General features: G+C 40.2%; 2 protein-coding genes across 7 annotated transcripts; one reads left to right on the top strand and one right to left on the bottom strand.

Annotated features, from left to right (window-relative positions):
- Positions 1-1,317: 1,317 nt before the first annotated feature.
- Positions 1,318-11,483, top strand: LOC120556394 (LIM and senescent cell antigen-like-containing domain protein 1). 4 transcript variants are annotated; one of them, XM_039795977.1, is made up of 12 exons: positions 1,318-1,505; positions 2,517-2,673; positions 2,838-2,904; positions 4,820-4,940; positions 5,142-5,291; positions 5,404-5,554; positions 7,005-7,097; positions 7,212-7,260; positions 7,397-7,472; positions 7,723-7,766; positions 9,608-9,738; positions 10,620-10,751. In XM_039795977.1, the coding sequence occupies exons 1-11, from the start codon at positions 1,477-1,479 to the stop codon at positions 9,700-9,702; spliced, it is 1,032 nt and encodes a 343-aa protein (XP_039651911.1). In that variant the 5' UTR covers positions 1,318-1,476; the 3' UTR covers positions 9,703-9,738; positions 10,620-10,751. The 4 variants fall into 4 exon arrangements, with proteins under 4 accessions (XP_039651911.1, XP_039651913.1, XP_039651914.1 ...); XM_039795980.1 differs by lacking the exon at positions 1,318-1,505 and adding an exon at positions 1,569-1,659 and having other exon boundaries at positions 4,849-4,940; XM_039795978.1 differs by lacking the exon at positions 1,318-1,505 and adding an exon at positions 2,274-2,299.
- A 466-nt stretch (positions 11,484-11,949) lies between these two features.
- On the bottom strand, positions 11,950-32,861 carry nkpd1 (NTPase, KAP family P-loop domain containing 1). 3 transcript variants are annotated; one of them, XM_039795974.1, is made up of 6 exons: positions 32,751-32,861; positions 31,949-32,015; positions 27,552-27,668; positions 20,134-20,462; positions 14,938-16,401; positions 11,950-13,980 (listed from the first exon to the last, which is right to left on the bottom strand). In XM_039795974.1, exons 2-6 carry the CDS (start codon positions 31,986-31,988, stop codon positions 13,693-13,695), a joined length of 2,238 nt encoding a protein of 745 aa, XP_039651908.1. In that variant the 5' UTR covers positions 31,989-32,015; positions 32,751-32,861; the 3' UTR covers positions 11,950-13,692. The 3 variants fall into 3 exon arrangements, with proteins under 3 accessions (XP_039651908.1, XP_039651910.1, XP_039651909.1); XM_039795976.1 differs by lacking the exon at positions 31,949-32,015; XM_039795975.1 differs by lacking the exon at positions 32,751-32,861 and having other exon boundaries at positions 31,949-32,121.
- Positions 32,862-53,623: the final 20,762 nt, after the last annotated feature.

Raw genomic sequence — 53,623 nt, 5'->3', positions numbered from 1 at the left:
GTAAATGTTTATTGAAAAATCTTCGTTGTTGCCCTCTAACAGCGACCCATCATGTCTTCATTTTTTGTTTTCTTTTTCTGAAGGTCTGCAAGGCCTGACAATGGGCTGTATCCTTTACTGACTTACAGTACATTTTGCTGTATAACACCATGCCATTTGCTGGGTATAAACTGCATTTGTATTCAGTGCTTAGATGGTTATTGTAATATTCAAGGATATGCCGAGGAAGGACTGCAGTATTTTATAGAGTGTACAGTGACAGTGTGTTTTCTTTTAGCTAAATATACTGAGAAGATTTATTCGAAGGTAAAAGTTTTTCTTTTTTTACATTTCCCAAAGATGTGAGGAAATTGGATCATTACAGGGAAAATGAATACAGTGTAGTAGAGTGCAGAGTGCTTTCCAAGAAGGTATATAAACAACAGTTAACATGAGGACATCATAAAAATAAGCACAAGCAAGAGAGGACACATTCAAATAATAGGTCTATTAAGTGAAATCAGATATAAGACATAACTCAGTGGGCACTTTGAATGAGATGAAGTGTGAATTTAGTAGCTTTGTCAGCCTCCCCACACAGGTGTTTTCACTTGTTTTGATTAATTGGATATGACAGAGATGACATACTGTGCCGTCTATACTTTACTGACTGATTCTCCCTGTAGGCTACTTCATATAGGATATACACGAATGCTACATCTATCAGTAATTACTTAACTGAATGCTTCTTGTGGCAGTGGGTGTGAAGTTTTAATAGTTGTGATATGCTTTCAATCATTGTTCAAGCGGCTATAATCATTTAAAAAAAAAAAAGAATGTATCAAATGACAACATGAAAACAGTGTGACTTGTTTTACCTCTTACTTTGACGAGTTGTTTTTGGATTACATGGCGTAAGGTGACCTCAGCAAACCTATGCAGCAAACTCCCATCACATGTATTCTGTTAGTTGCAGTGTTTAAACAAGCAACGTCTTTATTTAATTCGAAATATAAAGACAAGATTTAAATGCATGCACATATCAGAATGTTTAGTAAACGGGTCCTAATCCACCAGCAGGCTGTGTGGATGTCTATGTGACTCTATCTTGGATATTGGTAAGAAAATATGGAAGATATAAAATAAGTAACATACAGTGCATTCATGTACGCTATGTATTTTAGATATGCCCATATATCCCATTTTTGTATAGACGGTTGTCCCGCGTGTAATCCAGTATTATGAGGCTGTTTAAAATGCATACAAATCAAGGGCAGTTTGGTGTAAGAGCAGATTTAGAAAGTTGATGATCAAGGATACCATGAACACTCCCCAAGTGGGTCGCCTGAACGGCACGGCACAGCTCTGCTGGTAGGGGGCGACACGGCGTAAGACGAGTCTGTTCTGCTTACCACTGAAAACTTTGGCAACAGCGAAAGGAATTAGCTAGCACACCAATTACTGTATTAGTTTCTAAAACTGTCGTGATCGGCGGTGATGCTGGGGGTGGCTGGAATGACGGGCAGGTAAGATTATTAGCAAACATACACAACCGCTAATTTCAGCCAGCAAGCCAAAGCTAACGTCACATTAGCATGCCAACGTAACCATTGGGGTAAAGTTAGCTAGCTAACCGCTTAGCTAGAATAGATGCACCCTTTTTAAGGCACCAGCAAAAAAGTTAGTATCAACTCATATCTTGGTCCAGTTTAAATGTTGGTTCACTGTTGATACGTTATAGCTGGTTAACTAACGATATGCGAAATAATGGTAACGTTAGTGTTCTTAGGTTATTTTCCATATTGGAGCTAACTGTAAGATTAGCATGCTAACGTTAGTTAGTTAGCTAGCTAGCGGTTTTAAGTTAATGGTTTTGAATTCTCAACATAATGCGAGTTATTAGTACTCACTGCACCTGAACTCTAACGTTAACCATAAAGGTTATAAGCATTTAAGCTATCCAGGTGTGACCGTGATTGATTTGAAGTCACTAAAAGACAGCAACTAACGTTAAGAATGAATGGGGAAATGATCAACTTTAAACATGAGTTCACGTTACGTTTCCTTGGTTTAGCTAGCTGGCGTTATTGTTGTTTTAGTTTTCAACTTAATTTTAACATCTTTATGTTCCACATTAAGCCAGCATTACCCTTTAACTGAATTAAACCAACGGCATAGCTAGTATTAAAGTGTGTGTGTGTGTGTGTCTGTCTGTGTCTGTGTGTGTGTGTCTGTGTGTGTCTGTTGTCTGTCTGCACGTCGTCTCTCAGCTAGGTTTGAGTTCCTCTATTCCTTTACCAAATTAGGCGATGGCTGTGCAGTGAGTAATGGTGTTAGTGAGTTCCTCAACTGATTCACATATTATTTCCCACTCTGCATGGTGACAGCTGCTGAAACAAGCAGTTAATGTAGGAGTTGATGTGGGAAATGATAAACATTGGTGCAGCCCTGCATTCCAGCTATTTGTCAGCCTAACATTTCTCAGTGACTCTGGGGAAGTAATGTACTAATATGTATTTTCTTGTCTCATGCAACAGCATTGCTAATGCCCTGGCCAGTGCGGCCTGTGAGCGATGTAAGAGTGGCTTTGCTCCAACTGAGAAGATTGTCAACAGTAATGGAGAGCTGTACCATGAGCAGTGCTTTGTGTGTGCTCAGTGTTTTCAGCAGTTCCCAGATGGACTCTTCTATGAGGTAGTGCACTTGAATACTCACAGTAAAACACATCACAAATTAACACAATGATGAGCCATACTTTATGAACTGCATGTGTGGTGATGATTTATCTGGTACTCTTTTATATAGAGAATGTTTCTCTTAAGTGAAGGAATCACAATCTTCTTCTTCTCTCTTCACAGTTTGAAGGAAGAAAATATTGTGAACATGACTTCCAGATGCTCTTTGCCCCTTGCTGTCACCAGTGTGGTGAGTGTTATAGGCCCTCATTTGTTCATTTATGGCCTGTCCAGACCTAGTATTTGTGGGTTGTGTGGACCCCAAAAAGACTAGTGACCACATTGTGTAATGAACAAAGTATATATTCTGACTATGTCTAGATCTAATTGAGATAGCCCAGAGGCCTGTACTACAAATAAAGATCAACATGCCCTGGATTTATTTCAGTTACCCGGCTTCACCTAACCTAACAACCGCGGTCCCGCATAAGCTGTGTCACGACGGTGGTTAACAACTAGTTCAATCAACCCAGGATTTCCAAAACAGTGGTGCGCATCTTCACATAAAAGAAGCGGTGTTTGCACAGAATGACCAATCGCAAACATCTGCCAGACATGCATTTTTTGCATAAGTGCAAACTATAATTCTGCATAACTATGAAGAACACCGACATGGTTTTACATGCAAAACATAATCCAGTCGCTGCTTCCTAAAACAGGAAGGAAAGCTGGCAAAAAAAGCAGACGCGGTTAGTGCTTATCAATATCACTTCCCCATCAGTCAGGCACAAGATCTGACCATAATTACACTTGTGCTTTTCATAAACTGCCGTTGCTTTAGCCTGTTATTTCAATTGCAACCCTGGCAGTGGTAAGCGATCATGAGAGAAAAAACATAATTCAAACACACGGCTCAAGAAACCAATAAATAGCCTATACGTAATTACCTCTGCTGAAAATCTATCTTTCATAAAAATACCCATCAGGGAATGTTAACGGGGTTGTCCGTCTCTAAATGTTTTAACTTTTCTGAGCGCATCTCTCTCTCTCTCTCTCTCTCTCTCTCTCTCTCTCTCTCTCTCTCTCTCTCTCTCTCTCTTGCGCACCGAGCTCCACCTGATCTTCTAAGAACGGTGACGCCGTTATCAATCGAGTATTGATTGGTCAGTAGGCGGTGCTTTTACACCGGTTGATCTCTGATCTCCAAAATGCAGGTTAGGTGTTCAGTATAAGTTACCACGGCGATTTAACCCGGTAACAAGTGATCCACCGTCGTGATGCACAAAACCCTGGGTTGAACCTGAAGTTACCTCGTTAATACCAAATCTTGTTTCGTAGTACAGGCCTCAGGTGTGCCTCACATGATTATTTATGATTAGACTTCCTGCTTACATCTGTTTTCATTTGCGGGAGATGGGACAGGACTTAACAATATGGCCAGAGAAGGGATTGTTTTGGCTTTTTTAATTTGTGTAAGGTTGAATTTGAAACACTTGCCTAGTTGTTTGACATTGGTGTATACAGGTATGTGTGGGAGGTTTGTCAGACATAAGTAAATTTAAAATGTTTATTAAGCATTCATTTATTGCTGTCATTGTGTTCTCGCCACGCCCAAATCCTTTCTGTTGGTCCCCGTTTTGCCTTTGGATCGTTGTCTGCTCAACGTTTATCCGACAGACCTTTCACAAACCGCTCCATGCTTAGCAAGCAGTGTATACCAAAGCATCTAGCCTTCACCACATCTCCCCACACAGTTTGGGAACCACTGCACTACCGTACATATGTGAATGTAAGCATCCCTGACCTCCATATCGTGTTTAAGAGATCAGATCCCCTATTCATTACTTTCATTTCTAACTTCCCACTTGTGTTTGGATCACCCAAGATGCATTTTAGTGCTACGTAAGCTTATTTTAATACTGCTTGACTGTGTCCAAGGGGAGACAGTATGCTCTAATTAAATTAAATTGACAATTAAAATGCATTCAAAATTAAAGTGTCACTTTGAGAACACTATAGGAAGCACTGTTGTGTATTGTAGTAACACCAGGACTCCATAATGGAGTGCTCATTAGAAACTACTGTACAGTACCCAAAAATAGCATCCATCAAAGTCAAACTTAGACTTGTCTCAAACTGATCTCTCACTTATGGGTTTCCCTTAGGGGAGTTCATCATTGGTCGTGTCATTAAGGCCATGAACAATAGTTGGCACCCTGACTGCTTCTGCTGTGACATTTGCCAGGCTGTGCTTGCAGACGTGGGGTTTGTCAAAAATGCTGGCAGGTAAGTATCTCATCTTATTACAGTCTTAATATAACACTATGACAGCCTGTAAAACAGGTGGTTACACACACACGTCAAGCTGCTGACTCCCTTAACAAATAATGGAATTTTGAGCAGCTGTGACAGAGTATGTCAAAACCTCATATAATACGTAGACTTTCTTGACACCCCTACATTTTGTTCTCCTCTATTTTACCTCAGGCACCTCTGTCGACCATGCCATAACCGCGAGAAAGCTCGTGGCCTGGGCAAGTATATCTGCCAGAAGTGCCATGCCATCATCGAGGAGCAGCCACTGATCTTTAAGAATGACCCATATCACCCAGACCACTTCAACTGCAGCAACTGTGGGTCAGTCTTCCCACTCCGCCCCACTTTTTAGCACAGAAAACACTCTTCAGAATATATTTCAGGGCCACATGAAAAAATATCTTTGTGTTGTTCAATGTTTCTCTGTCCACAGGAAAGAATTGACAGTTGAAGCCAGGGAACTCAAGGGAGAGCTCTTCTGTTTGCCCTGCCACGACAAGATGGGTGTACCAATCTGTGGCGCCTGTAGGAGACCTATTGAGGGGCGTGTTGTCAATGCCATGGGCAAGCAGTGGCATGTGGAGGTTTGTCAACATAAATGAGACTATAATCCACTGGATGCAATGTTACATTCCTGTATATGTTTGGAAAAAAAGTAAGGACAGGCAAGTGTAACTGATTTAGACATCATCTCTCCATTGAGTTGCCAACTTGATGTGTCCAAATTCCCAGAGAGAGGTACATCAAGGGGCAAATTAAATAATTCAGAAGTAGTAATAAAATCATGTGGCATTTATTCAGGCAAAACCTAAATTGAGTATAACAAGTGTTTCTGTAAAATTCTTCTGCACTTTGTAAGTTGGACTAAAGGGAGTAGGCTTCAGAAAGACCACTGACAGGTTAATAATAGTGGACAAATGTCATGCTGATCAACTTTAATGGTTGATATATGTATGTAAGGCCTTCACACAGAAGAAGAATAAAAATCTAGAATACATTTCACATTTAGTTACCATAACTTATGCATATGAATTCATTAAATAAACCACTTTAGTACCAAAACACTGTTAACAAGCAACATTGAGGCAGTAGGAACGATGTGAGCACTTTTAAGTAAGATGATTTCTCCTGAGGCAGAGCACAGCAGATCAAGTTGTGTGTCTGGAGGCTGCTTATACTGTTCAAAAGCTCTATCAACAGTGTACAGCAGTTGATTTAATGCTAAAGACAGTCATTAGCTGAAATTAATCTGGTAGGCGCCAGACAAGTAGAACTAATTAAAAAGAAAATAATAACACTGGGGAACACTATAGAAATATTACAGTTGTTTCTTGACACTGGTTGGCTAAATGTGATTAAAAAAACAGTATTACAACAGTGACATGTCTCCATAGGTCAAGCCTGTAACTTTTAAAACCATTTCTAAGTAAGTAAACATATTCATGTAATATTCAGACTGATCTCAAAGTGGCGTATGTATGACACGCCAATTCGTATGCCATTTTGGCGTGTTATCAAGACGCATAATCACTTTTTAGCGTGTTTATCAACGCCGTGTGGCCTCCATTGACCTACATTACGTGTGAATTATCGCCGTAGGGAGTAGTATGAAAGGACGGAAGTCTGCATATGGGTAAAACAGGACTTTCACCCAGGAGAGCCGGGATCGTGTCCCGCGTGTGGCATTTATCAACTGTTTTTTATTTTTTTTTATTTAATTAAAGCCTTCCCCAGTGTTCATTTCCTGAACTCAACCTTTTTTTTTTTTTCCTTTTTTACATGCGGGTGACGCTGTTTTTGCGATAGCACGGCACGTTCTCGCGATATCACGTGGTGTGTATGTTTACATCCGCTGTATACAGCGTAGACATACACGTGGATAGCTCAAAACGTGTACAGATAACACGCCATTTGGCTTTAGGAAAGTGGCGTGTATGTTTATGCAAAGTCATGATGCCATGTTGTAATATTCATGTTGTGTTGGCACCTGCTCCTCTAGTCAGTTTCACACGCGACATTTGTTTTTGTTTACAGCATTTTGTGTGTGCCAAGTGTGAGAAGCCTTTCCTCGGCCATCGGCATTACGAGAGGAAGGGATTGGCTTACTGTGAGACTCATTATAACCAGGTAAGAAACAAAAGAGCCAAGTAAAATAATGGCTGTGGAGGACGTGACGCACATTATAATGTTAGCAATGTTTGCTGTATAAAAACTCAATCTCTGTGTTTCTCTGTTATCAAGCTCTTCGGCGATGTGTGCTATCACTGCAACCGTGTGATTGAAGGCGATGGTGAGTATCACTATAATAAAGCGCATATTCAGTACTGTTTTAATTTATTTATTTTTTTACATAAAATGTCACTTGAACACACAACTGTAGAATGGTCATAATATCCTTTTTTTCCCCCCTTCTGTGAACCCCTCAGTGGTGTCTGCTCTCAACAAGGCTTGGTGTGTCAGTTGTTTCTCATGCTCCACCTGCCACACTAAACTCACTCTCAAGTAAGTGATGTTGTTCATTAATAGCATCTTTTCCTAACTAATCATGTACACTACTGCCAGCTGATTGTTGTTTTCCTCTCAGGACTCGTAACACTCCTACTTAACCCCTACTTTAGTGTCCGTCTTAACACTTGTCTTTGTGTATTTCACTCTCCTGCTACAACTCTTCCCTCTTTGGCTCTTTTTCCTCCAATTTCTCCTCTCCTCTCTTCTCTCTCCTATGCTTCACCTCCCGTCTATGGTAACTCAGAGATAAGTTTGTTGAAATTGACCTGAAGCCGGTATGCAAGCACTGTAGACGGTAAGTTTATAGAGTAGTTTTCACATTTTGTTGTTGTTTTATATAATACATTTGTTAGGTGCTGTAGATGGTTGTATGGGACTAAAAGGGGAAAATTTTAAACTTGGATTTGGTTGTGGTTAGAGAATGGTGGGTTTGATGTGGTTGGTTGGTGATTTATTTTTTGTTTGAGTGTGATGGAGTGTGATGCAGGTGTGCCACAACTGTCTTTTTGTGCTTTTCATTTGCTCTGTTGAGGACCATAGTGTAGTGCTCGTGCCACACCGGGATCTTTTTAGACCACACTGGAGGTTATCTGCTTTTTTGTTTGGGAGGCTTTTGGGAGGCACAGGAGTCCGGCTAATATTATTTTGGTTTGTGTGGTGGTTGGGGATTTGGGGTTAGGTTTGGTGTGTGGGGGGTCCTATGGTGTTGAGGGGCTGGGGGGGTGTACTTGTTCAAGCTGCAGGTCAAGAGCGTTCTCATTGGTTCTGTTTCTGGGGGGGACGTACCCGGACCACTGTGGTGTCAAACCTCAACATAAAAATGCCTTGTAGTTTTGACTTTAGAAAGGATAGGACTTTTGTCGGCAGGAAGAGGGAGTCACCGTGAGTCTCTTAGTAACTCCGCTTCTAGATTCCCACTGTTGTCAGAATGCTGTCCAGCTGAACTGGTGTTCCTGCAGTTTCTGTTTGTACAAACTGTTTAGTCGTACATGCGCACAACCTTCCAGTATTTGTAGTGCGTTTTCCCCGGTGACTCTGCGAAGAAGCAGTACCAGCTTAGTGTTTCATTTTGAGTTTCCTTACCCTCTTCCGGTTTTTTGGGTGATTTTCTCGCTATCGCCCCGGGGGGGCTTTTAGACGACCCGTGTGGTTGAGCGGAGAACTCAACCCTGTGGGTATCGTTGTTGGGGGTGCCTCTTCTCTAGGGAAGAGTGGCTGCATGGATTGTGTAGTGTATGTTACTTATAGTTTTAACTTGGTTGAATAATGTTGTATGTTTTTTGTGTTTACTCAGACTAATGGTTGCTATCCGCGTACAATGAACTGCTGGAATAGTTTTATTCATATGCAAGTGTTTATGTATACATTTTAATTGGATTTACTTTTTTTTTTTTTTAGTACCCTAATCTGACATACTTAACCTATTTGGTACCTCTGTGGTATCGGTCCATCGTTTATGTGTGGGGTTTCTTCCGGTATAGTTGCTCGGTTTGTTTTTGTGTGCATAGTTTTGGGTTATATATTGTTATGTTGTTAAATGTTTACATTTTTTATATTACCCTAATTATAATACTAAAGTGTTGTTGTGTAGTTTAGTGTGATAATATTTAGTATATTACTATTTTACTTTATATAATTTCATGTCTGGTTTGTAGGAATTACGGGTAATACACAACACTAAAGCCTTTCACCTTTGTACTGTCTTTGCTTCTTGCTGGCTCTCAATATTGTTATGAGTAGCATTCTATGGTAGCAAGTTGGTATGGGCTTCTGGATTTATTTTCCACAGCTTTTTGCGATTTGCTTTTTTGTTTAAATTCACCACCTAAAGAACTTTGTACAAACGAACTGTACTAAGGGTAGTGTTGTTGTGTACAGCTAGTAATACACAACCCATATAGGTGTTATATTTATTGGTTAATATAGGCCTCATGTACGTTACGGACCGGCTTTGATTACGGTTTGTTACTCGGTTCCCGCCCATTTCGGGTTGTTGGCGTCGCTTGGTTGTATTTTTAATGACGTTAAAACAATCGTTGGTTCCTATAGTTCCGCGATTTGCCAACAGTTGACTCAAAAAGTGAGGTACAATTATTTGATACATATATTATTAATTCTAGTAATCCCCAGCTACGAGCGCATGCCTGAGGAGCTGAAACGACGCTTGGCTCGGCGTGAGCGTGATGCCAAAGACCGCAAGAAAAAAGCCGCTGTCTGTCTGTAGTGTGGTTATTGTTCACAACTCACCACTCCATCCTTGGTTGGTGCTATCGCTACCTTCTTCTTTTTCTGTGGTGTTACTTGTTTGACAGTATGGCATGATATCATTATTTCTCATGTATTTTCTAAAGTAAAACCAACATCCTGCAATTGTTTTGTGTTAATGGGGTTTGTGCAAAACCGCTATAGTATACATTTATATCAAACACAAGTTTGCCTTTACTGATGCTTATCAGTAGGGCTGCAACTAACCGTTATTTTCGTTATTGAATAATCGGCTCAATTAATGGGTTAGTTGTTTTGGTCTATAACATGTCAGAAAATAGACATCCAAGGTGACAACTTCAAATGTCTTGTTTTGTTCATTTGGTCTAAGTCCATGATATTCTGTGAATATCCTTTCAAATTGGTGAAGATGTTTTCTCCATTTCGGTGTGTGTTGGCTTATTGCATGTGTTTTCTTAAGTTGCAGTGCATCGAGCTCTCAGGGCCACTGTATTTTTTTATTTCTTTTGTCGTAATTTTTGCTTAAACAATCTGTCGATCAACTTATCGCTTAATCTAATAATTGATTTGGCTTGATTTATGAGGAACTTCTACTTCCCTCAAGCTTTATTTTTTGAGTGAGATAAGTAATTGCTGCCTTGCACTAAATGACAAACCTGCACGATAATTTCAATGGTATCCAAGATAATTCCAGATCAGAAGATCGGATGGTACCTCCTAAAAGTACGGCCCTAATGTTAGTATTATTTAAAGTGAAGAGATTGTGACCTTTTAAATAAATTTGAACCTGCAGTGATGATAATATTTAGATTAAAAAAAGAATGCATGTGGGAGGGAAATCTGAAGGGTTAATATTGGCAGACTAATAATTAGATGACATATTTATATTGACATGGTCTTTCTTCCCCTTTGCAGGAACAAGTTTGTTGAGTTTGACATGAAGCCTGTTTGTAAAAAGTGTTATGAGAAGTTTCCTCTGGAGCTGAAGAAAAGGCTCAAGAAGCTAGCCGAGTCCTTGGGACGCAAGTAAACTGCTCCTGGCCCAACAACCTGGAAGTGTTCCTCCGATGTCTGTGATGGTAAAACATCCAGGACGAATAACAACATAAGGACCCAGCGTTATACCAGAACATCAAGATTAGTCCTTTAAATGGGATCCGATTTAAAAAAAAAATATATATATATATAAATGTATATCACTGTGGTGTTGTCATAAAAGGGGCCTGTTCGCAGATGCCCTTTTTATATATATATATATATATGAAAATGTTAATTTTTTTTAAACATTCCTAAATTGTCCAAATTAGTTTTTCTCTCTAGAAAAGATGTGTTGTCCCAGTTTATGACTTTACCATGAGCATTATTTGAAAATGGCTGTCTAAAATATTCATTAATTTGAAAAGATTGCTGTTTGACATTATATTGAATTACACGTGTGCCTTGAATATATATAAACTGTGTCTTAAAATGCATATTATGGTTAAAATGTGACTTACATGCAGTTATAATAGTTATGCCTTAATATACCCCAAATCAGAATTCTACCTGCCTTCTCAACTTTGAGTGTTTAATACCTCAGAATGAATAATTTACAAAGCATCCACTGTATTCTTTAGGATATTGTAATGATGTCTCCTCTTGCTAACATGAAAAAAATAACATGTTTCAAGAAAAACTTAGATATGAGGTATCACTGGGAGCAAGGCTTATATACAAACCATTAAGTGTTAATGAATCCACTGGATATGGTTAATATAATAAATATCAGATGGTAATTAACTGGTGCCTCCTATCATTTTCTACTAGCCTGGCTGGGCAGGTACACATTGTATTGAAATAATGACTCCATGACTGCTGATTTGTCCAATTGGTCCCTAAATCCCAATGTTTTCAAACCCCAACAGAGAGATGGAAGAACATGAGATCAGAGGGTGCTCCTGTGATTAGAAGGACTACAAAATCCTCATTTAAAGTCAACTTCAGCATGTACTGTATGCTTTCAGTATTGTGTGTACTGTAAATGCCTGGGGTTTGTTAGCCTGATATTTTTAGCCAAATTAGTTTTTGCAACTTTCTGAGGGAAATAGTTCAAAGGAATCCAGATGAAATTAACCTTTAGATGATTATTTAACATGAGCACACTTTGATGTAAAAAAAAATATTAATGAGTCAGCACATTACTTGGGCTGTTTACAAACTGGAAAAAGTGTTTTGAAAAAAATGAGTATTGCTACAAAACAATATATCTGCTTGGATGGGCATTTTTATTATGGGACACTTGCACACTGCATTTCATTTGTCAGACTTTACATTTTGATTTGCATGAAATAGGGAATTACAGTTTACTGCAGCACATATACAGTATTAATAAGTCCTTATTTTCTTCTTAAGGATCAATAATTAGTCCCAAACAATGAATTTTAATTGATGAAATACCAAATATACATTGTTAAAGGCAATTCAGGTTCTGAAATATATGTAATCCTACTATCTCTGCATCAAAGCAATTTCCACAACCTAAACGTTAATATTCTCTGACTTACTTAAAGAGTTATGGTACCAAACTTGCAAACTGGCATGCATTTATGATGTATGGTATAGGCACACCACACACACCTCATTATAAACATTCACTGATTCCAGAATAAAGCCACAGTAAAAGCTACAGTACAAATTTTTTTTTTTAAATAAATCCAAAAAATAAAAAAGAAACCTACAATCAAGTTGCAATTTTTATATGGAGCCTTCTGTTGACACTAAGTGAACTAAAGGTTGATCAAACACCATATCTTAATGTGCATGTCACACTTTAGTGGGATAGTGTGGCAAGGGAAGACTGACAGATTGAAAATAGAGGCTTTTAACAGGTTAAGATTATTATTTTCCAACAATAAGGTCATGTAATCTGTAATGATATATTTTAATATTACTGAAAATAATTTTAAAAGCAGCATTAAAACAATATTTGTTCTGTATTGTTCCACAGCTTTTCATCTTTCTGAACACATTAACACTGTAAAAACAACAGTGTGTCTCATAATAGGTCTTTTCACAGCAGACATTTTGACTTGTAGCAGGAAAAGCACAGGTGTTATTATCAGTGACATTAACAATGGCTCCGTTTTATTTTTATATTTTTTCTCCAAGTGTCACAGTGAGCCAACATGCATAATACCAGGACCCTGAAACTGTGTAGGGCACCAAGTGCTGAGGGGGCACCAAAAAATGCCTAATAATAAAATAATGCCGATATTATTTCAGTATAGAAATATTAGGCACTTTTTAGGAATGTATATCGCAAAACAGGCAGAACAAGAGATATATTGAATTGCTCAAGAAAGTAACGATGGTGCCCCCCCACCCCCAAACACAAACACAAACACAAACACACACACACACTCAAACACACAAACACTCAAACACACACACACTCAACTTCCCAAGCTCCCCGTGGGTGCCCTTCCCTATCTCCGTGGTCTGTTGGATTGCGCCTGACAAAGTCAACTTTTTTGGAAATGGGGCATCATAAAGGAATTATGCTTAGTGTACCAAAATGGCTTGCAGCGGCACTGAGCTAAATGACATTCAGCCATCATAAATGTGCTTTTCCTAGTGTGACACTTCAAAATATCTACTGTGAAAAAGACCTTTTCATTATAGGAAAATGTGATCCATGAAAAACACAAATGTGCAATCATGTCAACTGCGGTTGATTTGTTGGACATCTATTGTGTGTAAAACTACAGCTATCGTTGTTGGGCTTGGCCCCTTTAAGTAAAAGAACATGTATGTGATAGGTATTTGACATAGTTACAGAAGATATTTTTCTTGGCAGAATCAAGAGTTCCTGCAGCTAAACAAAGTTAAAGTAATTACTTCACACTTAAATAAACTTCCAAACTCTGTATTGTTACTGTAAAGATTAATAAATGTTACAAATGCAGATCAGCATTTTAGGAATATCACATTTACTGGAAATGGATTGGATTTAGCTGTTAATCAGATTGGGATTAGATAAATACTGAGTGGAAACATGGAGGGGACCTCCAGACAGCTTGTTCTGAGGATGAGAATGTGTCAGTGCCATGTTCTTGTGTTGTGGTCGGAGATGTGACGGTAAACCCAGGAAGTGGAGTCTGAAAGTTGCCCATTCACCAAAGGTCATATCTAGCAGGTCTTTAAGATCATCTGCATCACCAAAGACCAGTGCCGCACCGTTGAGGTTATGGCTTTTCACCGTATCGATGTACTTACGGGGGTATTCCATCCTCTCCAACTAGGAAAAATAAGAACATTTAAGCATTATAAACACAGAGACGTAATATAAATGACTTCCTAATCCTCCCTGAAATAACTGAATTGATCTAAACGTCCCATTTTTTTCTTTGTTGCACATGCAAAAGTCCAAACATAGTCTTGTTTTTCTACCATTGTGTGAGTTGAATAAACATTTCAATACTGCTTTGTAACAAAGGTAGAATAAATTTACAATACTAAGGATTTAAATTAAAAAAAATTATACCCTGTTTTTTGGATACTATTTATGTTCAGCGAAGCAAGCAAGCATTTTTCAGCAAAAGTCATTCAATGTATTTAAGTTCAATATATATAGTAATTTACATTGTTAGTGGCGGTGTCCGCAATTACCGGGCTTGATTAAAATGGACTACCTATGCACAAGGGTTTCACAGAAATGATGCGGCATGTAATTCAGTGTTACTATTTGTAATTGTATTACTTAATAACTTATTAATAACAGACTCACTGATCACTCACCAAACTCTAGATCTGCAGCTGTATTAGGTTACTGTTACTATAAACATTTTCTACTACTGCTGCTTCACATAAAAGAAAAAAAAAAACATTGAACTGGTGACACAGAGGGTAAGCAGTTACAGGAAATGCAATGTTTTTGTCACAAAGGTTAGCACTGACAGTGATCGTTCACTGAATGTCGCAGTAGCCACTGTGAGCTGTAGCCAACTGGCTGCACACCTCCAACTCCTCGCGCCATGGGAAAATCAGATTGTGGTTGCTCATGTCACGATAGTAAAAGGCAAATTATTGACTAACATCTTCATCAAAATAACATGAGTTGGTTGTTAAAAACCAGCTGTTGTATTTCTGATAAAGGAGCTGCTCAAGAAGTGTTACACTGCACTTGTTGATATCACCACAGCAAATCAACCAGGACTGAAATCTTAAAGATTATAACTTCAAAGAAGTTTCTTACCTCTTCACATACATCCTCTTTCTTCATATTGATGATAGTTGTGATTGGCAGAGGAGCTAGGTTCCTCATCCAACCAGAATCCTTCAGTCTGGATGTCCCTCTGATGTGAGCCAGCTCCTTCCTAATTGAATGATCCAGATTCACCGTCGCCTCTTCAAATGTCTTCAAGTCCTTCACAGTGAATTGGAAATCTACCGTGAGGAATTTTTCAAACATCTCAGGATCTCCGTCCTGCTCGAGCAGGTCTTCAATCTGTGCACTCATCACATACAGCTCTGCCCTGGACTCGCTGAACACCGTCCACAAGGTCTTTGAATCGTCAGCGTTTGCCGAATAGTCACGATCAATATCTGCTCTCTGCTGAGCGTCTTCCACACACTGGATGATCCAGCTGAGGCGGCAAGGCCACTGATTGGCCAAGACCACCCATGCTGCGATGTATTCTGGTTGAGGAAGCTCTTTCTTTAAAGTCTTCATGATTATCACAGTCACCTGAATGGAGTTGATCGCCCTCCTCATCGACATGGCATCCTCAAACATGTACGTGTTTAGATTCCTTTCACTGCTGGTCAGGATGCTCCCGACCAACTTTTCTACTTCCTCCTCATTTACATCCAGGTCTGCTGTATTTTTATCCATCAGTGGATATGACTCTTTCGTTTCCAATGCAATCTCCTCTGAATGTAAATCTGAGGAAGATGTCTTTTCGAGGCCCCCAGCTCTACGTTTATTTCCGCTCGTGCTTATGTCCTCAGGGTGTTTTGAATTACTGGTGAGGCTGTAAAATAAACTGCGCTTTGAATCATCGCACAGCGGTGGGACCGTGAAGGCCAGAGTCACGATGCGGTGCAACAGTGCGTACGCTCTGTCCTCTTTGCTAAAGCAGCCATCTGCATAGTTCACTTTCTCCACAAGAACATCTGGGTTGACGGCCAGAATAGAAATATATGGACATTCTTCATCTGAAAGCAGAATGTTGATGGCATCCAGAACTGCGACAATTTTTCGGGGGGAGCAACGGTCCAGATTGGTGATCTGCAGTACCACCCGGATCCTCCTCCTCTCAAACACCTCCATAAACTGGATGAATCGAGACAGAAACCACATTTCCTTCCTCACTTCGTTCATGAAGCCCAGATGGCTGCTGACCCGCTCATTGTCCATCCCCTTCTTTATGTTCTTCTCCTGGTTGAAGATTAGGTTCTTACCAATCAGAAAGACAAACCTCAATGCGCTTGCTGCAGGGACTCCAAAGGCAGCGATGGCCAGGCCCTCCAGCACATCCACCTGGCTGTTTGTTCCATTCACCGCCCCGTCTGGTTTCACCTCAGGTTTGGGAAGGCCAAAAGTCAACAGGAATATCAGGACGATAATTGGTACCACAAGAATGGACAGGACGAGAAACCACAGAGGGCAGCAGCAAACTTTTTTGGACCTCCAATGGTTGGGACCATTCTCCACTGTCTGAATTAAAAAACAAACAAAAACAAAAACACAGCCAATGGGAAGCAGTTCAGAAGGGTTAGGCAGGTTAGATTAGGGCTGGGCGATATGGAGAAAATCAAATATCACGATATTTTTGACCAAATACCTTGATATCGATACCGCAATGATATTGTACAGTTGACTATTGGTGCTTTCACAAAATATGTACACAATGAGCTCTTTGATAAATAACCATCAGTAATTTGGATATAATGTCTAAGTGGGTAAATAATAATAAAATAATAGAACAGCTAGAACAGTCAAGTTCAGAATATGACATCACTTTACTGTAATACAGCCTTTAAAACGGAAAAGACAACATGTATGCCATATCACGATATTAAGATATCCAAAATCTAAGACGATATCTAATCTCATATCATGATATTGATATAATATTGATATATTGCCCAGCTCTAGGTTAGATGCCAATGTTTCCTAGAGATTGCATTGTTGTTGGTTGGTTTGTTGGTTGGTCCTCCACTTTGGTTAAGACTGAAATATCAATAAAAACCTTATAGATTGCCTTGACATGCATTTATGGTGCCCAGACTATGAATCCTAATACCTTTGGAGATCCCCTGACTTTTCATCCAGCGCCATCATCAGGTCAAAATTTCACTTTTTACAATACATATCTTCAGGGGTGAAAATAACAAATTACATTTACTATTGTAATTGTAAGAAAGTCTTTTTTGTGTAGCCTACGCTTGTATTTGTGCCTATATTTAATTTTTTTACTTTTACTTAATTTTGTTATTATTTTGTTAAATATTTATTTCAAGTTACATCCGTTACAGAGTAAAAACAAAAGTCAACCAAAGTCCAGATAAACCATGTGAGAATGGAAAGTTAGCATTGATGTACCTCCGCACATAGGTTAAAAAAAAAAAAATCTACTTTAAAGAATTCCTGGTTTAATGCACCACCCGGCTAACACGCTAAGTGACCCAAATCAAACACACCCACAATTTGGTGTGAGCAGGTGCATGCTGGGTGTGGCTAACGCTAAATGATGAAATGAACATGGTGCATTCTCCAGTGTGACTTCACATTAACTGAGGAACTTTTACCTTTAGTGATATATCTGAGGCCTTTCTGCTGTTTTAACAATAATCTCTGTCACAGCGACTATCAGAGCCTCATATTTAGCTAAAATGTTTGAAAACAGACAGAGAGGCTGAGTGGATAGTGGGACCGAGAGTCTGAGTGGACTGGTTATAGTGGGACCGAGAGGCTGAGTGGACTGGTTATAGTGGGACCGAGAGGCTGAGTGGACTGGTTATAGTGGGACCGAGAGGCTGAGTGGACTAGATGTATTACGCTTTGAAAATGGATGAGCAGATTGTGGAGGACTTCGCTGTGCTCAAGACTCACGTTCAGACAGTTGAGCCAAACGCTCTTCCTCCAGAGGAAGATTTCAACGTAGCGTTGTGTGCATGTGTTTTTTTTTTAACACGTGTGTTTGTGGCTGCAGCTCCTGTGGAGTTGTTATTGTTTATACATGTCATGTTTGCCTTGGCATTGTTTTGTTCTGCTGGGTGTACGTGCAGTTTAGTGTCCCAAATTCCCCATACAATGTCCTTAATTAATTATGAACTTGCTAAACCACTTGTGCTACCCTACCCCTACCCCTAACCTTAACCTGTCTCAAATAAGACCCTCATCATTTGGTAGCTACACTAAGTTTTTGGAAAATAATTTGTAGGGTTGGGTATCGTTTTTTTTTTTTTTCGATTCCGGTGCTAAATCGATACTTTTAAAACGGTGCCGGTGCCTAAACGGTGCCTGAACCGGTACTTTTCAATAAAGTAAAAAAAAAGAAAGATTTAATAATAATGTAATAACTATAACAATAACAATAACTTATTTCACCAGTATATTGCTGTTGAACCCCAGATGGGAAAAGGGTATTTTACAATTACTGTGAATGCACCACGAGGCTACCTGTTTTAAGTGAATGCACCGTCTGTGTTGTTTAATTCCGACAATGGCAGCTGCAAGTGAACGCACCGTCTGTGTTGTTTAATTCCGACAACGGCAGCTGCGAGTGAACGCCCCGTCTGTGTTGTTTAATTCCGACGACGGCAGCTGCAAGTGAAAGCACCGTCTGTGTTGTTTAATTCCGACCATATAAACATACTGTATATCTATGAATTCCGACAACGGCAGCTGCTGCGCTGCATTGCAGACTGTTACATCCCGCTGTTGAAGTCCTCCACAGTGAAATACAGTCACGCTTTAGGCCTACACTGTTTAAGTAAGTAAGTAAGTAAGTAAAATTTATTTGTATAGCACATTTCACAGATAAAAATCACAAAGTGCTTCACAACAAATGGGTGGATACACAACATTTATACATTGCAGTACATAATCAGAAAAGACACTTAGGACACAATAAAACCGGCCTAATCACCCTATGGTCTATTGAAACGCCTCTTTAAAAAGAAGAGTTTTCAACTGAGTTTTAAAATTTGTCACTGAATCCAAGCAGCGTACGGAAGGAGGCAGTGAGTTCCACAGCCTAGGTGCCACAGCTTGAAACGAACGGTCCCCTCTATAACGTTAGCTGTCAGCATTTTACCGGTGTTTAATCCAGCTGCTAGCTAAAGGTAGGCTAACGTTACATGCTGTCAGGTGTAGTGTAAAGTCAAGCACCGAAATGAGGCACCGAAACTTTCGTTCTTATTCGGTCTCGTTACTACCGTTTACATCGGCACCGGTTCCCTATTGGCACCGAGTTTCGGTACCCAACCCTAATAATTTGTGACACTAAACTGCACGTAAGCCATTCTGCTGTTGGTTCTGTAAGAAGTGTGAGGCTATTTCATTTGTTGCTTTTTAATATTTATTGTTGCATCCGCTGAGGTGTAGTTACATAACTCTTTTTATGTCTTTGCTGTCGGTCATGTTAGTGTAATTGTCTTAGTTTTGTCCTCTTTTTCCGGTTGTATAGCTACTGGTTAATAATCAGCTCTGTGTGCACACTGCACAGGCTGCAAAGTGCTATATAGGCCTGTTATTGGTTTGGACAGAGGGGCTCTGTGGTGGGATGTGTGTATGTTGACATGTTAATGCACCTTTTGTAGCCTAAATGTGTTTTTTAATTTAATAGGTCTTATATCCTCTCACATCATCATAATATGCATTTTTGCTTTCATTACCCCCCCCCCCCTCCACCCTTTTAAAAAATGATTGCAGTAACATTTACTAAGTCCATTTTAACTGAACTACTTTTTACCTATATAAGTACATTTGTACACAAATAATTTTACTTAAGCTTGAGTAAAATGTCTTTAAAGTAACCGTACTTTGACTTGAGTAAAATATTCTACCGTTTCCATCTCTGCAGATATTCTAATATATTTTCTCTGCTAAGGTTTTGAGGTATCAGCTACTGGGACTTGAGCTGCCATTCCACTTCAATGCATGACAATAACAGGGACCTTACTGTCATCAATTTTCAATGGGAATAATTATCTACGAAATGTAAAAAACAGGGTCTAGATACAGTACTTAGATTTATGTCCACGTGCTAAACTAAGATGGTGAGCATGGTGAACCTGTGACACCGTAGCATGTATATAATGTCATTGTAAGCATGTTGGCATGCATTTAGCTCAAAGCCCAGCTGCACCCGAGTACAGACACAGAGTCGCTAGCATGGCTGTAGATTTTGCTTATTAACTGAGAAAAGTTACATTTACGAACCTTGTTCTTGACTTCGTCTTCTTCATTATGTTGAGCCACACGGTAGAGTACAATCTGTAATTTCCCAAAGTTCATCTGCATGGCATGAAACAGCCGTATGGCTAGCCCGGCCCAAAGCAGGTCACTGCCTGCAAAATGCCAGGCACTAAAATGTACATGAATGAACCTGATGTTATGGTGCTGCTGGTTCTCCTCTGTCCAAATGGGCCTGTAGAAGAGCATTCGGCCAATGAGTGCTAGAAAGCCACTAAATGAAGGCGTAACTGAGCGAGGCTTGTGTCTTCCCTTATATTCCTTCTCAATCCTCAAAGCTTCCTGCTTCATGTTCACTGAAGAGACACAAAACATTGATGTTATTTACATTTAGATTTAGGATAAATGATATAGCTGGGTGGGGTACATGTAAGTATAAACCAAGTAATATACAGTACATCAAGGCAGAGAGACACAGTGTTTCCTCTAGAATTTTTTTCAGCGGTGGCGGGGGGGTAATTGGACGTCAGTGTACAGGCTTATCTGCTAATGTTAGTTGCCGACCGTTACCTTCAAACCATCCACCAAATAGAAGGTACCGTAGGGTGATTTAACGTCACCGCTCATTTTACACACAGTTTAGCAACAAAACGCTGAGTGAACATTCCTAGCTACGTTTGTCATGTTGGTTTTGAGCGGTATGCACCCCCACTAACCTGGAAAACGGTTTGAAAACGGTAACGTTAATACAGCGTGTCAGAGGAATACAGCGTTCTCCTGCAACGGGAGTCAGAGGCAGAGGAACCGTCACAGCAGCGTTAGCTAACTTTAGCTTCTTGTCTCATCTGTGGTCTGATAAACAGTAAATTCATCAAAGTCAGTGTGCCCAACACTATTTTACAATAAACTGTAGCTGTCAAATTTCACGGTGGTGCGTGGTGTACGCAAACCCTGTTGTGCGTCTGCCCTATTTCTGATACCGTGGCGCTGGAAATTTTACCGTGGCGCACCGCCAATATGCTATCAACCTAGAGGAAACACTGGAGACAGGTAAAACAACATGTTGGGTAATGGCTTGGACGTAAAGAAGATAATACATATATATGCCTGTTTATTTAAATATTATGTGCAAAAAGCACAATTTGTCTGTGAACAATGGATATATATATATTTTTTATTCTGTCTTGCAACATGTCAAAGCTACAACTATGCTGCAAGACCTTCTGGGTAACACGGACTCCACGAGAGTCGCACATATTTCCTGTGCAAGGTGACTATGTCCTCAATTCAAAAATGTGTCTTATCTTTAAAGATCAAAGTAGCACCTGTTCAGCCGTCATTCTTGAGGCGAAAATATGCTTATCATTTTGCAGACATTGGTGTAAATTGTAATTTGATTTGCTCACATTTGCTCTGTTACAGTCTATACTGAGGGGGATTGTTTGGCCACAGTATTATGCGAAAGGTAACCACTTGTAATTACTATATTTACTATACATCCCATATGACATAAATGTGTTCGGGGGGGGGGGAGATATAAAAGTTGTGTGATGTGAGCACACCTTGAGCTGGGATATACAGAGCATTCACAAAGTATTCAGACCCCTTCACTTTCTGTTTTGTTGCAGCCTTATGCAAATTTTTTTTTTAAGTTTTTCATTACCCCGATCAACAATGTACTGAATGTCCCATAATGAAAAAGTTAAAACAGGATTTTAACAAATGTATTAAAAAGAAAAAAACAAATGTTCACACCCTTTGCAGTGACACTTGAAATTTAGCTCAGGTGCCTCCCGTTTCTCTTTATCATCTTTGAGTTATATTTATACACCTTGAGTCCACCTGTGGTCAATTCAAATGATTAGACAAATAGTGGAAAGGCGCACACAGTTCTCACAGCTGCATATCAGAACAAAAACCAAGCCAAAAGGTCGAAGGCGCTTCCTGCAGAGCTCAGAGACAGGATTATGTCACGTCACACAGATCTGGGGAAGGCTACAAAAAAGTCTGCATTAAAGGTTTCCAAGAGCACAGTGGCCTCCATCATTCGTAAATAGAAGTTTTAAACAACCAGGACTCCTCCTGGAGCTAAGCCCCCCCAAGCAAAGAGCCTTGGTAAAAGAGGTGACCAAGAACCTAGTCTTGCATTGCTAGATTGTTCAAAAGTAGTTTTAATCGTGCAACAGAAAACTCAGATTGGACAGCTGTCTGGAATGACCCTGCAGAGATCTGAGGAGCAGTTAACCATAGTCCTCATAAATTGACCGGAGTTTAAAATGCCAACACATAGAAAGCGTAATGTAATGGACATCCGGCCGAAAATTAGGGACATCCGGCGTAATTTCCAGAACAATCCCAGAAATGAAACGTCGTCGATATAGACTACCAAGAACCTGATGGTCACTCTGGCTGAACTCCAGAGATCCTGTGTGGCGATGGAAGGACTGCAACTCTCCACCAATCTGGGCTTTATGTCCGAGTGTCTAGATGGAAGCCTCTCTTCAGTGAGCAATGCATAAAAGCCTGCTTGGAGTTTGCAAAAAACACCTAAAGGACTCTCAGACGCGAAACAAGATTCTCTGATCTAATGAAACCAAGATTGAACTGTTTGGCCTCAACTCTAAGCATCATGTCTGGAGGAAACCAGTCATAACCAAGAAGACTCAAGGCTGTAATCGCTGCAACTTTGTACTGCGTAAGGGTCTATATACTTATGTCAATGTGATAATTCAGTTTTGTCTTTTTAGTCAAAACATTTTTAAAATCTTGTTTCTGAAATGTGCTATACAAATAAAACTGCCTTGCCTTGGCTTTTGGTTTGTCATTATGTATTGAGTGTAGATTGACGAGGGGGAAAAGGATTTAAATGATTTTAGCATAAAGCTGCATCATTATTAAAATGTGAAAAAGTGAAGGGGTCCTAATACTTTATGAATGTAATGTTTGTGTAACTCTTTTGCTGTGCACAGGGTTTTATGAGAATTATGATGTGTTTAGTTAAGGACACAGAGATCCCCTGGAGGCCTGCAGAGCAGAAATACAATGTCCACTTTTCAATCAGTTAGTTGTGAAGAAATCATTAAAGCATGAGCCAGCTCTAACCCTGTGACATTTTCTCACCGGTCAGTGGCGATTCTAGGGTTTGTTGTGGTCCCAGGCAAGAATTCCTAGGGGGCCGATAGAGTTTGTCACCATTATGTTCTAAATTCTACAAATGCTGCTTACGGGCCTTGACTACGGCAAATACTGCCACTATGTCCTCCAGATCTAAAGACCTTCGCACATTTCGCTCTTTTGAAATGAGTCCTGAAAGTCTCTAGATGGATGGACCCACACTCCACTTCCACTAGCTAGGTTTCAGTGTTTCCCATACATTGATATATTTGTTCTCTCTCTCTCTCTCTCTCTCTCTGTCTCTCTGTCTCTGTCTCTGTGTGTGTGTGTGGAGAGTCTGTCATAGTGTGATTGGTTATGTCGCTGTCAGTCCCCTGCTCCATATCATATCCACCAATCACAGCGTCTCTCGGATGAAAACGCCCCTTTAGTGACCTCCATCCCCCCACTATACAGTGCGTGCATGTGCGTTTGGTAATCAGAGTGAGACCAAAATGGACAGATTTGTTATTAAAAAAGCAAAACCTAATGATGCAAGTGCATCGCCATCCACCACCAGGCCTAGGCTACTAGACAGGTGGCATTGATTCTTAATTTCCTACAAAGTTGATTGCGGTTAAGTGTCAGTTACACTTTTCATCTCCAATCCTATCTGTATTTATGAGAAGTGGCGCTGTCCTGAGTTAAAAGATGGCTTACTTTACGGCTTTATTATCGAGTTAATGGGCGTGTGGATTCGTGTCGGCTGCTGTCCATTTCCTAAGGTTCTGAAATGCAAAAATACAGTAATGTAGGTGGCGGTATGAGCCTTAAACGTGGTTTGCGATCCGCTAATTAACACAGAAGAAGAAGTTCCCACATCGATCTTTTCCCCCGCAGAGAAGACGGCTGCAGTCCATCCGGAGTTTAATGGTTAGTATTATGAATTTATTACCGATTATTTATTCAGGGTTTTTTCTGCATTGAGAGAGTTTTGGCACCCCTTAAGGAGGTTTTAGCCAGTGCCAAGAGAATATCACGAGCGCCAAAATGTCTGATTTTCAGCAGCCAGCCTCCCTCTCATCCACAGTCACTTCTGTATGCGACTGGCGCTGATTTGACTGGATCTGAACGCTCTACTGTATAGCACTGATGGTATCTCCGTTTGCAGAGTCCGTCTGTACCGGACTCTCCAGGGGCCTTGTGTATAAACGTTGCGTACGCACGAAAAGCTTGCGTAGCTTGTTTTCCAGCATATGGTGTGATTTATAAAAATGAACTTGACGTGAGAATGTGCGGGCCGTCACGCAATCTTTTGAGCAGATGTGAGAATGTGCGGGCCTTCTGCAAAGTCTTGTCTGGCTCTGTATCGTGGCAAAGTGAAAACGTTACAAAACAAAGTTTCCACTTCACTTACTGATACGTCTGTGACGTTGTCTATGAAAAAACACAATTATAAGCGCTGATAGTTTGATTATTTATGTGGATAATGTTTCACATCTTTCACACTATTAACTGTTTAATTTGCAGGCTACTTAACCTCTGTTAAACATGAGGACGGGAAATGAGTGATAAATCCACTTAACTACTTTCAGTCATCCTCTGTATTTCCCATAGATGAAATACTGTATCTTACTCACTGTGCAACAAAAAGATCGGCACGGAAAAATGCAGTAGTGTCTGCATATCTGTAGTTGCTGAGGCTCGAGACATCCATGGCGCACAGGAGGCGGGATGCACGGATCCATCTCCCCAGGAATAAACGCTGTGTAAGATGGGCAAACTCATGTGATGCGTAATTGATCCCGTGGATGATTTGTAGGCTATTAAGTGAACAAAGTGTACCCGGTCCACCAAACACTGGGCCGTCTTGACTGTCTTAATTCTGCACAGATTTCTGTTACTATAGTCCTATTTACTATTTCAATATTTATCAATGCGTGGCGCAGCGGATTCGTGCACACAGTCAACTGGCGTGGAGACGCTGGCCTCACTAAGCTCTCCTCCTCAGCGTCGGGTCTCCCTCGCGATGGACTCAGTTTCACTGAGCTGCTAACACTTAGAAAATAACTCGCATAATATCAGTGAGTTCAAACTGCTTATTGTGTGTAATTTGGACTGACAATGAGATGCATGTTGTTCTGTAACTGGTGCTGCCTGCCATGGTTCGGTGCATTCACTGCCCGGTCACCATTTGCCATTCTGGGCATTTTCTTTTATTGCTTATCCAAGATGACAAACGTTTTTTGTTTTTCTCACCTCCACCTCCGCGATCAGCACCTCAGCCTCACAGTCGGTGAAGGTTTTTTTCCTTCTGCAGCGGGATAACCCGTTGTGATTGGACAAAGAATGACGTCAGGGGCGCATTTATATTAATTCCATATTAATTTATGGGAGGAGGCAAGGCGGGGTCGGTCGCTCGTTCATGTGCGCTCAATTTCACGTTGATTGTGATGTATAAAGGAAAGGTGCGCAGGACCTGGCGTACGACCGATTTTTATACATGTGAATATTTCTGTGCGTAGGTACTTTTCAAGTTTTGGCCATACGCCATCTTCTGGTATGAAAGCTGCGCAGTCTTTTAAACATGAGGCCCCAGGTGGCCATGCTGCTCTGGGGACCGGCGGGTCCGGGGCGTGGAGCATCAACCATGGCTGTATGACGTCGCGACACCATGCTTCAGTTGTGTCGGAGAAATGGATCTGTACTGTTACCCGGCGACAGAGCAGCAGGCCTGGTAGCTGGATAGTCCAGTAGCGACACCGCAGGCTGAGGTGCTGGTCTCCGTAGGAGGCGAAACTCGCGTAGTGTGTCGAGTAGTCCGTCTGTAATGAAGTTTCCTGCATATTCTCCGATCTGTACCAATGTATCCCGGTGGTACACATGTGCGGTAGTTTGAATGCACATAATTGTTGTAAAAGTTTGCTGCTGAAAAGAGCGCCTGTTTAGCAAAGCTTCAAGATGGCTGACGCTCGGTTTGCTTCGGTAAGTTTTGTGTAAAGACGACAGTCCAACCCCCTATGGGCGGGTTGAAAACATGCGGTACTAGCTGGCTGTAGTCCACAGACTCTGGGCAAAAATGCCTCCGATGACGCTAAATGACGATTTTTGTGTCATCTGAGGCTTTTTTCCAGACCCAAAATACTGAGAAATCTAGTCTCAGGGGGACATGAGGGAGGGAAGCACGGTCATTCGAAAATACTACCGGGTTTCTACTGATACAAAGCTTAATGCTAATCGGTGAAGTATCCCTTTAACTTACTTGCTAATAACTAATGTTAATGTAAGATGCCTAACGTTAGCTATTAAGGATATAACATTAGCACATGTTATCAGCTGCGTTGTCGAGGTTACCATGCTGTAAACTTAACATTTCTTGCTAGTCAATATCGACTTATGTGTAAGAGACGCAAAACAATACCCACTAGGGTAATTGGGTAAGTTGCAAACATTTTGTTTTCAGTATTGTTCATGTTCAAGTGTTCAACAAGTTAACAACATATACAGTAACATTTAAGTTTCTTTTTTTTTTGTCTTGCATGCAGAAGGTCACCAAGAGGTGAACAGCATCTGGCTGTTACACAGAATTACAACCTGTGGTATCTTTTGTTTTGTCAAAGAGCAAATTTAGGTTTTATATGTTGAAAGATTACATTGTGTGCTGTAACTGCCCCTGCACCCTTATAGCCTTGAGGATGGGACTGTGGGCAGATGTCTATTAAGCTGTTATACAAAGTTTCCCAAAAAAAATTGCAGTACAATTAATGAATGAATTCGGCACCTCTTTCCGCGCGTGTGGACCCCCCACCCCAAGGTCAGCTACCACTGCGAATAGAATCTAATTCTGTGGGAAACACTGGGTTTAATAACAAAAAATGTGAAAGAATAAATGCCATTAGTCTAACGTTAATACTAGCTAAAGTTATTTAAATGTCTCCCCCATTGTTAAGGGTAAATTCAGACTTACTGACTTACTACAGACCTACTTACTGCTGTCTTTCATTCTTTTCTTCTCATGCTTATATTTTCTCTTTTTTTCCCTTTGACTTTCAAATGAAAAAAAATTCTATCATGCTTCGACGGGAATGACATGGGGCTCCTTCAGATGTCATTGCAAAAAGTAATTTGTTTGTTTGAGGAGGGGGGTTGCGTTCACTGTGGGTGCCACATTTTGGGACATTGCTGTGCAGTAAAGTTTGTCAGCCCTCAGGGGGCCCCTAACAGCCTGGGGCCCCAAGCAGTTGCCCGGCTTGCCTGTTGAGAAGCTGCTGCCACTGGTCTTTAAGTGGTTGATAAAGCAAAAGTCATCCAGCAGACAAAAGAGACGACATGCTGGGGGAGTGTTTAAATACCTTCCATTTGTCCGAGGATCATGTTAATTCGATTCTGACACGAAGAGTAGAGTCCTACAGTTGCAGGTGATGAAACTTTTGTCAGGGTCTTGGACAGCGCATATGCATAAATATCATCTAAAAGGAGATTTAGAATGAAACAAAACAGCATGGATAACTCATTTTACATTTCATTTTGTATTCAAATTAACTTACAGTAGCTGATACTCTTATGCACAACTGTGAGCAAAAACATTACAAGCAACCTAAAGTTAAAGGATGAATTGACACACCTATTGCTCACATTTGAACTGAGAAAACTGGTTCAGAGTACTAACCATTAGGGACAATGTTCTTAATTAAAGAAAAACTTATTTTGGCTATTTGGCTTAATAATGCTGAACTACACTGAAACGACAGTATAGGTACATGACACTTGTTTGTATAGGCATTAATAAGGTGAGCTTTTAGGAAAACATTCACACTGCATATAAAACCATACTTATTTTTTCATATGTATATAGTGTCTCAACTGTGCACCTTACCCCCCCACTTTTATTCCATGTTATATTCTTTACACATATGTATGTACTGGAAAAGGAGTTGCTTTTAATCTCATTGTACATGTGTATAGTGACAATAAAAGGCATTCATTCAGCTTAGACTGTCAGTGTCTATGAGCATTTACATTTTCAGAGAAAAAATTGAATCTCTTTAACAGGATTGGAGAAGCCATTTTTATTCAATATTCTATTGTACACTATAGTGTATAGGCAATAATGTAGGTTACTTTAAACTACTGCTGTCAAACGATTAAAATATTTAGTTGCGATTAATCGCATTAATGTCAGTTAACTCGCAATTAATTTCAGTTAATCGCAAATTTTTATCTATTCTAAATGTCCCTTGGTTTCTTTTTGTCCCATTTCTTTTTTCTCATTTTAATGCTCTTATCAACATGGAGAAGTGGATCGGCTTGCTTTGTGCAAATGTTTTTTTTATTGAAAACTACATTGGAATATACTGTAGTGTTCAATTTCACACTAACATTCTCACTTGCAGTAGCCACCCATTTAGCTATGGCTGCTAAGCTAAGTTTGTTCTTAGTTGTGGTATCCATGTGCTTCTGTCTGAAGTCATCCATTGTCGCCTGGCTTTGACGAGGGGGCGCAGAATTCGCATCAGCTGTGTGCTTGGCCATCAAGTGGTATTTCACACTGGTCGTGCTGCGATGATGGCTCAGTTCACAACGACAAAACACACAGATCACTTTGGTCTTGTCAATGGAACCATTTGGCAACTTTTTAAAAGTAAACTTTCCATTCAGAATCTTGTTGGCATCCATTTCGGCGTCTCGCGCTCCCCATCCACTCAAAACGTAACATTAGCCTACTACTCTTTGGCCGGCTCGCAACACCAAACAAGTGTGTGCGGCGTGCCTGTTGTTTTGTTTCCGGTCTAGCTAAATCCGTTGTGGTGTTGTAGTTTTTCTAACGTTACTAGTTGTTGCAACAGCATGTGAAAAAAAAACTACAAAGTTTGCTAGGCCAAAAAGAACGTTAATCTCGCGATAAAAAATTTACACTGTTAAAATGGGTTTGCGTTAACGCCGTTAAAGCGTTTAACTGACAGCACTACTTTAAACTGTAAACTTGGTACATATGTAGGCTTATAACTTTACACACTTTTTTTTTTATTAGAATTTAGCTAGATTAAGACCCACTGGAAACGTGTTTGTGTGGTGTCTATAAGCGTCAAAACAGTAACAACAAATTAACTCATGTTAAACCACAATGGATAAACATAAGTACTTCAAAAGAAACCTATACATCCTCCATGCTGTGTGCTCTATGCTGATTGATACATGACAAATAATCAGTCAGTCCAGGATTTGGCGGCCTTTTTTTGAGGTTGTTGTGGCCCAAAATGTCTGATTTTGCAGGAGCTTTTGTAAAAAATTGTGATAAAAGTTGCAATGTCTTTGTATTTTTGGTGCAATGAAGTTGCGAGAGACAGTGAAAATTGCTACTTTTTTTTTTTTTTTTTGGTATACTGCTTTAAAAATAAAAGGAAACTTGTTTCAAACTACCCTGGGCTTAGTTTAGTAATCTTACCAAAAAGGCTCAAGATGCAGCAAATGTTGGTATAATATGAAAATGGCTGGTGGATTTAAGACAAAAAATTATAATTTATTGAATGAATCAAATTTGAACATATCTGTCAGTGCCTTGTTGATCTTTACATTGTTAGTTAATTTCATATCCTGGCCTTGGACACACATTCATACAGTTTGATAAAGTACTTATTGTTCTTTAACTTATCATTGCACTTACAATAACGAGCGTAGCTGTCCTTAATTTAGATCATTGTGTACGTCCCATCTCCAGTGTGCGTTTGTGTGTGTGTGTGCGCGCATCAGTCGCAGGGGGAACTGAGCAGCAGCCCCGCCCGCTGCAGAGAGCCGACAGGATAGAGAGGTGAAGTTCCTCCCCTTCCAGTGGACCTCATGGGACCTTAATTTGGAAAAAATATGAACGGTAGTGAGAGGGGAGAGGTAAATTATTTTTTGATCCCGTTTGAATTGAGCCATGGATTACAAATATGATGTTCGTCAATTTAAAAGATAATTTTACAACCGACGAAAGTCTCAGTTAGCCGTAGTTTTGTCGTAGTACCACTTAGTTTTGTGTGAAACCGCTCAGTGAACTACATCTCCCGTCTCACACAATTTACATCACCTAGCTTGATGCTCAACTTGCTTGCTAGCTAGCTAGCTTAGCTCTGTTCCACAACACATGTAACTTTATCTTACCTGATGTGTTTTATCCAGTGAAGTGTTTTCACCAGATAAGCAAAAGAACAAGCAAGATCCGCTGCTCATTAGAGTAACGTTACATCCCCGTGACGATACACACAGACATCGTAGCTTCAGCGAGACGTCATCCATGCGACTTTGAAGTGTGTTGTCTTTCTAATTACATATTTTCAGTGTTATACTTCAACAGTTTAACAATAAAATGAGACTTTCTTGACTTGCGAAATTATCTATTAAACATCATATGTGTAATTCATGGCTCAATTCAAATGGGATCAAAAAATAATTTGTCTTTCCCCATTCACTACCATTCATATTTTGTCAGAGTTAGGTCCCATGGCGGTCCACTGGGAGAGGAGGGACTTTGCCTCTCTGTTGGCACAGCAGCAGCTTTCAGCGACTTCAGAATGGAAAAAAAACGTTACCGCGTACATTGATGTTAAAATGTATGCAGGTTGGCAGGACGATCTGAAATGTTTTGTCGGTAAAATGCGAGGTGTTTGAGTCACACACGTCTCGTCTTCATATCAGAAACAAGGAAATTAATTTGGCAAAATATGTGTGTTACGTCAACCCGTTCTCACTCCCTCTTGGTCAGTGGCTCTCACCGTGCGTTCATGGACATCGGAAAAACGTTTTTCCGAGTGAAAACGTCACCATTCACGTAACTTCCTGTGGGAATCAGAGGTGGGAAACTCGGGCTGGATTTTGATAACCGAGTTTCCCAGTTGGTGACGTGTTGTTGACAACTGACGTTTGATGGAGGCAACTTTGGTTTACTGAACATATTTCAATGACAATAAACTGTTTATTGTGGACAAACGCCTCTGCCAAGAAACATACACATGCATAACCTGTTTAAAATTATTCATAAATAGGCCTATGTATAAAAAAAAAACAATCTTTTGTTATTGTGGCCTCCATGTTTTCACACACCTGATGCTCTAGGCTACGGCCAACCGTTGGTGGCAGTCATGCAAAAAGTTGTTATGCCAAACGCCAATATAACAGAAGAAGAAGAACACGCATCCTGACCATGTGAACGCTGCCAGTCGGAAAAACAACGTAATCAGGGGTGCGGTGCCTGTTATTCCGAGGTGGCATGAACGCAGCATCAGAGTCACATACTGATGCAAAGTCTGGCACGTGGGACTGCTGGGATTGGTTGAAGTCGCGGGAAACTCTGGTTATTGGTCAAATTTGCGGTGAAGTTGTGGTGATTGGTCAAAATTGCCGTTTGCACCGAATTCACGGTGATTGGTTTAATTCGCGTGAATTGTTGTTATCGCGAAATCCTGGAGGGACTGAACAATAAAGAATAACAGTCTTAGAGTTTCAAGCTGATATACAAACCAACCATAACTGTTGGTTAAACAATCTAGTACATTATGATAAAGAACAGCATGAGGGAAAATGGGACCTTGCATTAATAATAATAATAATAATAATAATAATAATAATAATAATAATAATAATAATAATAAAGAAATCAACACCAGTAATTATTAATTCAGACTGGCAAAGGAAAGTGAAAATGCAGCCCTTCTGAGCAGGAGGAGAGAAGACCGTGCCACATACGTATAATTACTTGCAGATAACTCACCTTTTTTTGGCTTATACATGATGACTGCGTGGTGCGACATTTAACTTTCACAGAAAATCCCTTTGACCTGCGAAGAATGAGAAACGGCAGGGAAGTCGGCGCAGGCAGTCGAGGTGTGTCTGTGTCTGCTTTTGCTTTTGGTTTGGCTACAGCAGACTATAGTACTTTCAGTCTCCAGTGAGGGGAGCTCCAATGCAAAAACCCACTGCTACGGACACTCCCACTGTTGATTCAGTAGGGTACTCAGTTTAACTTGAGGATTTGGTGTGAAAGACTTGTTTGTTAATGTAATAAACACTTCTACAGCTAAATGGAAAGCTGCACATGTGGAATGAATGTCCTTCAGAGTGCTTACATGGCAAAAACAGAATTTCACAACCCACCATTTATTTTTCTTTTACGGAGGGTTGATTGACAGGCATTTAAGTGAATTGTTTTAAGATGATATCCTGACATTCTTTGTGAGAATGCGTTGACTATGCACTCTCCCAGAGTGCAGGCTGTTCTTTTTTATGTGCACAAAATGTCAACAGTTATGCTGTGTCAATGATTACCTTGAATTACCTAGCCCCTTTCACTACTGGCAACATTTTCTTTTTGTGTTCTTGCCTGCACATGCTTAATAGACGGACTTTTAGTTTAGTTTCTCAAAACTTTTAGTTTTGAGAAAGTTTAACTTTGATGGTACAACCTTTTGATCAACTTGCACAAAAGAATACTAAATCAGCATGAAGCTGTAATTATGCTCTTAGAACCCATAAGATAATGACTGATGTAGAAATGTGTTACTGATAAAACTTACCTGGTTTAGTTCCAAAAGTCAGTCCTGATCTTCATTATAACTTATCTTTGAATCGCTACTTTTAACGTATCCAAAAACAGAGAGGACCATGCAGCTAGGGTGTGGTGAACCTTCTACCCTCAAGACTTCAGTGCCATAAAACGTTACAACACTGATAAGAGAGGGATAAAAAGGCACCTGATAACCAGATATTATGTCTGTAGGAAGGACCTTTTCCAGGAAGTGAGGTCACATGCAAGTGAAATTATTTCTTGAGAGATGGAGCTGTACATTCCTTCCATTCTCCTTTTCCAATCTGTTACACCATACTACTAGATTGGGTAAACCCAGCCCAATCTGCCAGCGATTTGATTTCGCCCTGCAGCTCAGGCTGGAAACCTGTAAGTTAATCTATCCTGCTTCCGTTACAATTTTGTGGGGACCAATCACAAACTGGCTTATCCACCTGGCGCGCTATTGGCAGGTTTAACATGATGACAATAGAGAAGCGACCAAGCAGCTTCTTGTTTACATTCAACATAGCGGCCACCGAAGCGCAGCAACCATTGTTGCTGCTGTCGCTGCTACGTCACCTGGATCGTTGATCTGATTGGTTGAAGGACTATCCAATTGCGTACAGCGTCATTTGAACTATGCCTGTTGATCACGCCTCTTGTGCAGTAGAAAATACAAAGCAGACTCCCCAGAATAATGTTCAATCTTAAAAGATTGAGCTTGGTCTGGTGATAGCCAGACTACCATACTACTCCTGCTGCTCCCAATCGTCTCTCTATTCATAGAATCTGAGTGAAGTGGGTAGTTCCTGAAAGCATTACGAGCTAGAAAAATCCCCATTCTTGCAATAGCTGCTGGCATTCACTGTCCAACTTTTTTGGTCTGTGGAAAAATTTAACAAATGAGTGATTTTAATACTAGAGCCTTGGGTCTGCATGATCTGTTTCATGAACTGAATTCCTAGTTTCCTCCAGGTTGGGAATGGCTGGATTGCTCTTCCTGGCCTGAACTGACATGCCTAGCAGTTTAAGATGCCAAAGCAGCAGCACCAAAGCTTTTTAGCCCAGAGCAGGATTTTTTTTGACATAACTGGTTAGTCAAGCTTTGACAAACAAGCTAGAAGCCTAATTTTCCTTGGCATATTACTTATTATTTATTTTTTTTGTGTGCATTAGACTTTCTTTACCATCTGGTGTCGCAGTGTACCTTCACAAGCTACTACAAATTAACTAGCCTATGATATCAACGTGGCTATTTTTCATACATTCATTCCCAAAGTTACATGAATTTACACAGGTAATTTTTCATGTGAATCATGGTTGAAATTTAAAGGATTTTGCATTTAGCTCAACTTTATAGACCTCTCGAATGCATAAAAAATGCATCTAAAAAATGCATCTAAAAAATGTGTACACTAACACACAGTTACCTACAGGAACATCATTATTAGCTATAGAGGCAGGCAGGTTTTAATTATATAACTATATTATGTAACTTTTAAATACTTTATTTTCTAATTTGATTCAGGTGAGATTAAACATTAATGTTTCAGGAAGGGAACATTATTTTGTAACATATTTGTTGAGCTTGGCTTAGAATACAAAATTCAGTTTGCAGTGTAATATTACATGTAATAAGGTGTGTTCTTGTCCAAGGGTTTCACAATTGCAACAGTATCTTTGGTGTCATCCAGTAAGTCAACATGGGCTGGGCACTTGTATGTGCATGACACAATGAATACTGTATGCAAACATACACACACCACAAGCACATTGGTGTCAGTACTGTAGTGTACACAACCTCACACACAAGCATCAGAGAGCAAAATACTTCATTTTTAGGCTATATTGCCGAAATGAAGTTTAATTGGTGTATGTCTGATTAAGATTAAAGACCTGAGGCCTTAGGGTGACAAATTCTGCCTTTACTTTGAGTACCTAATTGTTCAACTACTTTAATTAACTTGATTGTCCTAGAGAGAGTGAGGGTGTGTGTGCATATGTGTATGTGAGAGAAAGAGGTTCTCAGTTATTGCTTGGCCAGAAGTCTTTTGCAAACCAATACTGAATTAATTGGATTGTATCTCCCCTTCTATGAACCCTCACCACACCTCGCCCTTTCACCACATAAACCTTGCAGTAAAGTTAATGAATTCACCTTCATGATTAATCCAAGATAGGTATCTGGCAGATAAATTGTATTTCAGAATTGGGCAGACTTGGACTGATTTTATTTTTTGCTAAAGTCGAGGAAAAAGGAAATTAAACTAATATTGTAAAATGTTAGGTTCAGGGGATGGCAATTGTTTTCTGTCAGGAGTTGGTTGAAAATGTGCACACTTAGGATCATTTCTATCAACTGTGATGCATGAGCAAGTCAAATAATGTGATATATATGTATTTTAAAAAAACTAAATTGTTGTAATCTAACACACCAACAGAGGGCGGTAAAGCATTGTGCATAAAATCAGGACAATGCCATTTGATCAGCTGCCCTTAATCACACTTCTCTGCTCTATTTGGTATGTAGGAACAGACCCGACAGTGAAGGAGGCATTTACTGAAAATAGGGAGCGGTCAAGAGCTTAAGATGTGCTAGAACTTCTCTTGGAAGGGCCGATGATCATTTAATGTAAATCAGTAACTGCAGAGCACACGCACACACTCAGTAATATCTATCTGCTTTTATTCCAAGACACCCGCTTGCCTGGCCTAATTGGCCTCAAGACCTCTTGTTGGTGTGATCTATTGATCAGTCTCACTACAGATGCTGCTAAGTCACAGGGAGAGGACAGAGAAATAGCCAGATATACTGAAAGTAAGCACTGTCAAATCTGGGCATGATGTCTTAAGTTTTGCTGCTCCCTCAGTAGAGCTGTGGAGCAAGCAAAGATGATGACCCTGAGGAGCAGGGGTCCAGATCCTTGCCACAAGCTGATTCACACCCACTGCTTGTCCTTTATTGTTACCAAGGGGATGATGGCACCAACAAATGGAGGTTTCTGAATGCTGTGACCCCCATAGATCTATAGACGGCGTCTGCTTTAACAATCCCACCAGAGACGGCGAGATGAAAACTCCACGCTTGCAAGATCCACTTTTTGTTTGATTCCTCTGCGGCAAATATTAGAAGAAGAAAAAAAAGGCAGCTGAGATTGCCATTGAAGAGCCATTCTAGGGCAGAGGTGAGCAAAATGGTATGCATGCTGATCTTGTATCTATCAGCACAAACATCCTGTACATGATTATTTTTTGCCTGCACCTTCAACCTCATTTCCATTCACATTCAGATCCAGATCACATCATCTCATTCTCATCTATTTCCATTCTGACTTGTCCTCATCCTCTCCCATCTCAAGCAGTACTCAGCCATTTCAATGTAAATAGTGGCTTTGCTTATCTGCCTCTTAATCCTCCTCTCTCATTCTGTACAGCTTTCACTCAAATCCCAGAAAAACTCAGAAATGCGTATGTTTATGAGTCCTGCCACACGATATGTCCTTCGCTACCTCGTAAAAGGCAATACATTCATCTTTATGGAGCGCACAAATTTCCTATTCTCTTCTGCGTGTGAGAGCTACATTCCCATATGGTATTACATTTATGATGCATGACAGGGCTTACAATTCTCCATCTTCTCTGCAGCGCACTCTGAGTAACCAGAGCTGTCCAAAAGTCATGGCTGTGACAACGGGGATCATTATACATTTTTCTTTCTGTGCGGCTGCCTCTCTGTATTCATCTCCACGCTTCTATGAAATCTGTCTTTATCCCGCCGTGTGAGAGTATACAGTAGCTACCAGGTGCACAATGACTCTGGATGGTGGTGTTGGAACGACTGCCCACTCTTGGACCTTTTCACCGACGTGCAAACTTGCATGCATGTGTGCACACATTCACAGTAACCCGCTGATCCTGCCTCCTGTTTTATTGTCAATATCAGTCGGTTGAGGGGTTGATGGCTGTCGACAGGGGCTGGGTTGTCGAGCTAAAGATGATGGCAGCTCTCGCAGAAATCGAATAGCTGAGGTTGAGACCCCTTGGAGGGTGTTATTAGGCTGTTATAAAATCTGATCCGTATCAGACCTTCACTGAAGCATGGGGGGGTGGATCTGTATGGCCAGATACACTATACTGTACGTATATCCTATAGCGTCCTCTTATCTTCCCCTCTACTTCCCTCTCACACAAAAACACACATTTTTCTTCAGTATTGGGCCAACTGTACCTGTTTCAGTCAACACAGCCTGCAGTCTCCCTCCCTACGTGCATGAAGGAATTGCTTTATCATATAAGAATGGGCCCTTATTTTGTTTGTTTTATATTTCATGAACATATACACCTCAAGGCACACAGCATGCACTGCATCATGACATTACCTGCTGTTAGGTTGTTGCTTCAAAGCTCCTTACAAGATACCGGAGTGCACACTGATCATTCTAGCACATCAGTAAGAGAACCTCTGTAAAAACATTCAGCCGTTGGTACAGTGAACGTATACACATATAGTGTACACAATACGGCAGGAGAGCACGAATATGTGCATGACTCTTTGGTTTGAGTGATACACATATTTGTGTATCCAAGTCAGCAAGTCAGCAAGATGCAAAAAACCTCAGTCACGTGGTGGAAATTTAATTTTTTAGTTTATCCACAGTAGGTCTGCACGATTAATGATTAAATCGCAATCTTGATTCACCCCTGTTTGCGACTTTGTTTATTTATTTTTTTGGGGGCATTTTCGGCCTTTAGCTTGGAATGGAAATTGATTTATTTGAAACCAGGACAATGCACAAATAAACATTAAACTTGTTAAACAAGAGAATATGTCTTGGGCCAGGTTATAGCAACAATTGCTAATTTCCACCTGTAGTCCCTGGGCAGGTATGAAAAATGTAAAAAAACAATTAACAATTTTTAAATAGAAATATCACAGGACTATAAATGACATAGTGTCCATAGTAATTAAAAACAAACCGTTTAGTAAAAACAGAAAAGGCATGCAAAGGCAAGCAGTTAAAGAGTGTGCTAAGAAATCATTCTGTTTTTGATACTGTAATTAAATTGGCAATTGACAAACTCCATTTCTGTAGAGACTGAAGCTGTAGCTGCAGCATGTTGATTGACATGTTTTAATTATGTAAAGACAAGTTTAAGGAGTTCAGATAGAGCCGGTATCAGGGCCATATTTAGTTCAATTTGTGTTATATGTCACTATTTTTGGTAGCCTACTATACTTAAATGGCCAGTATGCACTTTATTTTCTTTATTCATTGAAGCCTCTATGATTACAGGCTTTTGGTGAACGCACAATGTGCTATAGCTGCCAAAACAATGGTTGTCATGGTTCATGTTTGCAATAAACATTACACTTAGTGAGAAAAAAATCGTGGCAGAGAATCGTGTTATCAATTCTTAGCTAAAAAATCGTGATTCATATTTTTCCCCGAATTGTGCAGGCCTAATCCACAGCACAGAGGAACAGAAGTCAACATTCAGGTTATTTCACTTTTGCCTGTATGCTTTTATTTAACATAGGAGGGTTTTGTGTATTGCAACCTTTTTGCTCCAGTCGTTATCACACATCTTTTGGAATTTTTTTTTTTTGCCATGCTAGTCGTGGGGTGATGTCGGTCCACCACTTCCATCCAGACTGAAATATTTCAACTATTGGATTCACTACTATGAAATTCTGTAGACATTCATTGTGCCCAGAGGATGAATCCTAATGACTTTGGTGATCCACTGACTTTTCATCTAGCGCCACCATGAGGTTGACATTTGTGGTTTTGAGTAAAACATCTCAACAACTATTGAACTGACTGCCTTGAAATTTGGTACAAACAATCATGTCCCCCTCAGGATAAACTTTACTAACTTTGATGATCACTTTGATGATCCCTTAACTTTTCCTATAGCGCAATCATCCGATCAAAATGTTAATTTGGTCCTTTGGTTTAAGACCAAAAACCTGCAACACTATTGACATTATCAACAGTCTCGGCTGTACTACGTGTTTAGTGCTAACCTCAATAGGCCGTGAGATATGCTTTGGACGGGCTAAAGTGTAAATGCAAAATCAATGTACACACAGCAACAACACAACCGGTTTGTTTCTGTATTTGCCCAAATTGCAATAAAACATGCACACCAATATCCGTGTGTAATTAGTAACTTGATTGAAATTGAGCTGGGCCCTGTGGCTAGTTCCTGACAAAAACACACTTTGAAATAAAAGAATAAGTGCTGGCATTGTTATGGCCTCTGCAGAGCCTGTAATGTTTATAACAAAGAGTAACAATTTTGTATTAGGTTTGAAAAAAGGGTGTCAGGTTGGCAATTATATCTATTTGAATGGAAGGAAGGAAAGAATTTGATTTCACGAGGTAAAATGCAGCTTTAATGCATGTAAAAATATGGATCATTCAAGTAAAACTATCCAGGTGCCATACATGTAATAAGGTGTAAATGATATTTGGAATTGTGGTAACATGTGAGAGTGGCACAGTTATGTGTGTTATGTGTGAGACACAGGTTACATCTACTCATCAAAATGGAATCTGTCACACCTTCACACATATAAACATGCATATGGAGATTTCTCTGTTGCAGGGAGTTCAATATATAATAATAATAATGTCTTCTTATTCTGTGCAACGGTTCTGTCTGCTTTCTTTTCACTGTTACATCTATTACAAAGTATTGAGACATCAGATCTGTTTACACGGTGCACAGATACAGCAGCTATTCAAACAACCAGGCTGGAGAAAGGCAATAGGTGGACATGGAAATTTTAGCGTGAATGTGAATCAGATTTGTGAGACAAAAATCATTTAAAGTGACTCTTAAAGCTCATTCTAAACCCCTTCTGTCATCTGTGAGGGAGCACGCTCTAATCCATTGTCACTGGGTGGATTAATTTGCATAATTCCACTATTGTGCTGTCCCAGATCTTTTTCTGTGTCCTCCTTCACATCTGAAAAGGGGAAGGAACAAAAAGAAATCTCTCAAACCTTTGCTACTTGTTGCTTTGGAAACGGGGGTGAAAAAAAATGAAGAGAAGCATAGTAGGGCAAGAATGAGAGAACTGGCAGAGGAGAAAGGACTCAGTGGTGCAAAGGTGTAGAGATGAAGAGGGCGTGAGGGTGGAGATATGAGCAGGAAGCAGAGAAATGGAGGACGAAGGAAGGTAAGACGGAAGACAGATTGAGAAGAGAGGAAACTACTGTTCAGTGAATGGAATCCAGAGCAATTTTCTGTTACTTAAAAAGTCGTTTATCTATGTCGACAGTCTATTAGTCATGTATTCGAGTGTGAACCCCCCTGCATACACCCCCATATACGCATTCACTCACACACACACACACACACACACACACACACACACACACACACACACACACACACACACACACACACACACACAGTGTGTATATGTACATGTGTGTCACTGTTTGCTTGTTGTGTGTATGATGAGGCTGTATTGCTTTTTCCTCCTGGGAGGGGAGCTGAAGGGAAGAGAGACAGTGCTAAATTGCACAGACAAGATCAATATGTAGTTAAAGGGTGGGGCTGCGCCTTTCAGAGTGAACACTGTATAATATTGCATTAGACCTAAGCGGTGTTAAATGGATTATTCTAAAAATGTGATGCGGAGAGCTTACCTGTCAAAGAATAACATGCAGGACTATCACTCTGCTCAGTGATTACTGGGAGCAAAGGAGGAGGTAGTGCGACGTGACATTGTTTCAGAATGACAAAGACCATGTTTGTTCCCTTATCTTGACAAAGTACTTAATTTTACACTAAACATGATCTTTCCCTAAACCTAATAAAGTCATTTTTGTGCCTAAACCTAACCTTATCCATAGCATTGTACATTTACATTCATAAACAAGTTTTAACAGTGATTTGTAAAGGCTTTGGAAGGCACAGACAAATAACGCATCATGTCCTCATCATCACACTTGTCTGTCTTCTTCTTCACCTTCGGATGTTTTTCTTCCGGTTTAACACCTGCCGTATGATAGAAACATCATCAACGCGCCCAAACGCTTGCTGTGAAGTCTCCGGCTGGGCTCAATCTGGACAATACGCAGACTTTGTAGGGAGCTGAACAGCATTTAGGAAGCGGCGGCTCAGGCCAACGCGAGAATGCGTGAGGTCGTTCTGTTTTTATTTTTTATTTTTTCACAATTGAATATTAACTGGCTAACACTGGCGCATTTACAGAAATGTTGATTAATGTGCATTGTCCTAATCAAAATAAATAAATCTTAAATTTTCATATTCAAATGTGTCTGTTTTTCATTACAATTTGAATATATATTTGAATTTAGAATATTAGTTGACAGCCCTATTGTACAATACATTAATACACCTAAATTCTATGAATTTATTAGTTTGATGTTTGAAGATAGATAATTCCTGTTAATGGAGCCATCCTAACTCCTTAATCAATATATTGGCATCGGAAGCCATTTCTTTAAGACTCTAAAATGTCAAAAAATTAATGGTCAAATATGTACTATTGTGTTAACATTTTATTGACTAAAAATGCGTTGGAACACGTTCATCTTGAGGACGAGTTCGTTCAGAATCAGCGACTGACTTGATTTCCTTCTCAGGGCCTGTTCACATTGTACGCGGCATGTGCTGCCCTCGCCCCTAGGTTGTCCTATTCCCAAATATATTTGTTGTGCTTTCCGCCGGGCTCAGCGCAAATTTACGTCATACATGCGCCAATATTTGAATGCACGTCACGTCTGCGTCCGGTGTTTACATCAGACGAGCAGTACGCAACATTATGTAGGATATACAGTAGAGATTTGGTGGCGAAGATGTTTGTCTTTGAAACAAAAGAAAGCCTTGGCACTTGCCCTGGTTGTGAGGAGAAGACCGAGGAAGGCACCCGCAGCGGCAGCAGCAAGAAAGGTGTGGGGGCACGAGACCCTCAGGTCCAGAGAGCACTTGGGGGAATTCCGACTGCAGGAATTCGCTTTCGCCGTGACCGGTTCCAGGGGTAATTTTGGCTCAACAGGGAGCAGACAGTCTGCTGACGAGAGTCGGGCCGACGATTTCGCGGATGGGTTATGAATGGGTTTTCATTTCTAAATAAAATGTTGCATGTCAACACTGTGTGTCATTGCATGTTTACATACGAGATGTCTGCAGTTATTGCAGTTGGGTATAATAAAATAATAAGCCATGAGCCTGAATTAATACATTCATCATCATTCATTCATACTCTGGAAAACACTGTTTAATGCATATGTGCAATTAATTCCTCCAAAACTGGAGCTTACACACTTGGAAATGGGTAGTTATTCTGTGTAACGGCCATGTACCTAAATACCTATATGTGAACTACAATGAAAACGAACATGACTTGTGTCAATCAGTCCAAACATATTTTACTTCATATAAACATACAAATATATCCTACAAATACCTGTATGGAGCTGTATATCAACTTGGTATTTGGTTTTCGCAGCTCACAACAGTACACTTCTTCTCAGTTGCTTTGGCACATATCTCAGATCAGAGATGACAATAATGTGTCACATAGGGAATAGTGCTCCCTTTCATGTGCATTGTTCATTACACTATACTTACAGAGTGAACTCTTAAATATGGACAACACAAAGCAGTTTCACTATATTGGTATAAACGATGGCGTAAGGACTGGTCAGTTTGATTGGGTCATGGGTATAAATACTTGCTTTGGACACATAAAAGATTTCAATCTAAATACACGCTTTTGCAGGTCAGTCACTATGCGGTGCCGTTTACACAAATTGTGTAAAATGCACTCACTGTTTTTAGTGAAGACATGTCCATGTTGATTTCACATAGCTAAAACAAACCTGAATGATTTAAATTAGGAGGCTACAATAAGCTACACATCTGGCATGCCTATTATTGTGGAAATATGCACCACAGCATAGTTTTGCGTCCGAGGTCTCTGTACGACCTCGAACTGTGTCGCTGACGGCCCAAATCAACCTCTCGTCCATGTTCCGTTTGTGGATCCACGTGTATTCGGTGTTTACTTTTTTTCAGTTTTTTTCAGACACCTGAATGCACGTCACAGCGCACTGCGGCCGCTCTTGCGCGTGCCACGGTCAAAGTTGAACCATGTTGAACTTTGACCGCGGCACGTGCAAGAGCGGCCAGCCGCTGCGCTTTGCTCAGCCAGCGGCAGACCAGTTCTTGCGCGCGCAAGCCATTGACAATAATGGGTTTCATAGCGCAGCGCTGCCGTTTGTGCGTACAATGTGAACGGGCCTTCATACGTTCCCTGTTGAAGCATACCATCCATTGACTTCAATGGGGCTGCTTTGAGCGTTTTTCAGTGCTTCGAAACCAGACGGTCATTGGATAAATGCTGCGATTATGTCCCGCCCACGGACGCTCAGTGTATCTGGGGGTCAATGGAGGAGTGGGCTGGCCTGGACTCCGGGCTTTTGCGTGATGATTGGAGGGTCTGTCGAAAGCCTGCACCTCCTTTTGATTGACAGCGATTTTTGTACTATAAAAAGTCGCTGAATCAATTCGAGCAGAGCTCAGCTCAGTCCCATCGCAGATTTTGCAAGTGTTGTTGAAAGACGAACTGCTGCAACCTATTTCTTGGTATTTACTCGGCGAAATTGCTAGCCAAGTTTCATCATACATTTCATAGTTATTCCTTATTTCATTTTGGTCTTGTCTTTGACTAGACAGGACTAAGTTGGTCTCGACTACAGCCATGGATACAGATATCTTAAAGACAAATATCTTAACACCTGGAAAAATAAAACCAAAACTATCTGCATGGCTCATGCCACAAGAAGTAAGTGAAAATATGTTTTTATTTTTATTTGGGTGAAGCAAATGGATTCAGAATTAGTTAGACTAGCCAGGAATACTATCCCTTGCCCTCAGCTGAGACCGCACACTGTTGAAAATGAAAACCCTGCAGAGCCGTGACCTCTGTCTCCCCGACTGCCTGTCTCTCTCTCTCAGCTCTCCCACTGCCTTCATAAGCAAAACAGCATGTTCTACTACTTCCGTGATATATTAAACATAATCAGATGTGCTAATGAGGTCATAATTAAGATAATTCATGCAGTAATTAGCAAATATTTCTCTGCCAACACACACCTCTAAAGACTCCATCCAACCAATATGATTATAGCTGTGGACACAATATCATAAACAATCTTCGCGTAATCTAAAACGATCCGACAAGTACTGCCTTGATATTGTGTCGGAGAGGTAGTTATTGGCATTTCGAGGGCTTGGTTTGTGTTGTTTTTGCAATAGTTTGCATCACTTCTAAAGGTGTTACTGTTATCACCATCACTTTATAATCACCATGGTCACACCTTCAAAAAGAACGATCCTAAAGCAATAACCATAGTTGAGTTAAATAGTTGAACTAACTGTGCAACATCTCAACACAACTTTGTGCTTTACATTGGTAACAGCTGTAGACTACTGGCACACCTTATTGTCACAGGCTTCATGTTCCTGATTCTTAACTATTCCGCTGATAAGCTCAAGATATTGATATATTGCAAATACAAGTTTAACTGTGAGAAAGCGAATCCTTAAATGGACCTTGACACAATCGGCTAGAGAGAACACATTATCACTTTGTTGGAGTTGTTGGCACTACAAAAACACTCAGTCCATTTGCAATTGGAGCTGCTAGTTGAATGTTTTGTATACTGCTCTTTGCTAATCAGAAAGAGAGTTTGCCAATCTGGGGATTGGCTAAAAGCGAGCGTGCAAATACCATTACATTCACAAACGGCCAATTTTCAGTGCCGTGCGAGCGAAATGCTGCACTGTAGAAGCCCGGCTGTTGTGTAGGAGAGAAGCGCTGCAACACTAGCAGGCTAATGTGCACAAACCATAGTGGAGTATACAGTAAAGATTTTAACCGATAGCTATTCATTCAAATATACCTGGATCGACGCTGACACTGATCTTTAGGATTGGCTTGGGACATCTCTAATATAGGCCTACAATGTTTTTATATTAACTATGGATTGCATGACTACTTGTATATGAAAGCGGTCACTTTTAGTGAAGAACCCACTGAGAATGATCACCTAACTCTGCAGTTCGCCTCAGCTCTACAGAGCATTTCAGCATCTTTCACCTCATTTGGTGGGTTTCACGGCCCACAACTTTACTGTTTTGATTCGCTCTTAATCGCCTTCATCGATGTGGCAGGCAGTTGTTTTCAGAAAAAAAAAGCTCTAAAGAAACACCGCATCCTACCTGCCCAGCACCAGACGGCTGACAGAAAAAGTTAGAAACTAGCTGGTGAACATAGTGGAGAATTTTGTTGCCAATTATCCAGATATTTCCCTGGAGTTGGTGAAGACCAAAACCAACCAAGGAGAGTAAATATTTGACTGACAATACATAGTACTGCAGGTTTAAAATTAAATAAATTTGTAATAAGAAATATGTTTTTGCAATAGTTGTCTCAGAAGGTTTTTACTAATGTTTATTCATCCAAAAATACGACCGTGCATACTTGCTCATTTTTTCAGCAATGCTTCACATTCAAATACTAATCCTTGCAAGCTGTTGAGTACAACGGCAGCCTTGAACTGTGGCCAGTTCTGGTACAAGATTGGGCTTCAGTGTAGCCTGGGGGAGACGGGGAGAGGCTAAACCAGAAAATCTATTTCTCATAATTATGAATGAAAATGAATGTCCATAATTTACTGAGCAGAGCTGTAAGACACTGCAAAAAGGTCGGAGAAAGTTCTGCAGAGATGTTGATTGAAACTATAGATTAGATGATTATATACATTTCACACCTACTGTCTTGTATCGGGTACACCTACTTGTATCAGGTGCAAAACATAAGGTTGACAATAAAATCTAGGCTTTAAGAAAGGGAACAAGGTGCAGTCACTTGTGGCTTTGTTTTCAGTTGGGGAAGAAAAATCCATGGTTCAAAACTGTACCCATCAACTCAGCTGAACTGAATCCCCCTTCAAGCCGTAGCCATAATCAGATTATAATTTTTCAAATACTTACTATTCAAAGGTTTGCATTTGGAGTTTCTGCAGCAAACACCAGCCCCGTATATTTATTCATGTGAGCCCTGAGCCAAACGGAATGGACCATCCATCAACGCACTCCGGCTAGAAGTGACTTCTTTCTTCTGCATTCTTTTCTTCGCGCTGTTCAACAACTCCTCCCTCCACCAGAGAGCGGAGCGTGTTTGCTGACGCGTGAACGCAGTAGCCACGACGGAGCCCCACAGAAAAACAAATGGCATCCCTGATCCCTAGTCAAAGCAGCTCAATGTTTTACTTCCACTGTTAGACTCAGTGTTGTAACAACAGACAGGGGACTAGTTGTGATTGGTAGTTAAGACACATCATGCTAAGAACACCTGCTGGTTGATAATTGTCACAACGCGGCTGCACGCACGCACGCACGCACACACACACACACACACACACACACACACACACACACACACACACACACACACACACACACACACACACACACACACACACACACACACACACACACACACACTATAATGGGCCAGTGTGTTTCAATTCTCTTTGATGCTGTGGATACCCCCCGCTGTTCGCCATATTACTCTGTTCACATCAAACAGGTTGTTCTGGGAAGAAAAAGGGACATGATGACAACTGCGGCTCACTATTCTGCTCATCCTGACGCCAGGCTTTTTGTTCAAATGAAAAATATGTCCCTATACTTTTTTCTCTTCTCTCTTAGTCTCCTTTTCTCTCTCTGTTGCTCTGCCAGGGTTTCTCTTTTTGTGCTTTCTTCTCACATTATCCAATCCTTCTTCTTCCTCCTTGTTTGTTCTGCCTTTCTTGATTTTGTAACTTATGCATCTGTTTTCACACCATCCTGTTTTTGCTCTGTCTGTGTCTGTCTTCTTCTCATCTTTAATTTTCTCATAAAATGCCGTTCCCTACCATTTATTTTTTTTCCAAGTCACCTGGGGTCTCACTTATAAACGTGCAGTCGGGCCATCTCATCCTCCTGCGCTCCGTAGTGGACTCTGTGACGGTGAGACAGCGCCGATTTAACTAGTAAGAATGCATTTTTATTGTAAGATTTGAGTTGGGTTTTACAAGGTGTTTATGGAACAATTATCACTAAGTACAAGCGCACATAACACTGCTGGATTTAATCTTCATGATAACGTGGATGATATGGAGTGAAAAAATGTGCGTGAGGCATCAATAGCCTACTTGAAAATATTATGAGTAATCGTTATTTCCACATTTACTTTCTGCAGTCTGACTTCAGTTCACCACCTCACCATCTGCGTCGCCAATTCCCATTGTCTCCAAAATGTGCTTACGCATGGGTCAGAGTTTGTGTGGAGGACCGCACATTCTGCCGTCAAGTTTGTTTTTTTATAAATCCCAACATTTGCGTGGGAAGTCAGACTGCAGAAAGTAAATGTGGGAAGGATGATTACGTGTAATATTTAAGTATTGATGCCTCACACACTTTTTTTTCCACTCCATTTTCCATGTTACCATGAAGATTAAATCCAGCAGTGTTATTTGCGCTTGTACTGAGGGATAATTGTTCCATAAACACCTTGTAAAATCCAACTCAAATCATAAATAAAAAATTGTTCTTAATATTTTATCAGCGCTGTCTCACCGTCACAGAGTCCGCCTGCAGGAATACAGGATAGCATCAAATACCCTAGCATTAGATAACCGCAGAACACCGTGTACATAACTAAATATCTGTCTTTAAAACTGCATATATCATCAAATGTTAAAGTCTGAAAATACAAACGTTAAGCTGTTTCCTGATGGAAATGGCAGACAGCAAAGTGTTCTATATAAATATTATAATCTTCAACTTTATCACTAAGTCTTGTTTGGATATAATATATTAGGGTGACCAAACGTCCTCTTTTGCCTGGACATGTCCACTTTATACCTACTGTCCGGGGCGTCCGGGGGGATTTTATAAATTCATGAAAATGTCCGGTTTTCACTGTTTTTCATGGGAGCATTAAGCATGTACTTAAATTGACTGGCACTTTGCACACAATACTACGGTACTTTGTTGTGTGACATAATTCCCGAGAGGCTGCCTTGTGGGCGGCTCTGCGATGCGCGCATACGCAGGGACCAGAGCAGACAGCGGAGCAGCATTGCACACAAAATGCCAAAGCGTGTCCTGCTAAAGATTTCCCACCGTGGTCAGAAAACACAGGGGAGACACTTTGTTTCTCTCACTATGACTCTAGAGTCGTACTCCCTGCCAGGGTCATTAATACTGATCAGCATTCAAGTGCTTTGCATTGACTATTTATGGTTACAAAGAGGCGTGTACAGGGAGGGATAAGAGGCTGATTCACGTATGCACACTTAATAGGGTAATCTGTGATTTATAAAGGGAACATTGCTTACAGATTACTGAAATGTTTGGACGTACGCCATTTTGGGCTTTTGGGCGTACGTACACTTTTAGTAAATATCCTACGCACAGTTTTATAAATGAGACCCCTGGAGCTTGTCGCAGTATGCCACCCCATCATAGCTGGCCATCCAGACAGTCAGCGTGAGTCACAGTTCCCAGATGATAATGACCCTGTCCAGCTGCTGTGTAACCTACAGTCCGGCGTATGTGCCCGTGCACGTCTATTTTAGTGTATGTGTTAATGCATTTGTACAAATTCTTTATGTGCAGGATGAAAGCGGGGAAAAAGAAACCATTCCCCCTTGTGTTGATTTTTGTTATGTGTGCAATTGCATCCATGTGTGCACTGAATTCACTAACCTGAAGATTGGTACGGCGGTGTCTATGCATGAGCCTATTGGTATGGATAGCATGGCATGATCTTGAGCGTGATCTGTACTCGCCACCTCCCAACCGCCCCTCCCATCCCATAATACAACCGCTACCTCCAAAGCCCCTCTAACCTTTCTCCTGCACATCCATCTGTCAATCATGTCCATTGCAGCATAGCAACATAGGGACACTTGGTGCAGTGTTAATTGAACCCTCACAGTTTACATTGGAATAAACCATCATCCCTTATCGGTTATTCCTGAGGTAACCCTTCTCAGAGCCATTATTAATCACAGCACACAGCTCGGGTAACATCTTTTGGCTGATAAAACATTTGGAAAAATGAGGTTGGAGCCGGTTGTAGTTACAGATGTATTGACTAAAAATTGACATACATTTATTAGTTTAAATCGTAAATGTAAGGCTGTTTCATAAAATAATACCATTTAAATGTTCTCAGATGATTCAGTGCAATTATTTTTCTTTTAAAGTGGTGTGAAAGACTGCATAAAAACACATTTTCCAATACTTAAAGGTCACACCTATTTAAGGCTTAGTTGTAGGTGGAACATTTTGCGTCTTAACACAAATTACATAACAGAAATGTTTCTTAAGTGTTATACAGATGGTCACTGAGGAGCTCGATTTGTGTGCACTTCCAAGTTGAGGAAGATGAGGAAAATGTATTTCAGTCTAGAGATCCCAGGATGTTTGGGTAATCAGACTCATGATGTTTGGGTTAAAAGCTTGTTCCTCTAGTCATCATGTTGAACATGTCCTGCATCACTCGAAGGGGGCATCAGTACTCTTCAAAATACGTCCTTGTCAGACCATCTAACAGCATCTGAAACCCCTTTCCCAACACCTTTTTCTTTGGGGAATTGTGCAAGCTGTTCTTGACAATTTTTGTAACTTTCTCACACCAACAATCTGACAAGCATGCCCACTTAACCCACCTTCAAAGTGGCCATTCAGAACAGATATTAACACTTTGCCCTCAGACGTGTTCGTAGAAGTTGAACGACCTAGTTTGTTTCAAGCATACTGAACACTTAAACATAGTGTGTGTTGGAAGCTCCTGAGCCCCAGTGGTGCTTTCTGGTAGATTATACATGTGTAAAATATGTTATTAAAATGGGGCTGGGCAATATGGAGAAAGTCAAATATGACCAAATAGCTCGATATCGATACCGCAATGATATTGTTGACTATTGGTGCTTTCACAAAATATTTACACAATGAGATTTTTGATAAATAATCATCAGTAATGTAGATATAATGACTAAGTGGGTAAAGGCAAATAATAGAACAGTCTGGTAAGTTCAGAAAATTACATCACTTTACTATAATGCAGCCTTTAAAACCAGGAAAAGACAACACTTACGCCATATTACGATATCCAAAATCTAAGACGATATCTAGTCTCATTTCATGAGATTGATATAATATCGATACATTGCCCAGCTCTACATTAAAATCAATTCTGCTTATTGGTTGTTTGATATTTTGATTGTTCCTTTTGGATCCATGCAGTATAATGTTCTTGGTGTAGCTTGTGCTTATCAAAATTATTCCTTATCAAATTGATTCTTTGCTTTATAGATGATGTTCCCCCTCGTCAAACTGGATCACTTCAGGGTGAGCCCACCCGGTCGGTTCTGCAGGAGAATTTCTCTTGAGTGATCAACATTTAACAAAGAAATCTCTTGACGTCAAAATGATACGTAGTTTGGTTTTAAAGATGAGGAATACGATTTAGGACTTTAAAGCAGAGTATTGCACGGTCTTGCATCATGCGCGGAACTGAAAACGAATGTAAAACACCAAATCAGAAGGATCTGTCTGATTGTTCTGTGACAGGAGTGTGTTTCTTGGAACATCGCTGCCTCGCTCCATGTTCTCTAAACGAAATGATGGCACAACAGTGCAACGTCTGTGACAAAATGTCATGTCAGTATTTGTCTCCGGCTGCTTATCTGCTCCGCAGCGAGGATGGACTTAAGCATTTCCTGCTCTGTCCCTCTCTCAATCAATTCACTGAGAGAAGGTTAAGTTCTCTTCTCACAAGCCACCAGTTCCACCTTTTGGGGGAGAGCCTTGGATAGAGATCAGACTGCAATCAATTGACTGTCTGTGTCATTACAGGATTAGCTCTACCTACAGCATGGTCACATACATCTGGAAGCCTGCCCAATAATGGGCAGGTAATAGAGCAAGTGACTGCATGTCCCCTGGGGGAGATTAGTGCTGCATGTCCCACATTAAGTACAAGACTAGGGAGTAACAAACGATGTTACACCGGAATTTGTCACAGTTTTTAGATTATTTTCAATAAAGAATAAGTCATGTCTTATTGGATTACTTGCATACATGACAGGGTTGGAAAAATAACTCTGTTTAGGTGATAAAGAATACACATCCGTGTGTGTGTGTGTGTGTGTGTGTGTGTGTGTATACACTAGTTAAACAATATATGATAATGTACATCAGAGTATGATGTCAGTCCAACATCCTGTCCAATGAATTTTGGAGGCACTGTATGAATGATATAGTGCTTTACATTATGCGCTACCATTTTTGCCATGTTAGCAGTGTGCCCTCTGTAGGTCTGGTTTACCACTTTTGTCCAGACTGAAAACTCTTAGGGCGCTATCGCACCTACAGGTCGGTAGGCTCGTGTGATTTGGTAGTGAAGTTGCAACACTGGACTTTGTCAAGCGCACCAAACACTGTAAACAAATGACACACGGTTGAAGCGGTCGCTTGCCTATTGGACAGAATAATCGAGTGAAACTCACCGACACATTCTGGCAGAGATGGGAGTAAGTCACACATGGGCAAGTCACAAGCAAGTCTCAAGTCTTAACCTTCAAGTCTCAAGCAAGTCCAAGTAATTTTTTGTGACAATCAAGCAAGTCAGGTCATAGCTTTGGTCAAGCAAGTCACAAGTCAAGTCATACAAAAGTTTCCATTTTTAAACAAGCTAAAGACAGTGGTTATGAACTGCTGGAGTTTTATTTGCTTTATTTTCCTACTCAATATTCAAAAGACATTGCGTCCAAGCCACATACATCTGAACAGTTTAAATTTATACAGATGAAAAAGCACAGCCTAAAACTGATATTAGGCCAACAATAAATCAGCATACATATTTGTTCAGTATGCCTAAAACATGGCATCAAATCATGAATTCAAGTATAATTGTTTCTAAGTCAAATAATATTTTTCAAACATGCCTCACTTTTATGGGACAGAAACACATTCTTTAACCTTTCCTTCTCTTAAAGAAGAAAAAAAAACATTCTTTAAGAGCAGCTGAATCCCACCACCTTTGTGTAATTTGGAGAGATTGACTGAGTGTATTTATCACATGGAATGAATAGTATATATTTGTCAGTGTATTTGTGAGTGAATGTGTGCATGTTTAAAAGAGAGAGAGAGAGAAGTTATTAATATTGGGGAGAGAGACGCTAAATGACAATCTTTGCGTCATCGGAGGCTTTTTTCCAGACCCACAATACAGAGAAATCTAGTCTCAGGAGGACATGAGGGAGGGAAGGCACGGCCATTCGAAAATACTACCGGGTTTCTACTTATACAAAGCTTGCCAAATATTAGCTGGATTGCCATTAAATTTGGTACAGGCATCCATGGTGCTCAGAGGGTGAATGAGTGACGGACTGACTTATGATTCCCTGAATTTTCTATAGCACCACTGCAAGGTTGACATTTGTGTCTTGACAACTATTGAGTGAAATTTGGTACACACATCCTGCTAGGATGAATAGTAATAACTTTGGTGATCCTCTGACATTTGTCATCTAGCGCCATCATCAAGTCAAATTTTTAATTCATGCAACACTTGGCTGCTTAACTAAAGAAAAGAAAAAAACTATTTAGTGCTTATTAAGAAATGTTAGCATGCTTACAGGCCAAACTAATTTGGTAAAATTACACCTGCTAAACATCTGCAAGTTAGCATGCTGATGCTAACATTAGTTCAAAGCATCACATTGCTAAAGTACAGCCTCACAGAGCTGCTTAGTCTTGTTACCGTTCAATAATTCGTGATGGATTGAATTGCGACCTACCTTCTCTGCCAACTGGATAAATTAAGCTGTCTTGGTTGTAACAGTGGACAAATGTCACAAATGTCAGCTTATACTGCATGTTTTTAAGAAATCGACTCATGCAAAGTGTGCTGTCTGTCAGTGACAGACAGGCACGCATGCACACGGACAGATGCAGACAGATGCACAACTTTCCAATAACTACTATGCCATGTTCAAGCTAGTCCTTAGAGAATGGTGTTTGTCCTACTCCATTTCTGAACTTGAACAGGCCTCATTCCTCTCAATAGTTCCTCATTATCCAGCCTGCTGGTGTTTGAGTTTGATTGATTGTTCATAAAACATGCATGACCCTCATGAATTATTGTGAGAGAACATCCAATAAATTGTTTTAGATGGCTTATTACAACAGTGTTACTAGTCTGGCATATTAAATTTTTTGCAATCCTGTAAATCACAGAGGCGATTTGAAAATAACCCATTAAAGGCATCATGTTGACATTTCTCCACTCAACAACATAACCATCTTTGTCACAGCTATTTTTAATCACGGAAAATTTTGTCATCAATCACATTCCATTAGGCCCTTTAAAAAGACACAGACAGAATCAGAGGAGATGAATCTGCAGGGTTGGTAGGGGAGTTTTATGAATATTATCAGTTTAACAGTGATTAATATTATGAGGTTATAAAGACACAACTGTAGACTTCTTAACTTTTAACTGGCTTTTTCCAAAATGCTATAATACATTTTAATGTAACAGGAAAGTGTAATGAAAGTTAGCAAAGTCAATAAAAAATTACATAAAAAATCATTTCAGTTCAGTATTTTTACACAATATTGCATTTTGAAAGATGCAAGTTCAAATCTGTCGTGAGGACAAACTGTGAGTTATTAAATTCACCCAAAAAAAATCAAAACATCTATAGAACATCTCTTGGTAAGGGCTTCATTTTGCCCAATTTCAACAGAATTATTGCTTTCATTTAT

Source organism: Perca fluviatilis, chromosome 3 (genome assembly GCF_010015445.1).
Source record: "Perca fluviatilis chromosome 3, GENO_Pfluv_1.0, whole genome shotgun sequence".
Classification (NCBI taxonomy): Eukaryota; Metazoa; Chordata; class Actinopteri; order Perciformes; family Percidae; genus Perca; species Perca fluviatilis.
The sequence above is the reverse complement of the archived record's forward strand: the minus strand, read 5'-3'. Positions and strand labels throughout refer to the sequence as shown.

What these genes read in the sequence shown, in the direction of transcription:
- LOC120556394 (XM_039795977.1), top strand. Translation starts at nt 1,477, where the DNA reads ATGCTGGGGGTGGCTGGAATGACGGGCAG. An exon ending in CAGATGGACTCTTCTATGAG is followed by an intron (nt 2,674 to 2,837) that starts GTAGTGCACTTG and finishes CTCTCTTCACAG; the next exon opens with TTTGAAGGAAGAAAATATTG. An exon ending in CACACTAAACTCACTCTCAA is followed by an intron (nt 7,473 to 7,722) that starts GTAAGTGATGTT and finishes ATGGTAACTCAG; the next exon opens with AGATAAGTTTGTTGAAATTG.
- nkpd1 (XM_039795974.1), bottom strand. Translation starts at nt 31,988, where the DNA reads ATGTCGCACCACGCAGTCATCATGTATAAGCCAAAAAAAG. An exon ending in AAGACGAAGTCAAGAACAAG is followed by an intron (nt 16,402 to 20,133) that starts GTTCGTAAATGT and finishes TTTTTAATTCAG; the next exon opens with ACAGTGGAGAATGGTCCCAA. An exon ending in AAGAGGATGTATGTGAAGAG is followed by an intron (nt 13,981 to 14,937) that starts GTAAGAAACTTC and finishes TATTTTTCCTAG; the next exon opens with TTGGAGAGGATGGAATACCC.